Below are 72,089 nucleotides of genomic sequence, written 5' to 3'. Positions count from 1 at the left end.
ACTCTTGATATGCTTTTTCTCATGTAATCCTTACAACAAGCCAAGAGGGGTAGGGACTTCAGAGTATTATCCCCCTTTCATGTTATAACTAAGAGAACTGAACACATTGCCCTAAGTTCATTCTGATGGTAAGCGTAGGGCCAGGACTTGGACCAGTTCTGTCTCCCTCTAGGGGGCTGGTTCTCAACCAACCAGGGCCAAGTCTGCCCCACCTCCCCAGGGAACTCTTGGCAACGTCTGGAGATATTCTGAGGGGCACATGCCACTTTCATCTAGTGAGTTAAGGCCAAGGATACTGTTCAACATCCCAAGAGGCTCGAGACAGTCCCTGACAATGAAGAATCATCCAGCCCTACATGTCAACAACACTGAGGCTGAGAAACCCTGGTCTAGAGGCTGTGCTGTGAAACATTACTTTCCACCTGGGTTTTCTATGTTCCTATTAATCCTTTCCTCTCAGCTCAAATCCCTCTAGGATTTATTTCAACCACACTGGACCACATGTGGTTGCATGCAGCCACCTCTGAGCCTTCCTGCCATCAGATGAGAAACATCACAGCATCACTGTAACTGGCGTGGTCTTCTCTCTCGTATATTTTGAACTGGGAGACACCTCCAGTCTCAGGAACAGCAGTCTCAGATCCACATTGTTTCTTAGGATCCTGACAGTAACCATGTGAAGTCAGAAATGACCCATTTAACAGCCGAGGCTCTAAGCTGCCCAAAGTCAAGCTGCTAGGAAGTCCCGGAACTGAAACTGCACAAGTGCCTCAACTCCCCAGCCAGCATCCTTCCCTGTGGTGGATGCTCTCAGGTTGTAGTAAGTTTTGTATTAATTGCAAGGCTGGCCTTTGAAGCTCCAGCCCCACCCCCCAGTGTTCTGATCAAGAAGTCTGAACCGGGGTCCAGGAGCAGGCATTTCTGACAAGCTCCCGGTGAGGTTTTGATGCAACTGTCACGGGGACTAAAATTACAGGAACGCCACACTCTCTTAACGATGGATGTAAAGTGCATTTAATTCCAAAAATAAGAGCTAAGATATCAATTTTGTTTATTTCATAGTAAAAATGAAAGTGGGAGGCAGATGAGCACACTTGTGCATATTTACCTGGAGAGGAGACAGGCAGCCTCTAGGGTCTTAAGAGGAATGATATAAATATTTCCTTGAACACCATAAGGATGTGAGTTTTCCACCCCGGTTTCGCCGTTGAGAGCTTTCTGATCTTGGGTGTTCTCCTTGGCCTCTTAAGCCTCTATTCTGTCATCATTTACTATTTGCTAATGAAGCACATGGATGAGCTGGTTGGCCAGCATCACCGGTTCAATGGACATGAACTTGGGCAACTGAGTGAGAGAGTGAGGGGCAGGGAGGCCTGGGGTGCTGCAGTCCATGGGGTCGCAAAGAGTCGGACATGGCGTAGTGACTGAACAACAACAACAGTGAAGCAGACTGATGCTGAGGCTCCAATCCTTTGGCCACCTGATTCAGAGCTGACTCACTGGAAAAGACTTAGTGACTCAACAACAACAACAAAAGGAAACAGAACTAAAATTAAGTATCTGCTTTCTAGAATGGTATCAGCATTAGACATTTATGTATGGAAAGCACTTAACACAGTAGGAAGATCCACTAAGCTCTACTCGTTAACTGCTTTTGGTTCTCATTGTTTCCAGAAAGTGCATGAATTGAGTCTGTTCACCTTAAGGCTATGCAATGCCAAGCACACGGCGCTTCCCCTTTGGCAGAGCAAAGAGGACCTGTATTCCAGCAGCAGCTCCTCCACGAGACCGTGCCCCCACCACGCATCCCACTACTAGGCATTCCCCCTGCCCACTGAACCAGAATAAGCAGCATCGCCAAAGCATCTGAAATATTTTTAAATTTATAAACATGCCTAGAGCAAGAAGTCTTCCCGGCTCTGATGAGAGAGCGCCAGCCGCCCCCTTCCCTTTCTTTCTTTTTATCTGATTGGACTGAGAGCAGCACTTTCATGAATGAACTTAGAGACGTCAAAACGTGGTCAGATGATCGCGATTAAGTGTTTTCCTCTGGAATGACGTGATTATGTCTGTCTGAAACCTCCACCCGAGTCAAAGGCGTTCAGCTCCACCGGACGGTGGGAGCTCCTCTGAGTCCCGTCACAAATGGTGCGAGGGTCAAGAGGGGCACAGGGGTGCAGGGATGGGCGAGGTCTGGTTCCTGACCTGGGGCAGCGCAGGGCAGGGCGGCCGGACAGGCAGCCACCTTCATTTCCATCAACACCTATTCACTGAGCTCTCGCCCGGACTAGGCACTCACAGAACGGGCAGGACGTAATAGCAACGGTGCAGACGTGGGCCCGGTCCTCGAGATGCTCAGAGCCTGCGTCAGTGTCAGAATCATTAGGAGGGGACATTCAACAAGATACCTAGCCAGTACAACTCGCCACTGCCAAGATCATGAACAAGGAAGGGCTGAGAAACAGTCAGAGACCAAAGGAGATCAGAGAGACAGGAGGACTTCATGCAATATGGTGTGCTGGACTGGATCCAAAACCAGGACATTTGTGGAGAAACCAGTGAAATTCAAGTCTGGAATTTAGCGAACAGCAAGGTCAATGTCAGTCTCTTAGTTGTGACAAATGTACTACAGTGGGTGTTTTAATTTGCAGGAACTAATGGAAAAGTGAAATGTTAATGGTGGGGATGGTGTAATGTATAAGGGAAACCTCTAACTATCTTCACAACTATGCTGAAAATCTAAAACTATACCAAAATAAAATGTATGTTTTTTAAATCACCGGGGATCTTCTGATACAAAGTCACACTTCTCGGTTCTCATCCTGAAAACTGTGATTCAGTAGGTCTGTCTTTTATTTCTTAGGTTGGAAGCAACAAAGCCTGACCCCAGTAGCTGTCCTGAGACTGGGATGTTCAGATGTCCTTCTTAGAGGAGATAATGTAGGTTGTCCTGACATGAGATATCATAAGTTCCTGCAATTTATTTTCCTTTTAAAATTTAATTTAGACAGAAAAGCACTGGGTGTTTCAGTTTGGAGGCACGAACAGGCAAAATCTTCGAAGTTTTTTTCTATCGTTTTCTTGCCTAATGTTCAGAATACCAGTGAGAGAATGCTACGTGTCACTTTCTAGCCCTCGATAGGACAGAGCCAAGCCTCTTCCGTGATTACCCAGAATGCAAACAGGGGAGGAGAAACGTCCCCTGAGAAATGAGGATGCTGTTTCTGGAAAGACCAGGAATAAATGCTGGGCAGCACAAAGAACAGGTGAGCTCTCCTTCAGGGAGGCTGAGGAATCATGCATTTTAACAGGAACCGTCTCCTACCCCGAGTGATTCTCTGGCAAGGGACTTAAGGCTCTCACTCGAGAGCTGCTGGCTTAGTGGGGTAGACAGACCCGAGACATGATACAAAGCAGATGCTATTTGTCTTCTAGGGAAAGCAGAAAATGTAATAGGAACCCAAAGAGAGAGATGGATTTTGACCACAGAGATGAGGATAGCCACTATGGAAAAAGTGGTGATGAACTGGGTCCTGAAACATGGCTAAGATTTCAGACGGTGGATAGGAACAGTGTGAATAGTTCCTTATTCATATTTTTCTTCCAAAATTAAAAATAAAAATCAGAGCAGAGGAGAAGAGGAGCCGTTGTGGTCCAGGGTGGCTGGATGCTAGGAATGGGTTGGGGGAATGTGGCCAGAAATGGGAGTAAAGAACAGCCAGTCCCAGCAGGAGGAGGGCCCCGCAAATATCCTGCAAGGTGCTGGCCTGTTCCTAAGACCTCCGCAGAGCGATTAACATGGGCCTTGCTACACCTAGGCCTTCTGGTTCCCACTTGTGCCTCCCCTCCTGTGACTCTAAGTTACCAACTCCCCTCCTGAGACTCTAAGAGGATCAGACTGGAGGCAGGGAGATAGGAAGGAGGAAGGCAGGATAGGACTCAGGACAGGTCATGGGGCCTGAGCTACAGTTAGTTACCCTGGGAACTAAGGAAGGTGGGAGACTTGGCAGAATAAAGATGGCATGAGTTGGAAGTTGGGTGGACATGAGAAATGAGGGAGGGGACGTTTCTGACTTCCCTTCGGGGGATTAGAGGTAAATAAGTGTGCTTTGCTATGGAGATGCCACAGGTGTGGAGTCTTGGAGCTTGGCCTCCATGCTTTGGGAAATGTCAGCAGGGTGGGATGCCAGAAGAGCCATCCAGAAGAACCTAGAGAGCCAAGATCCTTGCTGGGACAATGAAGTTGAGTTTCAAGGAAATGTAGAATTCAAGGGCTGGTCAGTGAGGTCTCCTGTCAGGACCCTCACACTCCGTTGTCAGAATCAAGCTGAGGAAAGAGGGTGAAAAATGAGATGTGAGTGGTAAGTGAGTCCACAGCTCTGTGTTACATGACTATATTCCCGACAGGAGTTTCAACCCATTTTACAGATAGGAAAACTGAGGTCCGCATAAGAGGCCCTGGTGTGGGGTCAAGAAATATCTATCAAGTGCCTCTATTAAGAACCAAAGGTACAAAACTCCTGCTCTTGAAGGGCATAGAGTCAAATAGGGAACCAGACACGAAATAAATGAATATATAACATAATGCCAGGCTGTTTCTAGAAAAACAATGTAGTAAGTGCTGGGCAGAAGAGTAAGGAAATGGGCAAGCACACTCAACAGATGTGCTGTCACACTGAGTTTCATCCTTCTGATTCAGGATATCAAACTTGGTAACATTTAAGAGAAAGATAATCAGATTACTTAGATCATACATTGTGAGTTAACCAAGTAGAGTTAGGATCATGAAGGGAATATCTGCTGATGAGTGAGAACCATCAAGAGCAGCCTGGGATGGTCAACTCGAATCAGAGACCCAGGGTTGAATCTCAGCACTCTGCTATGTGACTCTGGGCAAGCTACTTAAGCTTTCTGAACATTAGGGGCTTTATCTATAGAGTAGATCTATGGATGCTTTGAATGTTTATGCTGAGGATTAGCAAAAACACACATAAAGTGTTGGTAAAGATCTTCTTGTAGGTGGTCACATAAGTTGTCAAAAAAAAAAAAGTAGAAACTTCCATTTCCTCTCCTTGGAAATGAGTCTGAAAACCCAGCCAGCACTGTCTACTCTTTCTCTTGACAATTTAAATTGAATTAAGTGGATGGGGATGATTTCATGTAAATACTGTAACTCAGAAGAAGCTGAGTATTACTTCCTGCTATTTCATCCCATAACAAGCCTTGGTTTCTGCAGTTGCTAAGACCTGACTGTCTCATTAGTCCTTCAGTCCAATGAGCTAGTCCACAGGCTTCCAGTAAATTCCCTTTTTGCTCATTACCCAGAGAAGCCGCTTCTAAAAAAACCTTAACTGATTCAGTTAATATTACTAACATAATGAGGAATGTTTGTACCCCCAATATGGAACAAAATTACCACAAATCATTATTACACTAAGTATTAGTGTTATCTTTATCCAAAGTAGAAACTTGAGTCTGATGCCTTAGACCACTTGGCCATTCCCTAGTGGCTCAGACGGTAAAGTGTCTGCCCACAATGCGGGAGACCGGGTTCGATCCCTGGGTCGGAAAGATCCCCTGGAGAAGGAAATGGCAACCCACTCCAGAAAATTCCTAGAAATGCCTAGAAAATTCCATGGATGGAGGAGACTGGTGGGCTACAGTCCACGGGGTCACAAAGTGTCAGATATGACTGAGCAACTCCTCTTTTTTTTTCTTTTATCCAAAGTATCAGTAAAAATCTTAACTGGGCCCTGGATTTGGGGACAATGGAAAGAGATTGGGTCTCTACATAGATGAATAGATATTAGATTTTACCTCTCCCACCCAGTCCCATCTCCCATCCTTGATAGCTGAGGAAACACCGAATGCTTTGCCTAAAATGCAAAAGACACTTTATCAAGATCTTGACCTTGAGAGGAAAGACTAAAGCTTAAATGGCTTTCCTGCATGCCATAATGGACACTGAAAAAAATCCTGGATTTGAATGCTCATCCCAGATCTCAGAGGAAGAGAAGTGGGAACCCCAGAGATGCAAGGGCGCTAAGACTGGAAGGGCCTTTGTAGATCCGTCAAATATCCCGTGTTTCTTGGATGTGCATGTCTATCCCACGCCAAAGTCTGATTATATTGCCTTCTACTGCTGTGCAAATGAGACTCAGAGATTGTTATGTTAGACGAGAATACACACAGACATCCAGAGATGTTTGTGGTCTCTTGCTTATCCTTAAGAATTTTTGCTCTTCAGTTCAGTTGGCTCTAGCTGTCTCCAGCTGTTCAGAGTTGACACCAACCCATATTACAGATGGGAAAACTGAGGCCTTCTACTGCTGTGCAAATGAGACTCAGAGATTGTTATGTTAGACGAGAATACACACAGACATCCAGAGATGTTTGTGGTCTCTTGCTTATCCTTAAGAATTTTCGCTCTTCAGTTCAGTTGGCTCTAGCTGTCTCCAGCTGTTCAGAGTTGACACCAACCCATATTACACATGGGAAAACTGAGACCCAGATGGAGACCCTGGTCTAGGGTCACAGTAAGCAAGAATCAGGGCCAATCTTAGAGCCAGATCTCCTATTCTCCTAGCCCAGTTAGGGAGATAAGCATTCAGGGGAGAAGAAAATATTGTGGTGGCTTTTTTTTTAAACCAATAGTCAGGACATGGAAGCAACCTAGATGTCCATCAGCAGACGAATGGATAAGGAATATTGGATAATGGAATATTACTCAGCCATTAAAAAAAAATACATTTGAATCGGTTCTATTGAGATGGATGAAACTGGAGCCCATTATACAGAGTGAAGTAAGCCAGAAAGAAAAACACCAATACAGTATACTAATGCATATATATGGAATTTGAAAGATGGTAACGATAACCCTATATGCGAGACAGAATAAGAGACACAGGTGCATAGAACAGTCTTATGGACTCTGAGGGAGAAGGTGAGGGTGGGACGTTCTGGGAGAATAGCATTGAAACATGTATATTATCATATGTGAATCAGAACACCATTCCAGGTTCGATGCATGAGACAAACGCTCAGGGCTGGGGCAATGGGATGACCCAGAGGGATGGGATGGGGAGGGAGGTGGGAGGGGGGTCCAGGAAGGGGAACACATGTAAACCCATGGCTGATTCATGTCAATGTATGGCAAAAACCACTAAAAAAAACCAAAAAACAAATGTGAATATTTTTCCCAGATACACTCTCAGGTTTTCGTTCTGTAATTCGGAGAAGGAATCACAGAAGGAATGTGAGCTGTGCTTTTCTGCACTGTGTGGTTTTCCCCATTTCCCATATCTTCGCCCATGGCTGAAGAAGGGCACACAGTGCTGGGCTAACAATGCAAACTAAAATTACTGGGGGTTTTTTTGTTGTTTTGTTTTTTTAAATCAAGGGCTGCTGGGTTGCTGGGCAAAGTTGAAATTTCTTGAATAGGCTTTGGTAGAAGAAATCTGAATCATCAAATATAATTCTAAATAAGATCTGTATCTCCTGGACGCCTGGGATGAGAGCTCCATGAATATCCTACAAGCATACCTTTTACCAGCTTCCTTCCACCTGCATCACCAGCCAATTAAAATCTTTGCCATTCTTTTTCTTTTCATTATTAATATTGAAGATAACCCTTGAGGCATATGGGTGTGTTTTCTTTATGCTTTATTATGTCCCTCTTAAATGATTTTTAAAGAATCCACCTGCAATGCAGGAGACCCCAGTTCAATTCCTGGGTTGGGAAGATACCCCGGAGAAGAGATAGATTACCCACTCCAGTAATCTTGGGCTGCTTCCCTGGTGGCTCAGACAGTAAAGAATCTGCCTGCAATGTGGGTGACCTGGGTTTGATCCCTGGGTCAGGAAGATCCCCTGGAGAAGGGCATGGCAACCCTTTCTAGTATTTTTGCCTGGAGAATTCCATGGACAGAGGAGCCTGGTGGGCTGCAGCCCGTGGGGTCACAAACAGTTGGACATGACTGAGTGACTAACACACTCATAAATAATTTTGATTATATCTATATATAAATGTTTGCTCCTACATTTTCCTTTTACTCTTTCCTATGAAATTAGTTACATTGTTGTGAACTCTTCCCAGATGTCATTTAAGAGAGCTGCATAATTTTTATCCATTAACAGTTTCATAATCATATCTCAGATGTGGGTAATCGAGATCATTTTTGCTTTTGGGGCTAATAATTTAATTAATAAATATGAGCATTTTTTTCTTAGTCCTTCAAATAGATTATAAAAATGGAATAGCTGACGTGCCATTTTCCCTGTAAGGTATGAATGTGGCCATTTTAGCTTCTTCTTACCAGCCTTGAATTCCATGGACTGTACGGTCCATGGGGTCGCAAAGAGTCGGACACGACTGAGCGAGTCTCACTTTCACCGTTCACTTTCCAGCCTCGGTGAATTTCATTGGGGAAAAAAATGATGATTAGTCAATCGAGAGACAAAGCCTAAAAGTTCACCTGTCTTCTGTTTACTCCCTGAGCTGAACTTTTACCCACTTTTCTCCAACCAGTTACATTCCTTCTTTGGTGAATACGTCTCTCTGTGTGTGTTTAATTATCAAAGATTGTAACTGTAAAATATTGAGAAGAATAGAACAAAATACAACCACTGGAGGACAACTGCTCTACAATATTGTGTCGGCCTCTGGCACACGTCAGCACAGATCAGCTACAGGTGTACACGTGTCCCCTTCCTCCTGAAACCCCCTCCCCCCTCCCACCCCCTCCCGCCCCTCTAGGCGGTCACAGAGCCCTGGTTTGAGCTCCCCGTGTCACACAGCAAATTCTCGCTGGCTATCTATTTCACATGTGGTAATGTGTACGTTTCCAGCTCTTCTCTCCATTCGTCCCACTCCCTCCTTCCCCTCTGTGTCCACACACCTGTGTTCCACGTCTGTGTCTCCACTGCTGCCCTGCAAGTAGGTTCATCAGCACCATCTTTCTATGGTGAACACTTTTGTATTCTGCTGTCCTTCCATCTTCCAAGGCCCCCCCCGATGTCCTGCACCTCTCATTAAGGGTTTTGAATGTCCCTTAAGCACAAAGGATTTCTCCTCCTATTCTACAGTTCTGAGAGCCGACAGTACAGTCGGATCACAGGAATTACATACGGCTGTAATGAAAGCACTTGGGTAGAAGTATGATCTTCCCAAAGAGAGAATGAGCACAGCTTTGCTCGTCCACAAGGACACAGTGCATGCGGTCAGTGAAGGGAGGAAGGAGAGGGGGCTGCAGGTACGGCAGGCTCACCTGCTTCCATCATCACCTCGCCTTCAGGAGGCCGGGGACCACAGCGGAGGAGAGACACCAAGCCATCTGGGTCTGTGATCCGAGTAAGTTCCCGCACTCCACTTTCACCAAACTCACAGGCCATCCTCGAGATGTCGACACTGCCTCTTTGCGAACTACAGCTGCGACCTGGCCAACCTCTGAATACCATGAAGGTTTTGCAGAGCCAGGGCTAAGTCTTTGAAAGAAACCTACAAAGTACGCTTGAGATGCGTCAACTGCTAAGTAAGCCAGATTTCCAACGTAAAAGTCAATCCCGTGGTAAACCACAGCGCAGAAAATACCATACTTGAAACAAAACTGAAAGCTCATGAATGAATTCTTCTAGCTTACCATCGTTTTCAGTGACCCTTGTCATTGTCAGTTACATAAGAATTTTTCTTTTCCATCTTCTTTATAGTATCTCACCCATAAGCAGAAGGTAGTCGCACTTCCAGATTATGTTAACTACACTGAGCTCTTCCTAGATCTAGATGTGGGAAGAGAAATCATTCCAGCCTGTTGTTTTTAATTAACCTCTTGTCCTCTAGGCTTATCCCATCCCAGAAAATGAAAGCCATATATTTTAGCATATGTGTGCCAAATTCTATGTGTCATACAGTGGAAAATCCCTGGCAATAAAGAGAGAAGTTCTAAAATGACCCACAGTTCCCTGGGTCCCCGGAAAGCTCTAGTTAACATTTTGCAAACCTGCAAACTTTCTTCCTTTAAACCTCACTTGAATCTCAGACCTCAGAGTGCATCTCATGGCTGGCTGAAACAGCCCCACAGATCCAGTGTTGTCGATTATCACAGGACCAGCGGTGGAGGTCAGGAGGAGACTCTGTTGCTTCAGGAACAGTGATGTAAGGAATCTGAAACTTACATCCATTAGGGAACTTGAACCATCATTCCAAAGACCAATGGATCCAGAAGTCTGAGTGAGTGAGTGAGTGAGTGAGTGATCGCATGTGTGTGTTGGGAGAGAGGCAAATTGAAGACAGCAGTTCTGAGTTAGTTGGTCTAATGCCAAACCCAGCAGGAGAGACCATTAAGAGTCCACCATCTACTTTAATGCTATGACATAATTTGCTATGACTTGCCCACCCCTAAGCGAGGTGTTCTGTTTTGTTTTTTTAAGATGTAGATATGGGGACTTCCCTGGTGGTCCAGTGGCTAAGACTCCAGGCTTGCAACACAGTGGGCCTGGGTTTGAGCCCAGGTCGGGAAACTAGACCCCACGTGCATGCTGCAACTAAAGATCCTGCCTGGTGTAGCCAAATAAATAAGCAATTTTAAAAAAAGATGTAGGTATGTGTTTCGTCCTTACATAAGGAAAGTAGGTTGGAACATATATTTGGCAGGGGTGGGGGGGTGGTCAGTGTCCTAAAATCCCACACTCTAAACACTATGAGGTTCTTCTTTGGAACCATTTCTATGAAATGGAAATAATGACAGCCATATCTAAAAGTTAAGCAGCTTTCCCAAGCAGTGAGTGGGAAAGCTAGGATGTGAACTCAGCTTTTCCCAGTGCATCGGGATCTATGAGACCATACTCTCCATCCAATATTGATAATGACCCCTCTCGTGTGTAGACTGCATTAAGGGCTTATGTTTTCCTACACATTGTCTCCGACAGTCTTGTCAGGAAAATTGTGACCTTTTCACCCTATCTTAGAAAGGAGGAGAGGGAGATTTGGAGATGTGATGCTTTATTTGGGAAGATAACTATGGGCAACACAGAAATACACTGAGCGAAACAGCGATCCACCAGTGTGGAAATCGAATCCAGTCTTCTGCTTCACACCTGTGGACACCATCTCAGCATCTGAGGGGGCAGCCAAGGCTCTGTCCTCCATGGCCCCTCTCCGTCCCCGCAGCCTCCAGTCTGTACAGCCCCGCCTCAGGGAACTCTCCTCAGCCCCTCTGTGTCACCATAGTATCTGTAAGCACTGGGCTCCCCCATCCACGTTCTTTTCTCTCTCTGGAACTTCCCGATTCCTACCACACCTCCTCCCATCTCCCTCTGGGGAATCTCCACACCCTTCCTCTCTCTCAGTTTACACCTCTTCCTCGAGGAGGACTTCCTTGAAACCCCCACAAGTGTGGACAAGATGCCTCTCCTTTCTCCAACCCTACTCTTCCCCGACACAGCACTTTGTGGGCAATACTGTGATGGACTCTTTGTTTTGCCATATCCCAACCATAAGCCTAGAATCTTCAGGAGGATGAGGGCTGACTCACAATGAATGGGTCCCAGTAATATGACTTTTAGAGTTTCTATCCCTTTCTCTGATAAGGGGATGTAAAGAAGCCCTGAGAAAGTTAAGGGGGACTGTTTGGATGAGGTAAGGCTTGACTCTGATCTTAAATGGTGGGCTGAATTTGCAGAAGGAAAGGGAGAGGAAAAGACACCCCCGATTTGAGAAACAACATCTGGTCTATGGAGCGTGACGTTTCCATGGAACAGGGAGGAGTTTGGTCAAGCTCAGGACTTTGTGTTAGAGCCCATGCTCTTTCCAAGAGAGTCCCACATAATACACATCCTGCTACCATGCTGAATTTATCTGTCAGTTCTAGTAGCTCTTGTGTGGAGTCTTCAGGGTTTTCTGTATATAGTATTAATATCATATGATCTGCATATGATGACAGTTTTACCTCTTCCCTTCCAATTTTGGATACCTTTTTTAAAAACATATTTTTTATGGACCATTTTTAGTCTTTATTGAATATGTTATAATATTGCTTCTGTTTTGGGTGTTTGGCCACGAGGCAGGTGGGATGTTAGCTTCCTGACCAAAGATTGAACCAGCACCCCCTGCATTGGGGAGGCATAGGAAGAGCAAGGCTAATCAATAATTCAATTTGTTTTTCTCTGAATGACAGCCCTGAGAAGAGACGTGCTACTAATTCTTTAATAACTGGTTCTTGATGGAGGAACTCTGGCTCATAGAGAAATGGTGTAAACATTCCCACGGTGTCCACTTGCCATGGTGTAAATACATGGTGTGGCTGAGTTGAAGCCATCAGCATAACATCTGTGAGCTCAGAGTCAGGAGAAGTCAAGTACGGCCGGCTCCTGCGAGGGAGTGGGAGCCAGCAGCAGCACATTGCTGGCCCTGAGACCCCGAGGGAGGGTCCAAGGCAAGAGCAAAGGGAAAATGCCCCAGGGCCCCCTGGAGCCCTTCTCTACTCAGATGCTCAGCAAGCACTACAGCTCCACAGGAAGTGACTAACGAGGCTAGTTTGGAGGATGGATCGTAAACATAGTGACTCCCACTCCTCAAGCAATGTCCAAGCAATCTCATTTCATCCACAAAGATACTCAGGGAAGTAGCTATTACTTTTTTCACAGATGAGAAAACACAGGCATAGAGAGGTTGACTTATTTGTTCAAAATCACAGAGCAAGTAAGTAATAAAAGGAGAAGAGATCGAAACATATGTGTGTCTAACAGCAAAACCCTAGTTCTGCTTCTCCTCGATGTCTCTTCCTACCAAATAGGAGTTGGGGGGGGTGCTGGAAGGGGCTGACCTTAATGAGGGAAACGGGGAGGAAATTAAAGACTGATGCCCATGAGTATAAACCTAACCCATACACACCATGCACACTGAAAACCCATAATTCACACCAAACAGCAATGCTAGAGACCCTACCCCCACACCAGATTTCCAATACAATTTTCCTATAACCTTCGCCCTAGATTCCTGAAAGAGAAGAAAATGATAAAGCAATAAGAAAATGAGTTATATCTATTTCACAAAAAACTCTGTACGCTGGACATGTATCTAAAACAGAAATACAGCTCTTGGCCCAAATCTCCGACAGCTCAATCCTACATGACTGTTCCCCCAGTCGCTTAACACTACCCAAACCAAATGTTCCTGATCACAGCAGCCCAAAGGGAGAATAAGGTTTCACATTTAATACGGATCGCACCACCATTCTCAACAGGCACACACACAGTGATGAGACGACGTTTAGAGGGATGATGTATTTGTAGAGCCATCAAAACACAATGTCTTCTTCATACTGTTGCTTTTTTTCCTAGTAAAGATGGACAGCAATAAGATCAAACCAGTCAATCCTAAAGGAAATCAACCGTGAGTACTCATTGGAAGGACTGATGCTGAAGCTGAAGCTCCAGTACTTTGGCCACGTGATGCAAACACCTGACTCATTGGATCTTTCCTGATGCTGGGAAAGATGGAGGCAGAAGGAGAAAAGGGTGACTGAAGATGAAATGGTTGGGTGGCATCACTGATTCAGTGGACATGAACTTGGGCAAATTCCAGGAGATGGTGAGGGACAGGGAAGCCTGGCGTGCTGCAGTCCATGGGGTCACGAAGAGTCTGACACAACTTGGTGACTGAACAACACCAACAACAAAAGATGGAGAAATCAGTTAAGCTTACCAGTGGATGCCAAGGGTTTCAGAGACATCCCAACTAGGATCTGAGATCTCCATTTCATAGGGAAAACCTTGCTTTTGGAAAATATCCAGGGTTCCAGAAGGAGAGGTGGGACTTCCCTGGCATTGCGGGGGACAGGAATCTACCTGCCAATGCAGAGGACATGGGTGTGATCTCTGGTCCAGGAAGATTCCATGTGTCATGAAGCAACTAAGCCGGTGTGCCACAACTACTGAGCCCACGTGCTGCAACTACTGAAGGCTTCGCTCTTAGAGCCCATGCTCCACAACATGAGGAGCCACTGCAATGAGAAGCCCACACACAGCAGTGAAGAGCTGCCCACGCTCATGCCAACGAGAGAAAGCCCGCGCACAGCAATGATGACCCACTGTCAAAAATAAATACTTAAAAGGTTTTTTAAAAACAACAGAAGAAGGGGCAAATAGTCCAAGATCACGGGGATTCATCATCACATTGCAGAGTCCACTGTGGGTGGGGTGGTGGCCAGACCAGGAGGTGGCTGCCGAGAGCCTCAGTTCCTGGCTGGTTTTCATGCCTCTGTGTAGCTCCTTCCTATCATGGACAGGGCTGCCCTGTGTAATCAACGCATGCTTAGTCGCTTCAGCCATGTCCAACTCTTTTGTGACCCCACAGACTGTTGCCCTCCAGGCTCTTCTGTCTACAGGATTTCCTAGGCAAGAATACTGGAGTGGGTTGCCATTTCCTTCTCCAGGGGATCTTCCCAACCCAGGAATTGAACCTGTTGTCTCCTGTGTCTCCGACATTGCAGGTAGTTTCTTTACCACTGAGCCACTGGGGAAGCCCCCACTTTGGTATAACCAATAGGATACTGTAGAAATGACGGTATATGCCTTCAGAGGTGAGGTTATAAAAAACATGGCAGTTTCTCCTCTGCCCTCTCTTAGACCACTCCTTCTGGAGGAAGCAACTACCATCCCACGAGACACAGCAGCCCACACAGGGTGAGAAATTGAAAGCCCTGGTCAAAGGCGAGCCCCAACTTGCTAGGGATGATTAAACAATCTTGGAAACAGACTGGCCCCAGTCACTCCATCAGATGACAGCAGCCCCAGCTGATGTCCTCACCAGAGGTTCTATAAGTTGCTCCCAAACTCCTGACTCACAAGAACTATGGGAGCTGACAAAGGTCTTTTTTTTAATCTGCTAAGTTTGGAGGCAACTTGTTACCCAGAATATATAACTAGTACAGATGGTGATGGTACTTAATCCCAGATCTTGAGGCTGGGATTCAAGTGCACATCATTTATTGAGGGAGAAACCTGTACGGAGCAGATAAGACAGAAAAGGAAGAAGAATGGACTGAATAAGGAGGTAGCCTTGGGCATATTTCAGCCCTGCCCTGGTCCAGGGAGGCTCCGGGGCAAAAAGGCACCACTGGTTTGCCTTCCTTGAAACGAGGGGATTGGGCTGTGGTACCCATGCCTCATCAGCCGATGGTGGGTTGTTCCCCTTAGAGATGACTTTCTCAGTAAGGCAGCTGTTACCAGTGGGAGGAAATTCTCCATCCACTGCAAGGGGGCAGATGAGAGCCAGCTCTCCCCAAGCAGGGAGAAGGGTCCCCATGTTTGGTAAGAGGGCTCTGGGTGGGGCTCCACAGCCCTGTAGCCCATAGAAACCCTCAGGTGACTTCACCGTCCTATGGGTCTCCCCCATTTTACTTCCCAGCAGGCTGGCCCTGCAGGACTTCGTTTTCCAGGCAGTTGCCCCTTTTCAATGCATACTCTTTAAAAAAAATCTTTTTATTTTGTATTGGAGCAGAACCGATTAACAATGTTGTGACAGTTTCAGGTGAACAGCAAAGGGACTCAGCCAGTCATATGCATGCATCCATTCTCCCCCAAACTCCCTTCCCATCCAGGCTGCCACATAACATTAAACAGAGTTCTACAGTAGGTCCTTGTTGGTCATCCATTCTAAATACAGCAGTGTGGACATGTCCACCGCAAACTCCCTAACTGTCCCTTCACCTGTCCCTTCCCCCCGCCAACCCCGTCAACCGTAAGTTTTGTTGTCTGTGAGTCTGTTTCTGTTTCGTAGATAAGATCATTTGTAGCATTTCTTTTTAGATTCCTCATATAAGGGATGTCATTCGATATTTCTCCTCTGACTTACTTCACTCAGTATGACACTCTCTAGGATCATCTGTGTTTCCAGTGCTTATTCGTTTTTTTCTTTTACTTTTAAAAAAACTATTTATTTTAATTGGAGGATAATTACTTTACAATATTGTGATGGTTTTTGCCACACATCAATATGAATCGGCCTTAAGTATACATATGTCCCCTCCATCCTGAACCCCCCTTTCACCTCCCTCTTCACCCCATCCTTCCAGGTTGTCACAGAGCACCAGTTTTGGATACCCAGCATCATCCATCAAACTTGCACTGGTCATCTGTATTACATATGGTAATGTATATATTTCAATGTGATTCTCTCAAATCATCCCACCTCTCCTTCTCCCGCTGAGTCCAAAAGTCTGTTCTTTACATCTGTGTCTCCTTTGCTGCCCTGCACGTAGGATCATTGGTACCATCTTTCTAGATTCCATATATATGTATTAATATATGGCATTTGGCTTTCTTTTTCTGACTTATATACCCTGAGGAAATCAGAATTAAAAAAGACACATCCACCCTAGTGTTCACTGTAGCACTGTTTACAACAGCCAGGATTTGGAAGCACCTAGACGTCCATCTGCAGATGAATGGATAAGGAAGCTGTGGTACATAAACACAATGGAATATCAATCAGCTATAAAAGGGAGTGCATTTGAGTCAGCTCTAATGAGGTGGATGATCCCAGAGCCTATTATATAGTGCTTATTCTTATAGACACTTGCTCCTTGGAAGAAAAGCTATGACCAACCTAGACAGCATATTAAAAAGCAAAGACATTACTTTGCCAACAAAGGTCCGTCTAGTCAAGGCTATGGTTTTTCCAGTGGTCATGTATGGATGTGAGAGTTGGACTATAAAGAAAGCTGAGCGCCAAAGAACTGATGCTTTTGAACTGTGGTGTTGCAGAAGACTCTTGAGAGACTCTTGGACTGTACTGAAATCCAACCAGTCCATCCTAAAGGAGATCAGTCCTGTGTGTTCATTGGAAGGACTGATGTTGAAGCTGAAAATCCAATACTTTGGCCACCTGATGCGAAGAACTGACTCATTGGAAAAGACCCTAATGCTGGGAAAGATTGAGGGCAGGGGGAGAAGGGGTCGACAGAGGATGAGATGGCTGGATGGCATCACTGACTCAACGGAGATGAGTTTGGGTAAACTCCAGGAGTTTGTGATGGACAGGGAGGCCTGGCATGCTGCAGTCCATGGGGTCGCAGAGTCGGACATGACTGAGCGACTGAAATGAACTGAATTCTTATTTAGCAGGTTCTTTTACCCACTTGGAACCAGGGATGGGTTAAGATTCCTGTGGGTTTCAGAGGCATTATGTCCCAGGAAGAAAATAAAGGAGCAGAAAGAACAGGCGATGTGAATCTGTGCAGAGATTTCCTGCAGATTAACAATGAGAAGTCCGATATCCTTGATACTCTGCATGTTGAGAAACTGCCACCCTCAGAATGGCTCTAAGGCTTTATGTCCCCCACACCCCAGAGTGAGACCACCATGTCTAAAACTGTGACAACATTCCCCAAATCCCTTCTCTGCTCTGGTGCTTTTCCTTAGCACTTAGAAACATCAAGTGCATGAACTAGTTGAATGATTCATCTTGTGTATTGCTCATCTCCCCCACAAAGCTCTGTGGAGGTGGGAGTTTTGTCTTTCTTGTTTCCTGTTCTATTTCTAGCCCTTGAAATAGGTTGGCACATGGTATATGCTTCCTCAGTATAACACATGAACAAAGGGTTGCTTCAAACTTGTGTTCAAATACTGATCCTGCTACTTACCAGCAGCTGGAGTCTCAAACCATGAGCTCTCTGAGTAGGATCTGGCATGCCTTCAGACCTCTGGGGCCTCAGGGAACTCCAACGTTAACAGGATACCTTTCTGTTTCCCCTACTTGTCCCTCTTCAGTAGCAACATCTCATGTCTTCCTTAGAAAGAAAGTATATCTCTACTCAAAAGATGACTTCAAGAGCAGATTTGTAGTTGCAGAGTGGGAGGGAGAGGGAAGGACTGGGAGTCTGGGGTTAGGAGGTGCAAACAATTACATTTAGGACAGATAAACAAGGTCCTACTGCACAGCACAGGGAACTATATCCAATTTCCTGGGATCAACCATAGTGGAAAAGAATATTGAAAAAGAATGTAAATATGTGTATAACTGAGTCACACTGCTGTACAGCAGAAATTAGCACAACACTGTAAATCAACTATACTTCAATTTAAAAAAAGAAAGAGATGATTTGCAATCAGGGAGCCTGCAAAAACAGCCGTACTGAGTCTTTCTGGGGGAGCCCAGTGGAATGTGCAATGCCCCAGCTGCCTCAGCTGTCCCCAGCGCTAATGAATTATTTCCATCTTTACCATCAGCTGGGGTCACAAGTGAGAGTATTGTTCTTGGACGAGAACACGCGTCCTCGAGAAACTCGCACTTGGGGTGACCTCACCCACAGGTCAGACTGTCTGCGTCTCCGGGGCAGACAGAAGGCGCGTTTGAATTACAGCCTCAGGAAGCTCCCTCCTCTGCGAGCTTAGAATCAGACTTCCCCAGGTCCCCAGAGGAAGAGTGGGCAAAGTGAGGTGTCAGTGAAAGAACTCAGGTCCAGAGAATGTTACAGGAGTTAACACCCACCAAGGTTTAAATTAAAAAGTGTCTGTGTGTGTGTCTGAGTGTGTGTGTGTCTGTGTGTGTGTGTATGTGTGTGTAGGGAGGGAAGGTAGCAGGAACCATGAGAAAAGAGATAGCAAACTTCCTTAAATAAGACTTGAGTCACTAACTCACAAGGTCTTTTTTTTCAAACTTTAAACTTTTAATTTTGTATGGGGGTATAGCAGATTAACAATATCGTGATAGTTTCAGGTGAACAGCGAAAGGACTCATCCATACCTATACATGTATCCATTCTCCCCTAAACTCCCCTCCCATCCAGGCTGCCACATGACATCGAGCAGAGTTCCTTGTGCTATACAGTAGGTTTTTACTGGCTATCCATTTTAAATATAGCAGTGTGTACATATCCATCCTAAGTTCCCTAGCTATCCCTTCCCTTAGTGGCAACCATAAATTCTTTTTCTAAGTCTATGAGTTAAGTTCATTTGTATCATTTCTTTTTAGATTCCACATATAAGGGATGTCATATGATATTTCTCCTCTGTCTGACTTACTTCACTCAGTATGACAATCTCTAGGTCCATCCATGTTGCTGCAAATGGCATCACTTTGTTCTTTTTAGTGACTGAGTAATATTTCATTGTATATATGTACCACTCTGCTTGCCTATAAAGCAAGAGAATGGACTACATCATTCCCTGCTGAGTGTTTGTAACACACTGTAACTCCCAACCCCCAAAAAACACTGCCAACAAATCTGATTTTCTAGATTTTTTTTAAAAAAATGCGATGAATTTTCTATGTATGATAATCCTACAGTTTTGTAAACAGCTATCCTGTCCAATTCTTTTGAATTTGTCATAGTTCCTTATCTACGGTCTGGATTTCCCTACAAAATCACTGTGTATGTGTGCACATGTAAATAATTATGACTTTATATCCACTTATTTTAAAAAGTGCAATGAAAATGGTTTCTATTTGTTGAGGACTCATTTTATGTTAGAATCTGAGCTCTTTATTCCTTTCTCATCTTGACAACAATGCTATGAGATTTATGAATAAAAGCCATCCAAGCTCAGACAGTTCAAGCGCCATCAAGGTTCAGGTTGAAGTCTCTTGGACTCCAGTGACTGCAGTGTTTGCCTCTATTCCACTGAGGAATGAAGAGGAAAGCTTAGCTGTTCCTGCCTACTTGTATATTTGCCTCTTTTCCTTATATCCATTCCTGTCCCCTGCTTGCCTCTACACTTGCGGAAACTACATTTCCCATGTTCCACTGCCTTCTGACTCTTGGATGGGTTCGACCCATCAGAGGCACTGGCAGAAACTGTTAGGCATAAAATAAGCTACAAGGATCTATTGTACAACATGAGGAATACAGCCAATATTTTACAATAACTATGAATTAAATACAACCTTTAAAAATTGTGAATCAGTACATGCACCCCAGTGTTCTTTGCAGCACTATTTACAATAGCCAAGACGTGGAAACAACATAAATGTCCATCAACTGATAAACAGACAAAGCAGATGTGGTACATATATTGAACGTAATATTACTCAGCCATAAAAAAGAATGAAATAATGCCATTTGCAACAACATGGATGAACCTAGAGATTATTACACTAAGTAAGAGAGACAGAGAAAGACAAATATATGATATGGCTTATATGTGGAATCTAAAAAATAAAGAAAGAAAGATACAAATGAACTTGCACACAAAACAGAAACAGACCCACAGACTTAGAAAACAGACTCATGGTTACCAAATGGGAAAAGGTGGAGAGGGATAAATTAGAAGTTTTGGATTAACATAACACTACTATATAGAAAATAGATAACCAACAAAGACATACTGTATAGCCCAGGGAACTACACTCAGTATTTTGTAATAACCTAAAGGAAAAAAAATATGAAAAAGAATTTATGTATGTGTGTGTATATATGGGCTTCCCTGGTGGCTGAGTGTGTATATATATAGAGAGATATAACTGACAACTTAGCTGTGCACGTGAAACATTGTAAATCAACTATACCTCAATTTAAAAGTTAGAAATAAAAAAAGTGAATCACTATATTATACACCTGTTTAGTTTATGTAATACTGAACCGTATAGCAACTACCCACAGAAAAACTACAGCACAAGCTGTAAAGAGAGAAGGCTGGGTATGTTTACCCCCGCCCCCAACTTCTGCTTCCAGCAGAATCTCCACTGCAGCTCCAGCTCCTGGTGGATACCCCCTGGCTTCTGAACTCTGATGACAACACCTATTCCTGTTACCTCTCCAGCCATCAGGTGGTAGAGCAGTTGCTAACCCCTGGGTCATCGCCCCTCCTGTTTCGTCTCTCAGCTCTCCCATCACGTGTAACCAGTTCCCTGTATTATGTCACCTCTGTTTGAAAAATCCAAGGCTGGTTTCCACTTTCCTGCCTGAGCTCTGGCTGACGTGCACCTTCTATCAGAAGACAAACAAGCATTATTCAGAGCATGTATCAACATTACAACCACGGTTGGAATCAAAGCGCAGAATAAAGGGGACATCGATGGCCATCAGCATGGTTTAAACCATCCGAAGGTTGTGTTACCCCGAGAACCAGTGGGGGAATCATCACAGGGCTTTGCTGTCAGAACTAACGCTCATCCATTGCTTTTACTGGCTGTGTGACTTCAGTAAGCTATTTTAGCCTCTCTGAATCTCATTTCCATCAATACACAAAACCTGTTACAGTTAACAGGTAACACAAAACGGTGTTACAGTATCACCGGATGAGCCAGAACTTCTGTGTGGAGAGTATTATATAGCAGAGCCCAACTCCTGACATGCAGGAGGCAACCGATAAATGTTACTCATTTTTCTTTCATTCTCAGGAATCTGAAAGATTTCAAAAGGACTGAAAATCAACATTTTTCTAGAAGGGTGAGAGACATGCAATGCTTTAAATGCAGGAGGAGATGGGAAGAATGACGTTTAAAATGATCAGGTATGAGCTAAGGAACATGACCTGAAAGAATGCAAAAACATGCGAGATTTAGGGTGGGGTTGGGGCCCAGAGAAGACAAATATGACAAAAATGTTTTTGTGTGAAGGCTTTTTTTTTTCCTTTGGTATCACTCAGCGAGGAAATGTTTATTTAGCTTCTCTTCAACCCAGGGCTAGGGGAGTGATGTGAGAAAAACTGGCCTTACACTGGGTATTAAGACCTAGCCTGGCAATCAGGAAACCTGGGTGCTGGCCCTGCTCACCTCCCAGCTCTGGACCTTGGCATCCCCTTCTGCTGATAGATTATTAAGTCAGCGGCCTGCACCTCAGGATCACCACCGCAGTTCTTCAAACACCTGTTTTCCCAGGGTCTGTGATTACAGTCTGATCCAAGGCCTTCCCGGAAGGACACCTTGCACAGTTACTCCTAAAAGCTCCAGACTCGAACGTGCACTCCTGCAGAATCCTTTGACGTTCCCCTCTGGTTCTTTCTCAAATCCTGAACATACGCGGACTGAAGAGGAATCAAGGAAAGGGGATGGTTTTGTTCTGGGTTCTGCGTTTGCCTGTTTCAAAATCTTCCCTGCGTCTGCACAAAGCCCTCTCCTTCCTAGGTGCCCCCTCAATGCGAGTCGGGGAGAGGTACCTGGGATGTCTACATCATCCATTTCACCCCAGAGGGACAGAGTCTCTGGGCGCCCATCACTGACCCAAAGTGCAGATCTCAGCTGATCACCGGAGGCCTTTTATTTTTTTCCTCTCCCATCAGTTGCCACGTTGCCGCGGAGATTCCCAGTTTTCCCCCCAGCCCACGCCTGACCTCTTACCTCTGCCCGCCGCTCAGATGGCCCAGGGAAATCCTGGGAGGGTCTGCCAGGAGTGGCAGCCAAGGTAACCCATCTGCCTCCTTATCTACGAGCCGGGCAACTTCCCCCAATTCTTCCCAAGAGGAAGACTGCTCAGGCAGCGGGCTCGGCAGGGCTGCCAGCCCTAGGCCAGTTGGGGAAGGGGCCAGGGAGGCAGGCCAGCCCGTCCACCGCTTCCCTGACTCCCTGCATCCCTCCCAGCCCTTCCCCCCGCCAGGCCCCCCTCCCCCTTCATCGCTCGAGTGCCCTTGGTTGGTTCCCCGTTTCTGCATCATGGACTTCAAAGTCAGATGGGCAAAGTCAAGTCGAGAGGGTTTCCATTCAACATCCATTCAAACACTCCAGGGGCGCACTTTAAACAGGGGCGCCCTGATACCCTCAAGTACTGCCCCACACTTCTAGGATGGCCCTCCTCATCTGAATTCATCACTGACTGCTTTGTTTTCCATCTGAGGCTCTTACCTGTGTGGTTTCCTGTGCGAAAGGCATCACCTAGTTACATTTCAAATAAGACAAAAAACAAAAAAAGAGACTGTATGCCTGACCTTTTTTTTTCAAATCCCCAACAACACAGAACTCTGCATCTGATACCTTGGTTGGGTTGGGGGTGGGGGTGGGGATTGGCATGAATTGTTAAATTAGTCAGAGAGATCTGACCGACAGCGAACACTGTTTTTCTGCTCTGACTTGAGCAGAACATTCAGTGGCTCACTGGTTCTCTCCTCCCCTCATCCTGTCCCTCAGTTAATCACTGCGTTATTTCTGGAAGACCTGCTGTGTGCCAGACACCACAGCACCTGCTAGGGCTGTAGCAGTGGAAAAAACACACAGTATTCTCAAATCCGTGCTCCCAGGCCTGTCAGAAGAGCACACGTCTATAAAGAAAGCTACTCTCTCTCTTTGCTATTTCAAAATCCAGACTTGACTAATTCAAACTGCCCCCGCAAGAAAAGCAAATCGTTAGGATATATAATGTCTAAAAAGTCCTGTAACTCAACTGTCTGCTCCAAAGATAGGAAACTTAACAGGTCTGTGTTAAATCACACTCTCCAGTTTAGTCCACTCTCCCCTGTGGTCCATAGAGCCTATGTCTTTTTAGACTTTTTCTTCCTTTTATGTTTGATTTCTACTCCCAGTCTCTCCCTCATAAACCTCATTCTATTTAATATATATCCTTTTATATGCTTGTGACCTTGTAAATTAAGTTTTTCATGTATGTGGATGTGTGTTTACATTGAAGGTTTGGTGTTCAAAATCACAACCTGTTCACTTTTCTCAGTTGGAATTTGTATGAGATCTGTACAGGTTGCTATAACTTAGATGTCTAACGAGTTCATGTAGAATGCTGCAGAGTATTTGCATAAGTTTCCTATGGCTACTGCAAAAAAAAAGGAAAATAAAAATGCCACAAACTTAAACCAGACAAATGTATAACCTGATAGTCCTCGAGGTGAGAAGTCTGGAATGGGTCTCACCAGGCTAGGGGCAGAGCTGCAGTCCTTCCAGGAATGGATCTGTTCTCTAGGCTTTCTGGCTTGAGGGGAGAGGCCGTCTCCCTGCCCTTTTCAGCTTCTAGAGGTCACTGGATTCCTTAGTCCGTGGCCCCTTCCTCCAGCTTCAAAGCCAGGAATGGCAGGTCAAGTCATTCTCATCTCTGTCCCACTGACACTGGTTCTCTTGTCTCCTGCTCCCACTTTAAAGGACTGCTGTGATGACACTGGGCCCAGGATAATCTACTGAATACTTGAAGATCGGCTGGTTGGCAAGCTTACTTCCATCCACAGCCTACAAATTCTCCTAAGCTGTGTAAGGTAACATATTCTCAGTGTCCAGGGGTTAGGACACGGACTATCGGGGGGAGTGGTGGGGAGGATGGAGGGAGCTTTATTCTGCCTTTCATGGTACCCCATGGTGTATAGTCACCATATTTTCATTAACCCAGGCTTCTATCTCCAGGGAAATGAAAGACTCCAGTGTCTTACTAAAATAATGCCTCTGTGTTCATCCTTGCAGCTCTATGAGAATATTTCTCTAGGAGATAGACACATACACAGCTCCCCCAGGGATGGTATTACTGAATGCTATGTAATATTCATAGTTATGATACTATATGATTTCAGAAAAAAACAACAAATACTCACTTTCTGACTCTCAAGCAAGCCAGCAGTATTTCTATAGAATGTATCTGAAGCAGACTGGAGAGGTCTTCCCAATTTCTGCTCTCTCTCCACTTTCTGGGCACATGGTAAGTGGCCCGTCTCTGACCCCTTAGACATGGTCATGGGACACTTGGGCCAATGACGTGGGAGTGGAAGAGGGAATGGTTCCACAGACCCAAGTTTTAGGAAGACAGCTTCATCTGCCATGGAGATCAGACTCCCATGGCGACCCAGAGCCTTTGCTGAGCTGGGTGCCCGAGTGACTCCAACAGACGGGGACTAGCCTGGCCCTTAGCAACCAGCTGGATGTCGTCAGAAAAAAAATAAAATGTTTGTTTTGTCAAGCCACTGGATCATGTGGTCTTTGTTACTGCACCATAAAGTAGCCTATACTGACCAATACATCTTTAAAACCAGAAAGAATCAAAGTTTCAAGTTTATTCAGATGTAGAGAAGGTTTATAAAGCACTTTTTATCATTTTCTTCTATTTTTTCCTCCAGATTTATAAGCCCACTTTCTCCTGTCTCCCATGCACACTGATAAGTTACATTGAAATCATCTCTCTACTTGATTTTCTTGCCCATCAGTCCCTCTACATGACAATGTGGTCCTTGAGTGCTAGGACTGTGTTTTCTTGTCATGCCCACGTGCAAAGGCAGTCAGGAACTGGCACATTTGTAGCGGTCATATAATGTCGATCCAATTTTACAAACACCAGCTGAGACTCAGAGAGCACAGGAGACTGGCCAACATCACATCTCCAGGAATAAGAAGGATGAGAATCCAGGTCTCACTACAATATAATCCCTCCTTAGCCAGCTCAGGGGGAGACACCCCATGATAACCCAGGACCGACCCCTTTCTGCCTTGCCCACCACACACAGATACAGGCATCGAAGCTTACGCACAAAGACAATTGCATGGATTCCTTAGTGACTGCATGGATTCCCCTCCTCATTTGCCAAGAAGGTGGAAATGATGGCTTTGACGTCTATTTCTGATGAAGTTAGCATCTGGGCTAATTGCTTCTCAGCATCTCTGTTACACATTTGCTAATACTTCCTCTTTGCTCAATTGCAGAAAGAACTTCGACTACCCTGCTTCATCAGATGAGAGATCACAGACTGTGATGTAAGCCCAGCCTCTCAGGAGACATAAACAACTCAAACCAGCAAGTGTTCCTGGAAGTAAATACAGACTGCAAGGTACAGGGACATACAGGGAGGTTCCAGCGGTGAACAGGGCCCACATTTGGTTTAAAATATAAATTAAAGCTTGAATGAGGGAGAAACCAAAATGATCCATTTCCTCTAATATTATCTTAAGTGTGGTTGACGGTGATCCCAAAAGGACTCCAGGGCTTGGCGGTCGGCAGATGGTGCGGCTCCCCTTATCAGTCCATCAGCTGGGCTAACATGACCCTGTGGAAATGTTTTTGTCCGTTGCATCTGTGCAAATAAACACTGGCAACGTCTACTATCGAGCTGCTTGCCTGTAAAGTGATCTAAGTGATGTCAACTTAATTCACAAACGATGGCTCACCTCCAGTTGGACCTAAAACACTAATCTGCTAATTCCTCTGATTTTCCCTTTTCTTCTTGCTCTTGACCCTGACAGATTATCACCCTGAAAGTGAGTCCATCATTCCAAATCAGAGGGTCCCATTTTGTTTCCAGGACTTGAACTTCTTTTTCTTTGCAAAGGAATGATAGTGTGGCCCCAGAGGGCTAGAGGTGATTGTTTAATTGCTCTCCCCATGGTGATGAGAACTCAGAGGTCTGCAATATGGAGGCTAAAGGAGTTGACCAGCCTTTAATGGCCCCAGGGGATGCTAAATGTTTGTGCATGATGTAAGAAAGCTGGAGCCTTGACAAGGACCTCTAGATGGGACAATAGAACAGAGAGGTCCAGAGCCCAAGATCTGGACCTGGGTTTGAATTCTTCTCTACCATGCAGTAGCCTCAGGCCCTGGAGTGATTGACTCAAATCTTCCCAGCCTTTTCACAGCTCACCTGGAAAAGAGGATCATAGTAGACACGGACAAGGTCATTGCGAGAAATCAAATAATCTATGCAAGTATTAACACAGTCTCTGAGTGAACTATAACGCGGATAAGAAGAATAGTCATCATAGGGATTCCCGGGTGGCTCAGTGGTGAAGAATCTGCCTGCTACTTCAGGTGACATGGGTTCGATCCCTGGTCCGGGAAGATCCCACATGCCACGGAGCAGCTGAGCCCGTGGGCTACAACCACTGAGCCCGAGCTCTAGGGCCCGGGAACCACAAATACCGAGCCCACAGGCCCCCGAGTCCCTGCTCCACAGCAAGAGAAGCACTGCAATGAGAAGCCTGTGCCTGGCAGCTAGAGAGGAGCCCCCACTCTCCACGACTAGAGAAAAGCCCGTGTACCAGTGAAGATTCAGTACAGGCAAACAATAAACCAATAAGTAAAATTATATATCAAAAACAAATAGTCACTGTAGATATGCCATTGGGTGATGGCTCCACATTCCGGCTGGAAGGACACCAGGCCTGACCTTAAGACTTCAAGAACTAAGAACGTGGCCCAGGACACACAGATCTCTGGGATCTGGGGGTGCAGGAAATTCTAGAGGACAGGAAAGGGTCTTCCAGGTAGACCAGAGGTACCATCTTGGAACGTGATGGCAGTGGTGAGGTTCTGAAGATCACGGGCAATGGAGATGCTCGAGGAGGTGACAGCTACAAGGAATGTTCCCTCCACTGAAACGAGAGAGAGAGAAATCAACTTTGCCGGAAGAGCCTGTTAGCTGTGGCTGCTGAAAAGGCAGTAGCTCTCCAAGTAATCTCCAGAGGAGTGGTCACTCTGGGGCTTCTGCTAGCAGGGTAAGATGGTACCACCCAAGGTAGAAGAAGGGGTGGGGGTTACTTTCTTTTTCAAAACTCTTCAATGGCTTCCCATGACTGCAGGAGGAAAATAAAACTACTTTCCACGGCCAGTAGGGCAGCCCCTTCCTAACTCTACAGCATCAGCAGCCCCACAGTCCCCTTAAGCATCTCCCTCCAGCCCCACTAGCCTTCTCTATGTTCAGACACCTCCCACTCCTTCCAAGCTCACAGCCTTTGCAACATCAGTCTCCCTAGATGCTCGAGCATCTTTCACTTCTTCCGAGAAGCCTCTCTCTTGGCTGCGTCTCTCAGCTGTCCTGCAGGTCTAGGGGAGAATGACTTCCACCATGACTGGTCCCTGAGGGCATCCAGTCCCTGGTTAATTTTTCTTAACCTCTGTCAGTACGTCCTCCTTTAATAGTTCTTCAAAATCCCCAATTGCCTGAGAATCTTGACTGTCATCTCCTGCCCAAATCAGGAAAACACAATGTCAGAGACGCCAAGGTTACAGAGCACACGGACCCTCCCATCACTCTACGAAGTTTACGCCTGCCTCCTCCACCGTGGACAGAGAAGCCGGGAGGGCTACAGTTCACGGGGTCGCAGAGAGTCGGACATGATTGAGCGACTAAGCACACACACTTCCACCATGGCTGCAGGATCAGCTTATACACTGCGGACGATCGGCACGGTTTAAGAAGCTGAGAGGAAACTGCCGCGTGGCTGGTCAAGGGAAACAGGCACACAAATGGAGCTGAGGGTGCTCGAGCCCACGGTGTTTCCCAGACTGTCCGCACCTGGACCGCACTGTCGTCACGTGGTCGGAGGCCACTCCAGCTTAAAGCAATTTCAGCTGAACGTAAGCCTTTGGCTGGTGGAAATGTGGAAATGAGAATGGGGAGCTGTAATTGCCCTCCCTGAAGTGATTATCCGGAGAATTTCAGTGCCTTTGTGGTATCTCAGGACGTGTGAGAATTTCTCACCGGGGGGACCTGAAGAATACAGAGCTGATCAGAAAATTGGAAGAACTGCTTTGGCGTGGTGTGTAAAAAGGTGAAGGTCTGCACTTTCTGAATGCTTTTGGAATCCCAGCGTGATCCACGGCAAACGCCTTAGAAGACTCACTTTGAAAATTCATCAAAAATCATTTACAGCCCTCCCCCTCCCCTATACCACTCAATCCTAAAGGAAATCAACCCAGAATGTTCATTGGAAGGACTGATGCTAAAGCTGAAGCTCTTTAGAAGCGTTAGAGGAACAATCAATCCCTGGTTAAGGGAGCCGACTCATTGGAAAAGACCCTGATGCTGGGAAAGATTGAGGGCAGGAGAAGAAGGGGATGACAGAGGATGAGATGGTTGGATGGTATCACCGACTCAATGGATTTGAGTTTGAGCAAACTCTGGGAGATAGTGAAGGACAGGGAAGCTTGGCATGCTGCAGTCCATGGGGTCACGAAGAGTCGGACACGACTGAGTGACTGAACAACCCTCCCCCACAATGTTACCGGTGGTTTACTGAAGGTGTGTCATTTTCAACATGGCGATTCCGGTCTGGCCTCCTTAACCATGACCCTAAACTGCAAACACTCTAAGGAATTCCTAAGAGGTGGAGACTTGAAGCTTCAAATCCTAGAGGCCACTAGTGACTTGGAAATCAAACATCCGTCTATAGCATCTCAGACCCAACTGCCCGACTCATGCATTACCCCACAGTGGGGTCCCACCTTAGCTCCAAAGGGGCCAAAGATTCTCATGTGCTTGACACCTATGAGCTCGAGTGGGTGTTTGTCATTCTTGGTTGCTCCTCAGCCATCCCCCTTCCTTTTGGGCATCTCACAATGTGGCATGCACGGTCTCATGGCAAATCAGACCACTCTAGTCACGGTAACTCCTCTTGGAGACACCCGAAAAGTGAGTGAAACGTGCTAACCTTAGCAAATTGAATAGCATCATCCAAGGGTTTGAATCTTTAGCAGATTGGCTGCTGGTCAGAAAAGAAAGAGGTTGGAATCTGTTCATTTTGGAAGTGAGCCAATACCTTGTTCCTCTATTAGCTAGAATATAGCTGCAAAACACTACAAATCACAGGCCTTCATGACAATTTGAAACCATCGACATAAAAAGGTAGATGTGAGAGCCTGCTTAGTAGAGCAGATAATGCTAACACCCCACCTAGGCCCCACTGATGTCTGTGGGCTCTGTGTGTATACCTTGGCTTCTGTGTATTCACAACAGCCAGATGTGGGGCTCTTTGAGGGGCTGACCTTGGCTGATGGAGCTGGCTTTACTCAGCAGGCCTGAAAGGCTACAGTTCCTCGGACTTCATGTCCATCCCCATTGTCCTGGGGGCAGCTCTTAACCAATAACTGACAGGTGCAGTCATAGGGATTCCCCACCTCCCTTGCCCCAGATAACAAGGCATAGCTTGCCTCTCGAAGTTCCCCACATGAGATCAGCCCGAAGCTCTCCATGGTGGGACTCAGTCTGAACTTGTCATCTTCCTTGACACCTTCTTCTGCCCTGTCCTGCTCCCCTGTCCCCCATGACCGCCCCACCCTCACCCCCAAGCCTTGCCTTGTACCTGAGACATCTGAAGGTCTGTGCTGGGGTCATCTCAGCTCCATCAACTCTGATAAACCAGCAGCAGCATTCTGAGATATGAGGATGAGAAAGGGTAGACATATTTTGGAGATGAACCCCTGATCATATATATGCTTTGCAAATATTTTCTGCCATTCTGCAGGTTGCCTTTTCACTCTGTTGACTGTTTCCTTTTTCTGCAGAAGCTGTTTAGTTTGCTGTCATCCCACATGTCTATTTTTAGTTTGGTTTTTTTTTTTTTTTTTGCCTGTGCTTTTGGTGTCGGAGCCATGAAATCATCCCAAGATGAACGTCATGAATCTTTCCTCCTGGGTTTTCTTGCAGGAGTTTCATCTACAGTCAACAATAATGTATGCACACTTAAAACATGTTAAGAGGATCTCTCTCATACTGTGTTCTTGTTACAATAAAATTAAAAGGGGAGACAGATTTGCATGAGAAACAATTAAAAGAGTTACTATTGACGTAAAAAGGCCCGAAGTGGCAAGTGGCTGTGTAGTATATTAAACACATTCAAGACCCTTCCCTCCGTTAAGCTGACAGTCCAGTGAGAATGAGGCCCAGATCCATATTTATATCCTATAGTCCATCTATCTATGTACTACATTATACATAGCATATACACATATTTATATATTCACAAGTATATACTAAATCATATATTCTATAGTATTTGTGTGTGTGTGTGTGTGTTTAGATGTTCAGTCGTGTCCAATTCTTTGTGACCCCATGGTCTGCAACCTGCAGGCTCCTTCATCCATCGGATTTTTCCAGGCAACAATAGTGGAGTGGGTTGCCATTTTCTCCTCCAAGGGATTTTCCTGACCCGGGGATCAAATCTGCATCTCCTACGTCTCCTGCTTTGGCAGGCAGATTCTTTACCACTGAGCCACCTGGGAAGCCCTATAGTACATATGGCATACTATATATGTATATATTATACACTATTACTATAATAATTTAGTATATAGACAAAATTAACTAGGAAGAATTAAATGCCTACATGCTAAACTTGCAGCCAACCTATGGCTGAAACACACATGAATATCTTACGATTCCTTCTCTCAAAGAAAAGTTTGTGGGAAAAACAGTCTGGTTCCCTTGGCATCATCCTTAAAGGGCTGAATGAGGCATGACTCAAAAAAATCAGTCTTTCTTCAAAACCAGCTTCTAGGGATGTAACATCCAAGAAAATATCTAAAGGCGTTCGTGGCTACATCTATTTCAGGACCACTTCTTGGGAGTAATGTGTTCCATAAGTTTCCTGCAGTGGGACAGGGTGAGGAGCGGAAAGACTGGAGCAGCAGATAAATATGGGCTTGGATGTGGCCTCTCCCTCTGACTAGCCCTGGGGCACTGCAGTTTCAAATATTAGAATGCATGTGAAATGGGACAGCCACCACTCCCCTCCCTAGTCCATAGTATAGGATTCTTTTTTTAAAATTAACTTATTTATAAAATTTTTACTTATGTACTTATTTTATTGGAGTATAGTTGCTTTACACAGCTGCGTCAGTTTCTGACGTACAGCCAAGTGAATCAGGCGTACGTCTACATGTATCCCCTCTCTTTTGGATTTGCTTCCCATTTAGGTCACCACAGAGCACCGAGTAGAGTTGCTTGTGCTATACACTGGGCTCTCATTAGTTACCTAGTTTATACGTAGTAGTGGATATGCGTCAATCCCAATCTCCCAATTCATCTCACCCACCCCTTTTCCCCCCTTGATATGTTGGTTCTCCACATCTAAGTCCCTATTTCTACTTTTCAAACAAGATCATGGATTCCACTTTGTAAAGGGCCTAGCTTGGTACCTGACATACAATAGGACTCAGTAAAGTTTATCTTCTGTCTGTTCTACACCTTACTCTTCTCTTTCAAGGAATCAGACCTAATGAATACAGAGATGGACTGAATCAAGAAGCTGAAAAATGGTCTAAACCAAAGGACTTTTGAAAATAGGGCTTGGTAAGCTCCTTGAAGGCAGAGGCTAATTCTTTTAAGTATTCAGTACAGTGCCAAGCCTGCTAGAATTGCCCTATAAACATTAAAATTGAGAGTTGCTTAAGAACTGGATTTTGGTCTCAGTTTCCTTGGAGAGGTCGCCACCTGGTGGACAGACATCAAAACAGCACACCTCTAGAACCAGTGTCTTTCTTCAGCGCTCCTGCTCAGTGGCTTGGTAGCGTCTGACTCTTTGCGACCCCAAGGACTATAGCCCACCAGGCTCCTCTGTCCATGGAATTTTCCAAGTAAGAATGCTGGAGTGGGTTGCCATTTCCTCCTCCAGGGATCTTCCCAACCCAGGGATCGAACCCAGGTCTCCTGCATCTACTGCATTGGTAGGCAGATCCTTTACCACTGAGTCACCTGGGAATGCTGACAGTTCTACCCGCTACCATAACCAGTCCGTCCTAAAGGAGATCAGTCCTGGGTGTTCATTGGAAGGACTGATGTTGAAGCTGAAACTCCAATACTTTGTCCACCTGATGCGAAGAGCTGACTCATTGGGAAAGAACCTGATGCTGGGAAAGATTGAGGGCAGGAGGAGAAGGGGATGACAGAGGATGAGATGGTTGGGTGGTATCACCGACTCAATGGACATGGGTTTGGGTAGACTCTGGGAGTTGGTGGTGGACGGGGAGGCCTTGCGTGTTGCGGTTCTTGGGGTCGCAAAGAGTCAGACACGACTAAGCGACTGAGCAACTGAACTGAACCATTTATGGCGCCTGGGAGTCTGCTCAAGTAACAGTGAGTTTGAAAAGAAGCAGAAAGAGGACTTTAGAAGGAAAACAGAAACTTCTTCAAGTTCTAGAAAGATCGATGCATTTTCTCGCTTCTAATCCCATGGACAGAGGAACCTCACAGGCTATACAGTCCATTGGGTCACAAAAGAGTCGGACATGACTTAGCAACTAAACAACAGCAAATCGTTTGCTTAGAGAATCCATCTTGCCCCATTTACTGGCCCTAAGAATTATGAGTCAAAATTAGCACCCAAAATCCTCAAACTTCAAAGCACATTAACCATCTCCAAAAGTAACCGTAAACTAGGCCATGTGACAAGACCAAGACAAAAGCCATATTGAGTTGTTCTCAATAAACCCTATAGAAGTACCTGGTCTCTGCTGCTCTGAGCATTTGGAGATCTAAGAAATAAAGTCATCTTTTATGAAAATACACTTGCTACACACAATTTATTCTCCAAATGATGGATATATCAATAAATCAGAGCAGAAAGGAAATTCTCAATGAGAATGAAACTCCTAGGCTCTGAGTCAATGAATCTGTGATAAATTGGAAAGAGCATGACTTTAGAAGCCAGATGAGTCTGGGTTAAAACTCCAGATAAGTAGTCAACCGTTCTAAGGCTTAGTTTCCTCATCTGTGAACACCACTCGGCCATGTCTAGCTTGGTTCCCAAGTCAGCACCACCACGCCGGGTGGAAGAGTCTCCAGCAGCCCCAGTGGCCAGAGGTAAACCACACCACGCATCTGTGCAAATGTTCGGGCTTCCTTTATGGTGACATGTCATGTGGCGCTGCATCGTTCAGATAATAACCCAGTTTCACCAATCAGGTATTTTTCCAGTGAGTCCATGGAAGTTTGAGGTCAAAGAAGCACTTACTAAATAATGCCCATGAGTTTCCTGAACAGAGCTTTCAAGCCAAGCCTATAATGTAAGGAAAGCGCTGCCCACTTCCATCAATTCATCTCTGCCTTTGCTTCCTGAAAGGTCCCAATTAGCGATTGTGATCAGCTCCACTTGGGGAGACTGCAGACTCTCTCAGCTAACTGGCCCAAGGAAGAGAAGAGGGACTTGAGTGGAGTTCACGTGACGTGGGCTGACCTTTGTCTTCACCTTTCCCAGCAGTTATTTCCTGCACTGAAAGCGGAAGCTGAAAGGATACTTAGCATGGGGGCAAAAGCCCTTGCGTTGGCATTAGGGAAAAGTAAACGGGGTTTGGGATGCCAGGGATAAAGACAGTTATTACAATGGAACTGTATCCCCACCCCCAGAACAGAACACTTGCCCACATCCCTTACTGACCAATCTTAGCGTCCTTCCATGTTTCTAGAGATGGCAAAAGATTCCAGCAGACTCATTTCCTGCCTGCCATGTTGGAAAGATGGCACTGGTTTCTCAGTTGAGATCCTTGTGCTGAAATCTGAATTCTTCTCTGTGTTATCCTTGAACAGAATCCTGGATATGACACGGACTTAGGGCTTGGACTGGGAATTACACACAGTCCACGAGGGGAAATAATCAGTGGAGAAAATCCTCCATGCACAGTCAGAAAACCCTGACGTGAGCCCTAGAACCAGCAGTTTACTGGTCTGTGTCACCGTTAATAAAGCTTCAGTTTCTTAATCCACAAAATAGGAAAAAGATTCTTCCCCAGCAGAATCCTGTCATGAAAAGTGAGATTATTCCCTTCCTTTTGTTGTTGTTGGTGTGAAGTCACTGTGTCCAGCTTATTTGTAACCCCATGAACTATAGCCCGCCAGACTCCTCTGGACTTGGGGTTTCCCAGGCAAGAACACTGGAGTGGGTTGCCATTTCCTTTTCCAGGGGATCTTCCTGACCCATGTCTCCTGTGCTGGCGGGTAGATTCTTTACCACTGAACCATCAGGGAAGTCCCTCCCTTCCTTTGTAAGATCATAAAAGTGTACACTGAAGTCACCTACAAAAAGTGTTTACTGTAGTGCCTGACACACAGCAGAAGCTCAAAAAAAAAAAAAAGATGTTTTGTCCTTATGAGTATCAGGGAGGCAAATATTGTTGAACCCATTTTATGGAGACAACTCAGTGTGGCTCTTTGAAGATCACAACCCAGTAAGGCTTGCGGTTGGATGGGGCCTGAAACAATAGCAAAAGCTTATGCCCTCCCCCTCTACAGTAGGGATCCTAACTCTTTGCTGGGCATCAGAATTTCTTGGGAGCCTGGTTAAAAATGAACATTCCAGGGCCTCATACCAGATTCTAATTATGGGCAGGCCTCAGATCTAATGTAGAAAGTCCCTTAATTCCTCTCATTCACATTTAGATATTATTATTATTACAGAGAGCAGTAGTATTCATATCACTATTAGTTTTTACTTTTACAACTAAGGTGAAAGTTCAGCATAGTTCCCAGTTCAGAGATTCCGAGAAAAAACATCATCCCATGCATTCATGAACACACACACAAATGTAAAAAGTAACATTGGATTCTACTCATTCCAAATGGTCATACAGAATAAATTGACTAAAATCCCCTGGACCAAGTAAATGTATATTTTAATAAATTTGTTCATTTAAGAATTGTTTCGTGAGCATAAAAATTGTTAAATCTCTCAAAGAGTCTCCAGGTTTTTAGGGAGATTATTTGGATAATGTGAAAGACTGGGAAAGTGAAATTCATTTGTTCATCCAGCAAACATGTTTCTTATCAATGTTAGTCACTGGGATAAGTGTGAGAGATTCAGAAATCAGTAAGATTGGAAGCTTCATAAAGCCCCAGATAGTGTCTGTCTTGTTGGGAAAACAGATACACTTAAGTAGATCAAATAATTCTAGGATACGGTAAGGGCTATTGATGAAAAAAAAGTATCAGGGTGCTGTGACAGAACTGTTGGGAGCCAGGAGAGTGAGACAGAATGCTCTTTCTGAAGAGCAGACATTTGAGCTGAAAAAAGGAGGCAGGGAGGGCTTGGTTGTGTGCAGAGCCAGCCGGACCAGCAAGTGCAAAGGCCCTGAGGCAGGAAGGAGCTTGGTAGGTTCATGAGCCGGAAAGCAGCCCTGGGAGCTGGCGGTGGGGGCCAGGGCAGGTTGACGTGAGGGGGACTGGAGAAGAGTCGGGGTCACGCAAGGCCCCGGGGGCCCTGGCCAGGAGTTTGAACTTGACTCCACATGGAGTTGGGCAGCCACTGGAAAATTTTGAATGGGAGAAGCTGTTAAATACCTCCCAAGACAATCCCTCTGGCCACTGGAGAATGGATTTGGAGGAGATCAGAGCAGAAGCAGCAGGAGAACAGTGAAGTGTCTCACAGCAAGGGAGGCCGCCCGCGGGGAGCGACGCAGGCTCTGTCTCATTGCTGCCCCTGGATTCGTGGTTACACAAGCCGCAAGTGTCCTCATGGGGACCTGAAACAAAGTCCCTGTTGGCTGTGACCTCGAGCCTGAGGATCCTGTTTCTCTCTGTCTCCCCCAGGCCAACTGCCTCCAGGAGAGCCTCTGTCCCCTCCACTTGCTCCCATGAAGCACAAGTCCTTGAGAAAAACAGGGGCCACTCCCACTGCAGGCGCCTCTGTCTCCTGCACCAGGCTGGGGATGCCTCAGTTAACCCACTGGTTCCCAAGGGAGATGGCGAGGCCCCCAGGGGACCTCTGGCAATGTCCGTGGACGTTCTTGGTCATCCCCAGTGGGGAGCAGATGCTACTCCCATCTGCCGGGCCAGGCCCAGGATGCTGTAATACATCCTGCAATATGCAGACAGTCCCCTCGACAGAGAGTCGCCCAGACCGGAATGTCAACAGTGCTGGCATTGAAAAAACCCTGGCTGATATGTGGAGTCTAAATGAATTGTACAAATGAACTGCTTTACAAAACAGAAATAGAGTCACAGGTGTAGAAAACAAACTTATGGTCCCCAAGGGGGGAAAGTGTGGGGAGAGATAAACCGGGAGATTGGGATTGATACACACACACTACTGTATAACCTACTGTGTTAGGGAACTCTGCTCAATACTCTATAAAGACCTATATGGGAAAAGTGTTAAAGTCACTCAGTCCTGTCCGACTCTTTGCAACCTCATGGACTGTAGCCCAGCAGGCTCCTCTGTCCGTGGGATTCTCCAGGCCAGAATACTGGAGTGGGTAGCCATTCCCCTCAGGGATTGAACCCCGGTCTCCCACATGGCAGGCAGATTCTTTACTGCTGAGCCACAAGGGAAGCACTATATGGGAAAAGAATCTTTAAAAGAGTAGATATACAAACATAAGTATGTATAACTGAGTCACCTCTCTGTACGATAGAAACTAACACAACATTGTAAATCAACCAACCCTGGCTTAGAGGTTCAGCCAAACTTTATTTCTTCTCCTCTAAAGACAAGGTCTGCCACTGCAGTTCCCCAAAGGATAAGGAAGAATTCAAATCTTTGTAAACAAGGCACAGAAAAGAAAAACAGCATGCATTGATTGACCTACTGTATGCAGGCCACTGCACTTTACATGTGTTAACTCATTTCCTGGGGGTAGGGGGTGTTTTTATTTATTGATTGTTTATTTGCAGCACACCTATGTAAGATGGTGGGATTCCCTGGTGGCTCAGACGGTTAAGAGTCTGCCTGCAACGTGGGAGACCCGGGTTGGATCCCTGGATCAGGAAGATCCCTTGGAGGAGGAAATGGCAACCCACTCCAATATTCTGGCCTGGAAAATGCCATGGATGGAGGAGCCTGGCGGGCTACAGTCCATGGGGTCACAAAGAGTTGGACCCAACTGAGCGACTTCACAGCTGTGTACGAGGGTACTTTCATTACTACTACAGAAGGCTAAACTGAGATCCCTGTGGGGTAAAGGAAACCTTCAAAGTCACAGAGCTGGGATTCAAACCCACAGCTCACTGGCTCCCAGCATGGTGCCCTTTTCTGAATTCCAGAGAAGCTCCCAGGACAGCAAGGGAAATGGGGCAGTGAAGTTTCCATTTGGAGAAGTCTGGTGTCTTGCCTGGGAAATGTAAATAATTTAGAGTGCAGGGGCTGAGGTAATCATCCTGTCTGGTTTCACGGGCCACCCAGACAGAGCACTGAGCCCACCTCCCACCATTCCGTCCCTCAACGCACCCTGCTCCCATTCCCGCCTCCCTGCAGATTCCGTCCCCCAATGCACCCTGCCCCCATACCCTTCTCCCTGCAGATTCCGTCCCTCAACGCACCCTGCTCCCATTCCCGCCTCCCTGCAGATGCTTGCTGTTCCTGGGGGCTGAACCTTCTTCTCAACCAGAAGGAACACAGCGAGAGGTGAAAATACCATTTGGCAGCCAAGTTCCTCAAGCAGAGAAGCACTATTACAGGCTGAGTAGATGGTATGGGGGCAAAACTCGATCAGCACCTGTTGATTTGACACCAACTGTATACAAGGCTCCATGCTCAGAATAGTGAGGACTGGGAAGGTAAGAAACATCACATGAACCCCTTTCATTCATTATAAAATGGTTTATCAGGCAAATATTCTATGCCAAGCCAAAAGCGAGGCTTAAAGATATCAAGATGGAAAAATAAGACCCCCCTGACCTATACACATAGGTACCTTGAGGTCAGAGGACCTGTTATGAATTATATAAATAAATGAGTGCTAATTTATTAATAAAAGTGCCATTAAGATATGGATTGAAAGCAACAGTGAACTAGGGACAGAAGAGACAGACAAGGTCCCAGGTGGATAAATGAATGAATCAAAATAAAAAAGGAACAAGTGTCATTCAAAGTGCAGCTGAAGTTCTGGGAAAAGAAGGTACAGAAGCGAAATCTGACCTGCAGGAGAGAAATCAGGAAAAATTCCGTGACCAAATGGCTTTTCATGTTAGCAAGATTCAGACATGTGGGTAGGAGACAGCTTGCATCCTGGAAAGGGGGAATGAGTCAAAACTCTGGAAAAAGGCCTTCTCAGCCTAGAAGTCATGTTATCCAGAAGCCAGAGCCATCTGGGGAAAAAAAAAAGGATGCAGAGAGAATGGCCCAGGTGTCCATCACAGGGGAGACAGAATTTGGAGCCCTTCTCCTATCGTCCCACTGAGGCTCACAGAATACAAAGTAGGTGCTTTTATTAACCCATTTAACAGATGGGAACGATGGAACACCCAGCTACAATCCCAGCAGAAAAGCAGTGAAGCCCAGCTGGGATCCAGCCCTTTGGTTCAAAGCAGGTGACTGCAACCTACAGAGTGTGGGCTCAATCTGGCTTGTCACCTGTGTTTATAAATAAAGCTTTATGGGAACACAGACATGCCCGTCCACTTGCACAGCCTATGGCTATGATGGCGGAGCTGAGTAGTCAGACAGAGACCATCCGGTCCGAAAAGCCTCACGTAGTTTACTACATGGCTCTTTCCAGAAAAAGCCCGCCCAAAGCTCCCTTCCTTGGCTCCAGTGGCCCAGCGCGTCCTGGGCTGGCATCAGCAGATGGACCCCTCCACGTGGGGGCCCCTGCCAGCCACTCCCCACTCTGCTGGGGAGGCTGAGCCCCAGGGTCTTCTCAGGACGTAGAAAGCCCAGTAAGCAAGCACATCCCTGGAGCACTGGAATTCCTGTGGCATCTCCACTATTTATATTACAAACACCACAAGAACTCATTTTTCATGCTATTTCAGCTGAAAACAGCCAAGGCAGGCCTCCAGAGATCAGGGCGGTGGGGGCAAGCGGGCTTGTGCTGCCGGCCTCCGCTGACCAGCCGGCCCCAGGTGGCGGGCCCAGGTGCGCCGGGCCCGGGACGGGGGGCTTGAGGAGTGAGGACAGGAGGAGGGCGAAGGCGCCTCGTGGGAATCGGGGCCGCCTCTCAGTGAAAAGAGCCCGAGGACACGAGCTGGCGTCCACCCATCCACCTTGTTCGATACCCCAACAAGGCTCACTAATTGAAATAGACTCAAACCCAGTGGAATCCAGATGTTGGTATAGACGCATTCACACAAAGCACAGGGACACACGCTCCAGTGGAAAGGCAGCAAACCATGAGCAGAGGCATTTGAGGGGCCGGGGGCTCACCTCCTGGTCTTTATCTCAACCACTTGCTTCTGGTTTGTTTTCCTTTCATGGCACTTAGGCAAAGAGAAGGAGAAGAAAAAAAAAAAAAAGGCAAAACCCTAACTCAGAATTATCTTGCATTTCTCCCCATACAATTGGAAATTCCACAAGCGTTGGTTGCTCACTGGTGTATACCTGGGCCCAGCACAGAGCCTGGAACATAGTGTGTGTTCAATTAACCGCTGTTGACTGAATGCATGGTTCTTTTGTCATGTCTAGCAGACGATTCACAAGAAACATACATTACTCTTAGAATTTTTTTATAACAACCCTATTTTAAAATAGTATCAGTCAAATCAAAGAATGGAAATTGACATCTTATTTAGCAAATATTTATTGACTACCTACTGTGAGTTCACATCACCAATTTTCCCTCACCCCTAGAAAGCTGTGCACTATACGCCATTCAGAATAAATCTTCAATGAATATTTGTGACCACACAAATTGCACCATGGCAGTTACCACCTACTTTGAGGATGATATATAAAAAGAGTAGAAATAATGACTCATCTTTAAGAGATTAAATATTCCAATGAGCACACCACCACAACCTCCAAGAGTCTGGAAGGCATTTTCCTGGGAGATAATAAAACTGAATCACAACCATAGCGTAGAGAAGAATCCAACGCTGTTTTGGAGAAGTTCTCAATGAGCATTTCGAGGCCAGCAACTTCTGTGAATAAACAAGTCAGCATTTACAGCAGTCTGCAACACAACGTTTGGCCCCTGATAGGCTTCATTCCAGCTGCCTCCATCGAGCTTCAGACTTTGAAGATCAAAGTCAAGGCACAAAATGAACTTGAAATGTTGCAAAGCCAACAGCTTATGGATGAACTTTTTTGGCGAACCCAATACAAAGCGTCTGAGAGTTTACCTGCATGAATATGTGCTTTGTCTAAGGCAGGAGACACTGAGGCATATTTGGACTCATTTTCTCCCCCTTCACAAACATAGTCTTTATTTTAAAGGCCACTCATTAATGTCAAGTAAGAAAAGATGCCCACAGAATAGCCAAGATTGCAAAATAATGGTTGGCCTGACTGTGCTACTTATGTCTGGCTCTCCAGTCAGACAAGGCTGGTGTTTGGATATAACAACAAACTCCATGGCTCTGTGGGTCAAGCTGTCACACTGAGCTTTTATTATTAAACATCCTTGGGTCAGACTCATTGTTACCTAGACCACATCTGCCAGCTGTTAAGTGGTGCCAGTGCAGTAGGGGGAAGTGAAGGGCAACTGAGAAGATGAAAAAAAAAGCTTGAAAAAGTGAAATAAACATCCTTAAGCATATCTCGCCATGTTTCAGAACTATGAAAAAGAAAGAAAAAGTATGGATCTATAATACATGGAGCAGCAGAGAAATCCTTTCATCCTAAGGAAAAAAAAAAAAGCTGCAAACCAATAATGTAACTGATGCTGCAGTCTTTAAGAAAGACTGTTGAAATAACACGTTCTGGAGAGGGTGTGGAGAAAACAGAACTGTTGATGGGAATGTAAATTGGTGCAGCCACTATGGAAAACAGTATGGAGGTTCCTCAAAAACCCACAAATAGAGTTGCCAGATGATCCAGCAATCCCAGTCCTGGGCACATACCCAAAGAAAACTATAGTCTGAAAAAAATGCACTCACCCCTACATTCATAGCAGTGCCATTTTTAACAGCCAAGACATGGAAACAACTTAAATGTCCACTGACTGATGAATAGATAAAGAAGCTGTGATACACACACACACACCCCACCCCACCCCAGAATACTGCTCAGCCATAAAAAAGAAAGAAGTAATGCCACCTGCAGCAACAGGGATGGACCTAGAGATCATCCTGCTAAGTAACCAAGTAAGTGTTAGTCGCTCAGTCGTGTCTGGCTCTGTGTGACCCCAGGGACTGTAGCCCGACAGGCTCCTCTGTCCATGGGATTCTCCAGGCAAGAATACTGGAGTGGGCTGCCTGTCCTCCTCCAGGGGATCTTCCCAACCCAGGGATCGAACCTGAGTCTCCTGCACTGCAGGCAGATTCTTTACATTCTGAACCACCAAGACAAATACCATACAATATCACTTACATGTGAAATCTAAAATGTGACACAAATGAACTTATCTACAAAGCAGAAACAGAGTCACAGACATAGAGAACAGGCTGGTGGTTGCCAAGGATGAGGAGTGGAGCAGGATGGATTGAGTGTTTGGGATTAGCAGATGGAAACTATTACATATATTTTACAACAAGGTCCTACTGTATAACACCAGGAACTACATTCAATATCCTATGATAAACCACAATGACAAATATACATATGTATAACTGAATCACTTTGCTGTACAGCAAAAACTAACACAACATGTAAATCAACTATCCTTAGACAAAATAAAGATTGTTAAAGGATGGGTTATCAAACATTATCTCTTCATTCCACAAATAAGAATTAATCACCTGCCTAAGGTGCTAGGAAAAAGAAGACCAGTCTCTGCCCTTGACAAGTACGATTAACTCCTTAGAAACAGGTTGAAATTTGCTAGTGGCCTTCCATGACCCAGGTCTGGGGCTAGGCTTCATATTAATAAATGTCATTCATCTATTCAGTAAGTGCTGGTTAAGCATGTACGATACATACTTTCTTCTAGGCTCTGGGGGTACATTCAACAGACAAAAATCCCAACTTCATGCATCTCAGTGTAAATCTATAAACTACTACCCTCGGATATTATTCCAGTTTCATGGAGATGAAGTGAGATTAGACATAACCCACTCAAGGTCACATACGAACCCCACCAGAGCCAGGACTCCAGCCCTGACCACCTTCAGACTGACTTCCCACAAATGCCCGTGAGGACCACCTGGCGAAGAGCACGCGGGTCAGGTTAGCTAATAACAGCAACTTGTGTTTGCTTTTACCTCTGCTTTTGCACAGACACACTTTGACTATTAGATCCACAGTTGTATTTTTCACTTCTGCCAAAATAACAACAAAAACAGTAGTAAAATAACAACCATGGTAACAGCAGCAAGTCATAATAGTGCTTTCTCATTTTTATCCAAACACATAGCCCTTTCAGCCCTTATGTTTGGCCTGTAGACAGAGCCAGAGTTAACAAGAAATATTTCACTGTGTGTTCAGCATTGTTGTAAGGAGTTGTCAGCACAACCACAATGATCATCAGCAGACGGACCCTTGCCAGCCTTCATGCTGAGGAGGTGAGGTGATAGCCAAGGTGGGGCCAGGGGAAAATGGTGGGGGAGGAGGCCCATGTATAAGGGACAGCTTCTTCTCAGCCTGAGCGGATGGTCACCTTGCAAAAAGGAAGCCAAGTGGGGCCAGAACTTCTGATTTCTTTGAAGGAAGCCAGAAATCTGCATGCTATATCAAATCTCCCCAAATTTCAATATTGGCAATACATTCAAAAAAATATGTGTATCAACATTTTGCTAGCTAAAAGGTACATATTTCAGTGTTAAATCTGGCACAGGCCTCTGCGTTATTCCAAATGTTCTGTCCAGCAAATATCATGCACGTTAAATAGTATTTTAATTGGTAAAGAATCTGCCTGCAATGCAGATTAGGCATAACTGAACCTGGTTTGATTCCTGGGTTGGGAAGATCTGCTGGAGAAGGGATAGCTACCCACTCCAGTATTCTTGGGCTTCCCTTGTGGCTCAGCTGGTAAAGAATCCGCCTGCAATGCAGGAGACCTGGGTTCGATTCCTGGGTTGGGGAGATCCCCTGGAGAAGGGAAAGGCTACCTACTCCAGTATTCTCACCTAGAGAATTCCATGGACTATATAGTCCATGGGGTCGCAAAGAGTCAGACACAACTGAGTGACTTTCACTTTCATAATTATTTAGACTACCTCTCAATGATCTTATCTTTTCCACATTTAGAGACATGCCACGAAACCACCTATGCAGAGAAGGGTAAAAGGCATTTATATCAAATTGCATTATAGTCTAAGTACCAAACAAGATGCTGGCAACAAGCTCCATCAAAATTTGGAGGAGAAAGAGGTCACTCAATTCTTAACTAAGTGTCACGGGGGACAGGAGAGATTTAATCTTGGATTTAAAAGGAGACGTCTAATTTGGACTTAGCGAAAAATGGCAGAAATTAGATTAGAAAGACACAGAGCATGAGCGAAAGCAAGTGAAAAGTAGGTTTAAGGGAACGTAAATATGAGAACGGAGAGGGCAATGGCACCCACTCCAGTACTCTTGCCTGGAAAATCCCATGGACGGAGGAGCCTGGTGGGCTACAGTCCATGGGGTAGCTGAGAGTCGGACACGACTGAGTGACTTCACTTTCACTTTTCCCTTTCATGCATTGGAGAAGGAAATGGCAACCCACTCCAGTATTCTTGCCTGGAGAATCCCAGGGATGGCGGAGCCTGGTGGGCTGCCGTCTATGGGGTCGCACAGAGTCGGACACGACTGAAGCGACTTAGCAGCAGCAGCAGCGAATATGAGAATGTTGATAGATGAGAAAAGAGGACAAGGAAGTTGTGGATAGTTGAGAACAGGAGGTTACGCTGAGACAAATGACCCGTACAGAATGCTGTTCATGTCTGGTCTCCTCCAGAAGATGAGGGTGGGGAGAGCCTGAACTCCGAGGAGGGGTTGTGTCATAAGTCTTTTGAGATCCCCAACACTTAACACAGCGCTGAACATGCAGAAAGCTTCCAACAAAAATTTAAGGAGAAATGAGCTCATATATATGTGAAGGCATTTTGACCAACACCAAGTGTGCACAACATCAAGGGATTATTAATATTGATGAGGAGACAGTTTTCAAAGGAAACTTATATAGGACTCTTGAGAGAAGAATAATAAATCGAGGGTCTCTGGCAATCGTTAAGGGTGTTGTCAAAGTTCAGCAGGCATTTTCCTTCTTAAACACAATGAAGGGAAATTCATTCCATGGATTTCTGATCCAACTGGGGATATTAAGCTAAAGTGGACGGGAAATAGAGGTTAATATGTGGCCCTTTGGGGAGGTCGGCATCAAGAGACACACCCTACCTTCCCCTGCAGCCTCCCCTAATAAGAAAAGCAATAGCTCTTAATCTAAGAAACCACTGCATTTTATTTTCATCAAAAGATGGCTTACTTTCCACTGAAGGACAGAAAAAGCTTTGGAATCAGACAGATCCAGGTTCAAAGCTCATCCTGGCCAGTTATCAGCTCTGCTGCCTTGGACAAGTTGCTGAGCTCCTCTGAGCCTCTCCATAAAAGGGAGGAGGCAGCAGAAACAGTGCCCGTCTCATAGGACGGACGAGGAGGAAAGGAATAACGAACAGCGACACCTGATGACGCTCCTGTAAATATCAAATTGGACACAAAGTGATCTCATTTCAAGGAGACATTAAAAGCCAAGGAGCCCATCCTGTCGAGATGAAAATCCCAGAGAGACTTCATCCTAGGTGTAAATTGCTTCTTGACAGTCATCTCTTTGCCGACTCCTAAGAACAGCGCGCTGCCTCCACACACAGATGTTTCTCTCAGCAGGGTAATCCACACACACAGATTGCCCACAGCTGTCCCAACCACATGAAAGCCCCACACGCTCCCCGGTGACCTACTGGTACAAGGTAGTCATTCATCAAATGCTGAAAGCTCAGCACCAGACACAATGAAAGGTTAGCCCCGGGTTTTTATTGCATTGGTATTAGCTTTCCCTGTCTGCAGCCATTTGCTCAGTACAAAGCTTTACACTGTTTACAAATGGGGGAGGGTCCTGGCCTTTTCTTCTTATTGACTTTAAGCTCCTTGCATCATTAATCTTTAATTTTCATTGGGAACTTCAGCTGGCCATGAAAAGGAAACACTGCCTCTGCCGTGTGCCTCAAGTTCTGCTGGGCTGCGCACCTCTTGAGGAGGTCTGGGTGTGATGGGGTGTGCTGGGGAAAGAAGTGTCGCTTTCCATCCTGAGGAGAAATTGAAACTGTTATTTTTGTGACACTGTGCATGCACTTGAGACTTAGCCACACCTGCCTAAGGAATTTAGCACAGTGTTTAGTATATTGTGAGCATTCAATAAACAGCGGGGACTATTATTGTTACTAATTTTATTTGATTATTATTTAAATCCATAACTTGTGTGTTCAAGACAAGAGAATGTATGTCAATAATAGGAAGTAAATTTTATCAATAGTAACTATTACAGAAATAGCAGAGCAGTACCCAAGCAGCCACTGTCACTATAAAGTCCAAGCTTCAGAACCCGGGCATGGTGCAAGTTTGTTATTTTCCTACTTTCTGTGAAAAAAAGAATTGTTTTCTTCCATATTTCTTTTAACTAATTTTTCTAGATCAGCATCATCAAATACAGCTTTCTGTGATGATGGAGAAGTTATATAACCCAGCAAAAAGCTGACTGATAAATTCTTGTGATTGAAAACTCAAGCTGACTGATAAATCCCTGTGATTAAAAACTAAATGTGATTGAATAATATTAAGATCTAATAAGACCCTAGTCTGTTGTGTGTATATATTATACTTTACATAGTTATCCCCTTTTTCTTCTTGCATTTCCTTTCCATTTAGTATTAACAATTCAAATGATATTTCTGAGACATGTTCCAAGAATCTGCACTGAAACTGGGAAAGCTAGCTGTTCTCTTGACAATAACCCTAATCTGGGGGCTTTCCTGGTGGTCCACTGCCTTCCAATGCAGCGCAGGTTCAACTGCTGGTGGGAACCTAAGATCCCATATGCCTTAGGGCCAAAAAACCAAAACATAAAACAGAAGCAATTTGTAACAAATTCAGTAAGGACTTAAAAAAATAATCCTAATCGCTTAGCTTCTGGTATGTCACCTAAGACTCACCAATCTGTGAGAAAGAGTCAACATTGTCCTAACCTGTTCATAAGTATGCCACTTAGATAAAATTATTGTATCCATATTATATCCTTCTCGGAGAAGGCAATGGCACCCCACTCCAGTACTCTTGCCTGGAAAATCCCATGGACAGAGGAGCCTAGTATGCTACAGTCCATGGGGTCACTAAGAGTCGGACACAACTGAGCAACTTCACTTTCACTTTACCCTTTCATGCACTGGAGAAGGAAATGGCAACCCACTCCAGTATTCTTGCCTGGAGAATCCCAGGGATGACGGAGCCTGGTGGGCTGCCGTCTATGGGGTCGCACAGAGTCGGACAGGACTGAAGCGACTTAGCAGCATTATATCCTTCTATATCTCTGAGTTCTAGCCTGTTGGCTTTTAATCACCACCTATACTGCCCAGAAGTCTGAGCAAGAACAGAAGTTCAAGAAGGAAGAAAGGCAGCCTGGGAATGATGCTACAGAGAGTGCACAAGTGGCTGAGCAAATCCGGGGGTGGGGGTAGCCCAGTGCCACAGACAATCTGCAGGCTCCTCAGTCCTTACAGGGGTGCCACCTGCTGCTCCAGCCCAAGAATACCTCTCTCCCCACTCTCCAAGGTCACAGAAGAAGTCATTCTCTTTTTATATCTCTTTGTGCCGAGTATTGTCACATCCACTATCTTACTTGATCAGCACAAGGACCCTGGACGCAGATGGAAGGCGTAAGCTGGGCAGACAACGTCACAGTATTCACCTTTTACACAATGATCCAGAGATGTTAACTTGTCTAGGATTACATGACTACCCCCACCAGCGCTAGGATTAGAACTCAGATCTTATGGGCTCCATTTTCTCCTGCTCCCCAAGAACAAAACAGAACAGCTGTCTGGATTGGTGAACAAAGAATTAAACCAAAAGCTACATATCCCACCTAATTGCATAAGTAAGGATTTCTGATTCCATGCAACATGGAGGAAGCACACTCCACCCCGCCTCTCCCACTGAACATAGCTGTAAAACACCGGCCAACCGCATGAAGCAGGTACTTGAGGACTCTGAAAGGTAAACCCCCGCATACAGACTGGGCAATGAAATCAGAGTTTAAAGCAACGCTGAGCCAGGGCTGGGCTTTCCGCTTCTCCTCCCTCCAGGACACTGTGGCTTGAACTCAACACTCTAGACTTGGCAGTGGAACACAGGGAGTTTTTCGAGAAGCCCCTTCATTTTGACCTGACACTGTGAAAAGGGAACTTCTCACTCCAAAAGAGAGTATGGAAATTTCCTTTGTTGTTTTCTCTTTCTTTTGTCTATTTTCTCACACCTCCAATTAATTTTGTAAATGGGATAGAAGTGACTAGGAGCAAGTACTCATGGGAACCAAAACTCTAATGGGGAAGAATGTTTCTGTCAACTTGGCAGAACTGCAATACCAAGAGGATGGGGAGAACCTTTATTTTTCTGCCTCTGTCCTGCCACATTGGCTCCTGACATAGTCAATTGAAGTAACTAATCTGTGGTTTTCTAGTCAGAGGACCAAAAAGAACAGCCCCAAGAAACCAGAAAGCACTGAAGAGCTCAGAAGAATGGAGGCACTCAAGAGAACAGACCCATAAATGTGTTTACGAACACTTGGGTTCACCACCCCCAATGGTGCATGCATAGATCTGACCCTACTCAGTCATACCAAGTACCTCAATTGACGTCAAACTACCTCCTAGGACTCAGACTGGCCGCTAGGTTAAGCACACACAGGATAGATCTGAATAGCATTAAAGAAGCTTTAAAAACCAAAGAACATTTAGAATCATAGCCCTTAGAATGTGGGATAGAACTTGGGGCCTGACCATAAATAGGTCAACTGAAGGCTGAACACAAACATTAACATTTCTAAGGATTTTAGAAGGGCCCAAAGTCTCTTACCATAATGCTCAAAGGGTTTGGAATACAATTCAAAATTATTCAGCACGTAAAAAAATATGAATTCATATGGGAAAAGATGATTGACAGACACCAACACTGACTTAATAAAATTGTTAAAATTACCTGACAAAGACCTCTTTAAAACTAGGATTAAAATGCTTGAGCAGGCAACTACAAACACGTTGAAACAAAGGAACTATAAGAAGTCTCAACAAAGAAATAGACGATATAAAGGAGAATCAAATAATTTTAGAAATGAAAATACAACTGAAAGAAAAGTTTACTGGAAGAACTTAATAGCAGAATAAAGATAGCAGAAGAAAGTCACCAAACTTGTAGATAGACGAATAGAAATTATCCAACCTGAACACAGAGAATCAAGATGCTGTGATCACTCACTCACCTAGAGCCAGACATCCTGGAATGTGAAGTTAAGTGGGCCTTAGAAAGCATCACTACGAACAAAGCTAGTGGAGGTGATGGAATTCCAGTTGAGCTATTTCAAATCCTGAAAGATGATGCTGTGAAAGTGCTGCACTCGATATGCCAGCAAATTTGGAAAACTCAGCAGTGGCCACAGGACTGGAAAAGGTCAGTTTTCGTTCCAATCCCAAAGAAAGGCAATGCCAAAGAATGCTCAAACTACCACACAATTGCATTCATCTCACATGCTAGCAAAGTAATGCTCAAAATTCTCCAAGCCAGGCTTCAGCAATACGTGAACCGTGAACTTCCAGATGTTCAAGCTGGTTTTAGAAAAAGCAGAGGAACCAGAGATCAAATTGCCAATATCCGCTGGATCATCGAAAAAGCAAGAGAGTTCCAGAAAAACATCTATTTCTGCTTTATTGACTATGCCAAAGCCTTTGACTGTGTGGATCACAATAAACTGTGGAAAATTCTTCAAGAGATGGGAATACCAGACCATCTGACCTGTCTCTTGAGAAACCTGTATGCAGGTCAGGAAGCAACAGTTAGAACTGGACATGGAACAACAGACTGGTTCCAAATAGGAAAAGGAGTACGTCAAGGCTGTATATTGTCACCTTGCTTATTTAACTTATATGCAGAGTACATCATGAGAAACGCTGGGCTGGAAGAAACACAAGCTGGAATCAAGACTGCCGGGAGAAATATCAATAACCTCAGATATGTGGATGACACCACCCTTATGGCAGAAAGTGAAGAAGAACTAAAGAGCCTCTTGATGAAGGTGAAGGAGGAGAGTGAAAAAGTTGGCTTAAAGCTCAACGTTCAGAAAACTAAGATCATGGCATCTGGTCCCATCACTCCATGGGAAATAGATGGGGAAACAGTGGAAACAGTGTCAGACTTTACTTTTTTGGGCTCCAGAATCACTGCTGATGGTGACTGCAGCCATGAAATTAAAAGACGCTTACTCCTTGGAAGGAAGGTTATGGCCAACCTAGATAGCATGTGTAAAAGCAGAGACATTACTTTGCCAACAAAAGTCCGTCTAGTCAAGGCTATGGTTTTTCCAGTGGTCATGTATGGATGTGAGAGTTGGACGGTGAAGAAAGCTGAGCACCGCAGAATTGATGCTTTTGAACTGTGGTGTTGGAGAAGACTCTTGAGAGTCCCTTGGACTGCAAGGAGATCCAATCAATCCATCCTAAAAGAGATCAAACCTGGGTGTTCATTGGAAGGTTTGATGTTGAAGCTGAAGCTCCAATACTTTGGCCACCTCATGCGAAGGGTTGACTCATTGGAAAAGACCCTAATGCTGGGTAGGATTGGGGGCGGGAGGAGAAGGGGACGACAGAGGATGAGATGGTTGGATGGCATCACCGACTCGATGAACATGGGTTTGGGTAGACTCCGGGAGTTGGTGATGGACAGAGAGGCCTGGCGTGCTGCAATTCATGGGGTCACAGAGAGTCGGACACGAGTGAGTGACTGAACTGAACTGAACACAGAGAAAAAGATTGGGGAAAAAAAAAGAAACATAGTCTCAGGGATCTATGTAATAATGATTAGAAATTTAACATTCATATGACCAAAATCCCAGAAATTAGACAGTATAGTACTGACAACTATTTAAAGAATAATGATTGAAGATGTCCCAAATTTGATGAAAGACACAAATTTATAGATCAGAGAAGCTGAGTGAACTCCAAAAGGATAAACCAAAATAAATACACAGCATAATGAAACAGTTAAGAACTAAAGACAATAAACTCATTATCTGTAGTGGAATGGCAGTTGAAATTACTGTATATTTCTCATTAGGAACTATGGAGTCAAAGGAAATGGCACAGTATATTTTTAAAGTTTTGAAATAAAGAACTGCCAATGCAAATTCTATATCCAGCAAAAATATCCTTCAGAAATAAAGGTGAAATCAGGACTTTCTCAGATGAATAAAAACTAGAAAACATCAGCTAGAACAGGCCTGCTTCTAACCAAATTGCTAAAAGAAGTTCTATAGAAAAAAAAGAGCAATTATGCCAGATAAAAAATGTGTAGTATCAGTACTGAAGAAAGAAGAGAGGAAAGAATAAATATAATAGACTACTCTTCTTTTGAGGCCCTTAAAGCACATTTGAGGGTGGAAAGAAAAATTAAAACATTATCTAATGGAATTTTGGGGGCTTCCCAGGTGTCACTAGTGGTAAAGAACCCGCCTGCCAATGCAGGAGATGTAAGAAACCTGGGTTCAATCCCTGGGTTGGGAAGATCCCCTGGAGGAGGAAATGGCAACCCACTCCAGTATTCTTGCCTGGATAATCCCATGGACAGAGGAGCCTGGCAGGCTACAGTCCATAGGGTTGCAAAGAGTCAGACATGACTGAAGTTTTAATATGTGTAGATTAAATTTATTATATAAGACAATTATAAGGGGGGCATAAAAAGATGCACATGATGGAAAGTAAAAAGGGGCATATGGCATAACAAAAGAAAAACTTAGGGTGCATATTGCAGTCATGTGTTTATATTCCAGTGGAAATGGTTAAATGTTCATTTTCAGTAAAGAGTGGAAAGCTAATTTACACACACACACACACACATATACATATGCCATTGTTGTTTACTAAGTGGTGTACAATTCTTTGCAACCCCATGGACTGTAGCCTGCCAGGCTCCTCTGTCCATGGGATTCTCCAGGCAAGAATACTGGAGGAGGTTGCCATTTCCTCCTCCAGGGAATCTTCCCAACCCAGGGATCAAACGTGTTGCTCCTGCTTGGCAGGTAGATTCTTTACCACTGAGCCACCAGGGAAATCCTTTATATATAAATATAATAAACCCTAAAACAACTACTTAAACACTTTACACAGAGAAAATAGATAAAAGAATTCAAAGAATAAGAAAAGGTAGATACTTTTTTTTAAGGTTTAAATAACCCCAAAAGAAGCTGCTGCTGCTGCTGCTGCTAAGTCGCTTCAGTCATGTCTGACTCTGTGCGACCTCATAGACGGCAGCCCACCAGGCTCCCCCATCCCTGGGATTCTCCAGGCAAGAACACGGGAGTGGGTTGCCATTTCCTTCTCCAGTGCATGAAAGGGAAAAGGGAAAGTGAAGTCACTCAGTCGTGTCCGACTCTTAGCGACCCCATGGACTGCAGCCTACCAGGCTCCTCCGTCCATGGGATTTTCCAGGCAAGAGCACTAGAAAAGAAGAGCACTACAAAAGAGGCAGGAAGGGGGAAAACAGAGGATGGAAACAAGAAAGAAGTGGTCCTTACTTTCACGGTAACAATTAAAGGAGCAGATTAATATTTCCATCTTATGATGAAACTCCTGAAGGAAATATAAGGCAGAGCACCCTGACACGGACTAACATGATGGTCAAGAATGGCCTCTGTGAGAAGGTGAGCTTTCAGTTAGGAGACAAAGCAGGCGCAGAGGATCTCAAGAAGATGAAACAGCCTGAGCAGAGACTCTCAAAGAAGAAACAGATCGGGTGCTGGAGGAACTGAAAGATCATGGTGGTTGGAGGAGTGAACAAGGAGAATGTGAGATAAGAGAGGGAAGGGAGAGAAGGACTCTGTGAGATCTTTCAGGCTGTAGTTACCAGTTTGGATTTCATTCCAAACACAGTGAGAAGCTACTGAAGTACTGCATCTGAAGAGCAAAGGGTTCTATGTTTAATGTTTTGAGGAGTCTCCATACTGTGTCCTATAGCAGCTGCACCATTGTGCAATCCCAACAGTGTAAAGGGTTCCAGTTTCTCCACATCCTCACCAACACTTGTCTGTTGTTGTAGTTAACAGTATGAGTCCATGTATTTGAGGTATCTAACACAGTCAAATTCACAGGATCAAAGATCCCAAGTGTAAAGCCTTTGTCATGTAAGAATATTATGTTCTAGAGATCAGTGATCTGTGGGTTTAAAGCTTCAGTAATGCAAGAATAACAATTTATTGAGGTCTTCTGTACAACATTGTGTCTATAGTTAAGCATACTATATTGTACAGTTAAAAAAATCTGTCAAGAGTATAAATCTTGCATACTTTTATGACAACTAAAGTTGCAAAAAATTAAACGAGGATCAGAATTCATCTGAAAAAGGAAAAGGAGAGGAAAGGGTTACTTTGGAGAACTCTATCTAACCCCACCCAAATTGGGAGATTCCTGGGCATATGTGCTCCCTGAGGGTCTGGCTGAGAATAACACAGCAAAATAAACAAGGAGGTCCCAGGCAAGAGCCAGCTTTCTCATTCTTTTGACAGCTGAATGGTTAGCTTCCCTGGGCAGAAATGTGTACAAATCTGAATTACATCGAACAGTCACATGCCTTATCTAAAAGACGACAGCCAAAGCTTGATCTTTGGCCCTTAGGGGAGAAGGGAAAGATGTTTATGTTTCAGAAATAATCAGAGTCAGACATCTCGACATTAAAATTCCCTGTCAGCCTATCAATATTTATGAATGTGTAAAATTTCCGACAGTCCCATTCCACAATTTCCATGCATCGCAGGTTGAGAGATGTCTAATCTTGGAGACAGATAAGATCTCTTTGCCAGCACATTTCTCACTTGGCAGAGCAAAGTTTATACAAAACTATACCCATCTTCCAGTTAAGTTACCTGTCTTTAGCTTTTCTTGTTGAAATCAACCAGAGTGAGATTTCTGTACTTTCAACAGACCTTGCAGGATTGAAAAAAGGAAACAACAGGTTCCTTCACATATAACCAACTCCAAAAAACCCATGAATTAATGAACCAAGACTATTATGTACTAAAACCAGTCTAGTTTGAAATAAAGGTAAGATGTGAATTCAGAACAAAAGGTTCCTAGTCATAGTTTTGATATTAATTAATATCAACTTGGTTGAGTCTTTTTTCTTTTCTTTTTACCTTCAGTGGCTTCATATTTATTATCTGAAAAATAAGAAGTTGTTATACACTTGATGTGTATGTGTGTGTGCGTTTGAGTGTAGAGACTAGGATCTCTAGGAGCAGAGCCTGAGGCAAGGATTCAAAGCCATGTGATTAATTGAGGGAGACCAACCTGTAAGGGATGTAAAGCAAGAGAGAAGGGCAAAGTGTTGGACAAGGATGCGGTTAGGGTTGCATGTATGTGTGTATGCTCAGTTGCTTCATTGGTGTCTGACTCTTTGCAACCCCATGGACTGTAGCCCCCAGGCTCCTCTGTCCATGGGATTCTCCAGGCAAGAACAGTGGAGTGGGTGGCCATGCCCTCCTCCATGAGATCTTTCCAACCCACGGATCCAACCCACATATCTTAGATCTCCTGCATTGCAGGCAGATTCTTTACCACTAGGCGCCAGGGTTAGGGTTAGGTTAGCCTGACTCACAAGAGATTATTGGACCAGGCACATAACACAGGTATTTGTAATGCAGAATAGTCTCCATCATGAGGCAAGAGGGCACTTCTTTTTTTAACCTCATTATCAGACACTGAGATGTCCCCAGGACAGAGATAATAATTTTTCCTGGTTGATGCGGCTCCTCTCAGGGGAGGATAATTCTTTGGCAGTGGAGGCCAGCCACGAACCCTCAGGATCCAGCATTTACAGCAGCTGTAGGGTGGACACACTGGCCCCATAAAGGAGATCTGGAGAAGACACCAACATTTAGGTTGTATACGTACAAATATGAGTGTAGTGCATACACGTGCAAGAAGATAATGAAGGCACATGTGCATATACACACAAACATGGCGGGGGACATTAGTAATGAGGAGAAAAGTAAGGGGGAGGCTGGCCTCTATTGTCTTGCAAGCTTATTTTGAGAACAAAAGATAATACTTAACACTAGAAACTCATGCCGCAGTGCCTTCTCAAACCTATCACAAACTCCCTGACTCCTTTTGGCTCTTTGCTTTGCCTTTGACCATCCTTCCAACAACCAAGCTTCCTGTGACTCCAACGTGGCTGTCAAGTGCCTTTCCTTTGGAAGGTCCCTGGGCTACCCCCTCCTCTGACCACCCCTCTTGCTGCACTCAAGCATAATTAAGACACTGTGAATAAGGACCAAGAACAGTGCCCTCTGTGTGGTACCTGTCTCAGGAATCCATGATTACAGGGTTAAATTGCCTGGAAAACTCCATGGACAGAGGGGCCTGGTGGGCTACAGTCCATGGGGTCACAAAGAGTTGGAAAGGACTTAGCAACTACACAACAACAACAAAACCTTGATTTCTTTGGAATCCTAACCCTATAATTACAGTCATTAAAAGCCACCTGCAATACAGGAGATGAGGGTTCGATTCCTGGGTTGGGAAGATCCCCTGGAGAAAGAAATGGCAACCCACTCCAGTATTCTTGCCTGGAAAATCCCATAGACAGAGGAGCCTGATAGGCTACAGTCCATGGGGTCACAAAGAGTAGGACACAACGTAGTGACTAAACAACAACATTCCATCTCCCCGTTTAATACCTATGTGACTTTTGACAAAGTCAAAATCTCTCTATACTTGCTTTCCTCCTCTGTAAAGGTGAGTGATGCCACCAGCCTCAAAACTTTTACTCTATCCGTGACAGCTTTTGAAAGATGTGGCGATACATGATTTGATGGTTATTTTCTCTGCCTGACAGAGCATATTTCTAGCATCTCCCAGTTAAACAGACCCATAATACCCTTGAAACCTCAGGACTCCATCACAGAAGGAATGGTTCTACTTGGATTTAAAGGGAACAGAAAGAATGTGGAGTTTTGCACCAAAGGAATCTAATGCTGAAGAGAGGAAAAGCATGGAAATGGGGCTGAGGGGGAGTCCCAGGCCAGGAGCCAAAAACCCTGGTAGCAGCTGAGCTCAGCAAAGAATGCTCAGTTATTTTTAGCCTCTGTTTGGGTATACTGATTTCCGGGAAAATATCCTCTCATTATGGTGTCTAGGACTGTATCCTGCCCTCCCACCCTTACCCCACCAGAAACAAGGCATTCTGCACAGTCAGGCAGCTTTTTTCCAGGTGCTTTGCAAACCAGACAGGGATTCTCAGCTCTCTAGATACCCGATCCCAGAGCTGACTTTCATCTCAACAGCTCTCCAAGTGTTTCGCTCGTAGCAAAGGGAAGTCTTTGAGTCCTCCACACAGTGGGCTGCTCCATGGTCTTCTGGTGCCAGCTGGCAGCCAGCACAAAGCACTGGCATGATCTGTGTTGCTGTTTTCAGAACAATGCTGCAAAATATGCCCAATTCCATCTCGGCAGCTCGCTTAGTGGGAAAATGAAGTGGATGGCCTATTCTGGTCACGTGTGACTGCATGATAAGTCACTCTAACACTTACTGGCTTCAAACAACCATGTTGTTCTTTGTTGTGGTTCTACAGCTCGGCTCGCTGGACAGTTCTGCAAATCTTTGCTGTGGTGTTTCATGCCATTTTAGATGGCAGCCTCAGTTGGTGTTATCTAGATGCTTAGCTGGAAGGTTGGCTAAAGTATCAGAGCATCATGTAAGTAACAGCATCCACGAGGAGGAAGACCTCACAGGATAAGGGTAGGAGAGGAAGAGGCAAACATGAATACCTGCATCTCATTACTTTAAATCATGAAGCAAAACAACAGGAGACCAGGAGGGTATCAGATACCTGCATAAGAGCCTATACCTCCATCCTTTCCACCACTTCTCTTTCCATGACCTCATCAGCCATGGTTACAGGGTGAAAAATGAGCCATAAACGACAGGAATGTTGAATCAACACCCAGGCATGACCTTAAACACACAATTAACATCTAAATGCACACACACATGCACACACATACCATCCCACAATGGGACCTGAAGGAACTATTTATGGAGACACTTTCATGAGACTCATAACTTTCTATCTGAAAATCTGAGTGCTCTCTGGGGTTCACCAGATTTCTGATAAGAACCTCCGCTGTTGCTGCAGTATGTCTCATGTCACAGGCTTCCAGGCCTGGAAAAACATCTTGGAATTCTGAGTCCAATTACCTTTCCCAAAGGGAGTACTAACAGGGATAAAGTAATGAAAAATGATTATATATTTCTGAACCTTGGTTGCTAAGGCGTTCCAAGGTGATAAGATAACTGTAGATTTTTCTTGCTGAAAATTACCCGCTGGATACAATGCCTCTCCCTCCTGTCCTTCTAGAATAGCAAGTTCATTACCCTTCACCTGATTTAAGTTTCTCTGTGCAGCTCTAACTGCCTGGTATTATATCTATTAGTTTATTGTGTGACTCTGCAAAATGTAAACTCCATGAAAGCAAGGGCTTATCTATCTTGTTCACGGTCTACTCCCTCCAATAGCACCTGGAACGTAGTGGGTAATCATTAAATATCTGTTGAATGAATCAATTATTATCACTTTAGTTAAGTATAAGACACTGTAGAATCTTCTGTTGAGGTTCTTCTGCAAGATAAGAAGTTATCCTCCACAGCTTTGTAATGTACATTAGTAACTAGAATGCTCAGTCTTCCTTGGTGACTTGGTGGTAAAGAATCCACCTGCCAGTTCTATCCCTGGGTCAGGAAGATCCCTGGAGGAGGGCATGGCAACCCACTCCAGTATTCTTGCCAGGAGAATCCCATGGACAGATGAGCCTGGAGGGCTACAGTCCATGGGGTCACAAAGAGTCAGACATGACTGAAGCAACTTAGCACGCATGCATGCAAGCTACATTGAGAAATATGTTATGTACTTATTTTCTTAGTGACTCTGAACTCTACTTGCGAATTGAAATAGTACATCAGACTTTTGGACATTTTCTGACCACATGAACTGAGCACAGTGTAAATTTCAGAGTTGTACCTTTGACTTCAGGGTTAGTAAAATTTGTGTAACTTGTTAGTAACACAAATTCTCAGGCCACCTTGACTCAGAAACTCTGCGCATGGGACCCAGAAATCTGTTTTCATAGCCCTTCTAGGAATTTCCAATGCTTGCTGGAGTTTGAGAACTACTACCTTGGAACCTTAGTAATAGTTCTCTGCTGTTGGATTTCATTGCAATTAAAAAGTATTTATTATGGAGTAAGAGAAAAAATATGAAGTGATAGTGGAATCCTTTATAAAAATATGGAGTGAAAAAATGAGAATAAGAGAAAAATATGAAGTGATGGTAGAAATTCCTTATAAAATTGTATTTATTCTAATTTTCTGTTACTGGGAACCTTGCATATTTAAAATTTTTGCTTGGGTTTGTTTTGCTTTTGCTGCTAGGAAACTCAGTCGAACTGAATGATCAGCCATGATAAATATATTAATCCACAGAGTTATCATATGGATTCATTCCTCAGTTTCCTTTCTTTTCCTTGCCCCAATTTCTTATTTTTATTTTATTGGATTTTGTTTCTTTGGGAAGAATTTTGTTGCTGTTCAATCACTTAAGTATGGACTGTAGCACTCAAGGCTTCCCTTTCCTCCACTATCTCCTGAAGTTTGCTCAAGTTCATGTCCATTGAATTGGTGATGCCCTCTAACCATCTCATCCTCTGCTGCCGTCTTCTCCTTTTGCCTTCACTCTTTCCCAGCACCAGGGAAGACCCTGATGTTGTGAAGAATAGAAAGTTATAAGTGCAGTCAATAAATAATAGAATCCTTCACAACAGTGGCAATGTGTTCTTATATGCTGCCACAAGTTCTGAGTATGAAATACAGACCATGCAGACAGAGCAGATGTTACCAGATGTTAAATTGTTTCAAAAATAAGATGACAGAATAGGAAAAGCCAAATACTACCTAGAAAAAAATATTTTCATGTGTAACTCCCAGGGATATTCTTACAGAACAGAATTATTATTGTCCTTTTGTTTAAACATAAGAGAAAGCATTTAGGCTTAGATTTATTATATTAGTGTATTAGCCACTATTGTTCTTGCAGCTTCTTGCCTTTGGGCAATGTTTTCTTGTTGAGAATTATTTTCTAGTTCCATCATGTTGAAACAAACAATGTGTATTTCCATTGTCTGTTTATATCTTGAGACAATAGACAGATATAATTCCCATTTGAAAAAGTTCCTCTAACAAACAAGTAACAAAACATCAGAACTACTGACCAGGTTCACAATTTCCATGCATTAGCTATATTTTGGGGTTTTATCTGTGACATACTCTAACGTCCTTGAAAAAGATACAGTTCAATAAATGCCCAATTAAAAAACAAGATGAACACCCACAAGAATAATCAATTGTTGTTTCTTGAGCAACACTTGCCTCCTTTTTCTGAACTTTGGAAGATAGAGAAAAAGTATAAATATATTCTCTGCAGATGGAAAACCTACTTGCGTAGACTACGCTGTCCACGGGTAGCATCACTCTAACCGTTCCAGACGACAGTGTTCTCACAACAGTGTTCGGATCTGCCCGATTCATACTTGGAGACGCTGCCCGGTCACTTTTGAGGGACAGGCCCCTGACAACCGGCCAAGTCTGATTCTAAATCAAGCAGCTCCACCGAACCTTGAACCCACTCACCTGCTCCAACTATCAACCCCTGTTAGAACACCTTCCCCGACCACACAGAACCCTGGGGTGGCAATACTGGAACATTCCAGACCCCTGACAATTCTCTCAGGGCACACCCTGTGTATTGCTGTCCTACGGCTGCCATAATAAATCACCTAAACCAAACAGCATTTTAAAAAAAAAATTATCTTACCGTTCTGGAGGTCAGAAATGGAGAGGCTCATGGGCCTAAGGTCAGGTGGTCGGCAGGGCTGGACTTCTTCTTGGACCCTCCAGAGGGGAATCCACCATCCCCAGACCTTTTCCAGTTTCTGGAGACTGCCTGCACCCCGGGGCTCTTGATCCCGCTGTCCTACAAGGCCGACACTAGCTGTAGATCCTTGACACTGACTCCTCCTCACCTCCCACTTCCTCTCTTAAAGACTCTGGTGATTCTACTGGGCCCACCTGACTCACAGGGAATCGCCTCTGCTGAAGACCTCTGATTAGGAAGCACTTTCCCCTGCGACCTGAGTTGCCCTCTGCCACGGGCCAGGATTCCTTCTGAGGGTTAATACAGGGATGTCCTGGGTCTACTGTGACCAGTGAGCCCACGAGTGAGTGAGTGAGTGACCCACAGACTAGGCCGACGGGCTGACCGCTGGGTTTCCCACAAGCAGCCTGTCCCCAGGAGGGTCATTAGAGGACAGTGTGGCACTCAGCTTCCCCGACTTATTCCTCAGCCCCTCTGGACTTCAGTTGCCTTGTGTATCACATGAGGATAATAACAGGAGCACCTATTTCACAGGGTGATTGCAAACGTGACATGAGAAAAATAAGTCAGCGTCTGGAAGAGAGCAAACAATGCAATAGGAAGGCATTGAAAGAAAAAAAAATGGGAGAAGGAAGCGGGAAGGAGGTGCAGGGAGAGAAGAACCTGTGCTCCCTGGTGCCTGCGTGGGTGCTCAGTTGCATCAGTCATGTCCGACTCTTTGCAACCCTCTGGAATTCAGCCCACCAGCCTTCTTCTGTCCATGGAATTCTCCAGGCAAGAATAGTGGAGTGGGTAGCCGTTCCCTTCTCCAGGGGATCTTCCCACCCAGGGATTGAACCTGGGTCTCCTGCACTGTAGGCAGATTCTTCACCACTGAGCCACCAGGGAAGCCCGTGTGCTCCATAGAACTAAGGAACTAAGTCTGGAGACAGAGCATCTTAGAGATGAAAGTATCTTGGCAATCATCAAGTGGGAAAGAAAGGCACAGAGCAGAAACAATGTCATGTTTCAACTATGGCAAAAATAAGATGGGTAATCAGCATCGGATTAGAAGCCATGAGACCCCTCTCTTCAGCACCACCCAACCCTGGATCAAGACTGTGATGACAAGCAAGGATGTTCTGTATCTAGAAGAAGATGGGTACTCAACCACTTCCTTCCAGCCCTGGCTGTGTAGGGAACCTGGCCTTTCCAATGTGTGGGAGTCAGACTCTCCTTTAAGATAATATTTCAGCAAAGTTTCATTAATATGGGGACATTGTTCACCACGGATACAAAGCAGGATGTTGTTGTTGTTTAGTCACTAAGTCTCGTCTGACTCTTTTGCAACCCTATGGACTGCAGCTCACCACACTCTTCTGCCATGGAATTCTCCAGGCAAGAATACTGGAGTGGGTTGCCATTTCCCTCTCCAGGGATCTTCCCAACCCAGGGCTCGAACTCGAGTCTCCTGCATTGCAGGCGGATTTTTTTTTTTACCAATGAGCCACCTGGGAAGCCCATAAAGGAGGATACATAATTGTATACTCGTGATAGCAGCATATGTAGAAATAAACACTTCAGTCACTTCAGTCACTCAGTCGTGTCCGACTCTTTGCGACCCTGTGAACCACAGAACGTCAAGCCTCCCTGTCCATCACCAACTCCCAGAGTGTACCCAAACTCATGTCCATTGAGTCGGTGATGCCATCTAACCATCTCATCCTCTGTCATCCCCTTCTCCTCCCACCTTCAATCTTTCCCAACATCGGGGTCTCTTCAAAAGAGTCAGCTCTTCACATCAGGTGGGCAAAATATTGTAGTTTCAGCTTCAACATCAGTCCTTCCAATGAACACCCAGGACTAATCTCCTTTAGAATGGACTGGTTGGATCTCCTTGCAGCCCAAGGGACTCTCAAGAATCTTCTCCAACACTACAGTTCAAAAGCATCAATTCTTCGGCGCTCAGCTTTCTTTATAGTCCAACTCTCACAATCATACATGACTACTGGAAAAACCATAGCCTTGACTAGATGGACCTTGGTTGACAAAGTAATGTCTCTGCTTTTTAATATGCTGTTTAGGTTGGTCATAACTTTCCTCCCAAGGAGCAAGCGTCTTTTAATTTCATGGCTGCAATCACCATATGCAGTGATTTTGGAGCCCAGAAAAATAAAGTCAGCCACTGTTTCCCCATTTATTCGCCATGAAATGATGGGACCGGATGCCATGATCTTAGTTTCCTGAATGTTGAGCTTTAAGCCAACTTTTTCACTCTCCTCTTTCACTTTCATCAAGAGGCTCTTTAGTTCTTCTTCACTTTCTGCCATAAGTATGGTGTCATCCGCATATCTGAGATTATTGATATCTCTCCCGGCAATCTTGATTCCAGCTTGTGCTTCATCCAGCCCAGCATTTCTCATGATGTACTCTGCATATAAGTTAAATAAACAGGGTGACAATATACAGTCTTGACATATTCCTTTTCCTATTTGGAACCAGTCTGTTGTTCCATGTCCAGTTCTAACTGTTGCTTCCTGACCTGCATACAGGTTTCTCAAGAGACAGGTCAGATGGTCTGGTATTCCCATCTCTTGAAGAATTTTCCACGGTTTATTGTGATCCACACAGTCAAAGGCTTTGGCATAGTCAGTAAAGCAGAAATAGATGTTTTTCTGAAACTCTTTTGCTTTTTCGATGATCTAGTGAATGTTGGCAATTTGATCTCTGGTTCCTCTGCCTTTTCTAAATCCAGCTTGATATTGCTGAAGCCTGGCTTGGAGAATTTTGAGCATAACTTTACTAGCGTGTGAGATGAGTGCAATTGTGCAGTAGTTTGAGCATTCTTTGGCATTGCCTTTCTTTGGGATTGGAATGAAAACTGACCTTTTCCAGTCCTGTGGCCACTGCAGAGTTTTTCAAATTTGCTGGCATATTGAGTGCAGCACTTTCACAGCATCATCTTTCAGGATTTGAAATAGCTCAAATGGAATTCCATCACCTCCACTAGCTTTTTTCATAGTGATGCTTCCTAACGCCCACTTGACTTCACATTCCAGGATGTCTGGCTCTAGGTGAGTGATCACACCAGCGTGATTATCTGAGCCACGAAGATCTTTTTTGTATAGTTCTTCTGTGTATTCTTGCCACCTCTTCTTAATATCTTCTCCTTCTGTTAGGTCCATACAATTTCTGTCCTTTATTGAGCCCATCTTTTCATGAAATGTTCCCTTGGTATCTCTAATATTCTTGAAGAGATCTCTAGCTTTCCCATTCTGTTGTTTTCCTCTATTTCTTTGCATTGATCGCTAAGGAAGATTTTCTCATCTCTCCTTGCTATTCTTTGGAACTTTGCATTCAAATTGGTATATCTTTCCTTTTCTCCTTTGCCTTTCACCTCTCTTCTTTTCACAGCTCTTTGTAAGGCCTCCTCAGAGAGCCATTTTGCTTTTTTGCATTTCTTTTTCTTGGGGATGGTCTTGATCCCTGTCTCCCATACAATGTCACGAACCTCCGTCCATAGTTCATCAGGCACTCTGTCTATCAGATCTAGTCCCTTAAGTCTATTTCTCACTTCCACTGTATAGTCATAAGGGATTTGATTTAGGTCATACCTTAATGGTCTAGTGGTTTTCCCCAGTTTCTTCAGTTTAAGTCTGATTTTGGCAATAAGGAGTTCACGGTCTGAGCCACAGTCCACTCCCGGTCTTGTTTTTGCTGACTGTATAGAGCTTCTCCATCTTTGGCTGCAAAGAATATAATCAATCTGATTTGGGGCTAAATTATTGCCCCCAAAATGTATTAACATTGTTCATCTCAATGTTGTATTTGGTAGGGACTTTTTCTTTTCCTCTTTTTTTTGTTTTCCAGATATTCTAAATGAGCATGATTTTTAACAATAAAGAAAAATAGAGATTCTTATATAAAAAAAAAAAACTAAAGAAAGAGATTACTTTGTTGTTGGGGGGGGGTGGTCATTGATTTTCTTTGGTCATGACCCAGAGTTCTAGAACCTGCTCAAAAGAAAGATTTCCTTTACTTTAAAAAAAATATTTCTGGTAACTCTTCCTTTTCCATATTTCTAAGGGACCTCTGACTTTTGCCACATCATTACACACACACACACACACACACACACACACACACACACACAAATATACACCCTACCACCATCACCACCACCAAAAAACATTCTAATATTAACTACCTCAGTAAGCAAGTCTATGGACCATATGAAACTGAAATGCCCCCTTCAGTGAAAACAATAAATCAAAGCATGTGGCTATGTTCACATCCCACAGTCACCATCATCAGCCTCACTAACCAAAGTTCCCTGGCTTCATGATGTTTTCCCTTTCTGTTATCACTATATTCATTATTCAAGCAAACTCCTTTCTAATAAAATTTCATATCAAATAAAGAAAAGCATTCAGAGATGGTAACCCTAAGGAGGAACACAAGTCTAGTCTCTTATAACCCACATTCCCCTAGATACAATTAGTTTAATCTCTTTCTGAATGTGTTCTTAATATAGGCTTTTACCATGGACCATTTTTCATGTGTCTTGGTTTTTCATCACTCAGTTCTTGAGTAAGACCACAGACATTAAAATGATAACATATCATGTTGAAATCATGGTTAAGTTCAAGGGGGAAATAATATGCTCTGCCTACAGTCAGAATGAAGGAAAGTGAGTGCAGATCACAACTGCATCATTTTCATAATATTTGGACTTGTTTCTTACTGTCACATTTGGGTTAATGGAGTTACATTTCGAAAGGTGGTCTAAAGCATTCAGGGGTCACTGTGTTCACAGCGGTAACAGGGAAGGGGGCGAGAGGCAAGTTTTCTTAGAACTTTAACAATTTGTTAAGATGGCAAATCAGATACCTACTATAGGAAGATCCTGAAGCCCCCAAATACACATGGAAAGAAACAACAGCCTTACTTAAAAGTGCCTATGAATTAAAAACCCATCTGAGAAAAAAAAAGTAAGCCCTACCTGATTTCCAAACAGATGATCTCAACAAATGGCTTATGAGATGTTTAGGGTTTATTATATTAATTATTAATAATACAGGACTTCCAGGAGTCCCATGATTGATTGGCCTGCCCTTCTCCCTGTGTCTCTGAGATGTGGAAATTTCCCAGTGTGGCTCCTTTCAGCCCAGCTTGTTTCCTGGGCTGTACTCCTGTATTCTACACCCATTGGCTTTCTGCCCACTTTATCCCACTGACTACCACCTCTTTCTGTAGCTTCAGTCCTTGAAACATCCTGACAAAGAAATGTCATCGGCTCTCAAGGCTTAGAACTTACCTGATCTCACCAGCCTGCTCACATTTTCTAAAATCTGTTTCTACTTTGATAATAATTGTTATATAATCACACTAACAGCAAACATTTGCTGGACACTTTCTATGTGCCAGGCATATTTTTACTTATTTCGTTGAATTCCTGTAACTAACTAAGTTAGTATGCGGTATTAAACTCTCTGAGTCTCAATGGTCTCATCTGTAAAACAGTGGTGTGTAAAATGATGAAGTTCACACTACGTGAGTACTGGGTCTGAGAATCACACCCAGGAATTCTCAGCTCCAAAGTCCATGCTCTTAAACACCACCCTGTGCTTAGCCTAGTCTCCTTGCTATCAGCATTTCCAAGGTCAGCCTCATCCATTCAAATCATAGAACTTGCCTTCTTCTAGACTTTATCTTATTCCAAAGGATATATATATGTCTCCTTTGATATATAGACATAGATAGATATCTACCTATCTATCTATATATCTCCTTTGATATATAGATAGATAGAGAGTAGATATCTATATCTGTATCTATATATATCTATATATCGATATCTATATATACATATATATATATATCTCCTTTGATATATATAATTTTAGAATTACAGAAGAGTTTCAACAATAGTACAGTTTCCATCCATCCTTCATCCAGCTTCTCTAAAGGTCACGTTTGTTTGGTCTTCAGGTCATCACTGTCAAATTCAAGTCAGCTGAACTGCAGCATGATGGAGACACAGAAACGAAACCCATCTAGTATTTTAATAGTTCCTCGCACGGGTGGCATGGCTTTCCCCCTTGGCGGATGTTCACGCTGGCCCTTTCAGGCTTTATCTGCTATTAGTAATGATTTCCTCTGAGCATAGCACAGGCACTGATCACAGACCTGCATTACTGACAAAACAGATAGATCAAGGATTCTTCATTCTGTTGGGTCCCTGATGAATTTAAAGAACTGTCCCTCTCTCTCTAGAAAATGCAGAGACAAGCAATCCTATGTAATCCAGGCAGTGTGCAGACCCAAGGTACCTCTCTTGGAGTCCAGCCTTGTCTGTTTCATTGTTTGAAAGCTAACAATTGCAGTCTGACCCGCTAACCTCCCTCCCTGTCTTTTCCTCAGTCTTCATAGGACTTCTCCACATCACTAACCCCGAGGAGGCTGCCAAGGAATTAGAGCCACTCCTCCCATGACATGGCTTTCAACCACTGAATTGTTGGTTTGGGGCTGCGGAAATGGCCGTTTGCCAAAGAACACATGTTACCACCACCAGGACAAGCTCGTCAGGCCGTGAGGACAGTGGGTCCATGGCTCCCACCGCGTCAAATCCATTACTTCTGGGATTTCCTGACAACGGGGCAGCCCAGTCAGCTCTCCTGTTATGTACTTGCTGAAGGTCAATCCACTTATCCATGCAGACCCCAGTGACTTCTCACAGATTAGTATTTATGAGTCTGATATCCTGTCCAAGCTAAACATTCTACGTGGAATGTAGCTGGCTTCTTTCCTGATAAACTGAAAAGTCTGAACTTCTCAGGCTAATATTCTACTAGAGGATCAGGTGGTTATTAATCAAATCACAAACACCTAAGAAAGGTCTTAAAAGAGGACAGTTGGTCCTTGAGTTACTCAGAGCAAGAGAGTGAGCCTTCTTCAGGTAATATATGACCAATGTGTTGATTGTCTTTTTAAATATCAATGGGTTAAAAAAAAAAAAAAAGACTATTTTCAACAATGTTGTTGTTCAGTTGCTAAGTCACTAAGTTGGACTCTTTGTGACCCCATGGACTGCAGCACGCCAGGCTCCTCTATCCACCTCTGTCTCCTGGAGTTTGCTCAGATTCATGTCTGTTGAGTCAGTGATGCTATATAACTATCTCATGCTCTGCCACCCCTTTTTCCTTTTGCCTTCAGTCTTTTTCAATGAGTTGGTGCTTCGCATCAGGTGGCCAAAGTACTGGAGCTTCAGCTTCAGCAATATTCCTTCCAATATTCAGGGTTGATTTCCTTTAGAATTGACTGGTTGGATCACCTCACAATCTAAGGGACTCTCAAGAGTCTTCTCCAGCACCACAGTTTCCAACATATCCATATTTAAAAAATTTTAAATTAGCTCATCCTTAGCCTGGCATGATGAAAAAGAACTCAGGCTTTGGAATTAGACAAATATACCTGAGTTTGACATGCCCTTGACTGAGCCGTGTGACTTTGCTTATCCTCTTATCTAAAATGAGGAAATAATGCACATGAAAAAGGACTACGATAAAGATGCAATGTGACAATGTGTATAAGGGACTTTGTAGTGAGGACTGCTTGTTAAATCTCACTTCTCTGTTCCCAAGAATTCTTTTCAGAACTCCCAGATATCCAGGGCAGCAAGAAGCTATTAATAGATGGTCTATAACACAAGATACATCAGATTTTGAAATGTATTCAAAATTTATGGAATTGAAGCAATTAAGAATGCAAATTTCTGTATGTATGTCAAGCAGTCAGAAGTCAACAAAGAATATCTGAAACACAGCTAGCAGAATGACTGTCATCAAAAAGACAACAAACAACAAATGCTGGTGAGGATGTGGAAAAAAGGGTACCCTCATGCACTGCTGGTGGGAATGTAAATTGGTGCAGTCACTATGGAAAACAGCATGAAGGTTTCTTTAAAAAATTAACATAGAATTACCATATGACCCAGCAATTCATTGCTGGGTATATACCCAAAACAAAAACACTAATTTGAAAAAACACATGGACCCCAGTGTTCATACCAGCATATTTACAATAACTAAGATCTGGAAACAACCAAAGTGTCCATCAACAAATGAATGGATAAAGAAGATGTGAGATACATACATATATATATACACACACACACACACACACATTACACAAACACATACATGTATACATATATGGTGGAATATTACTCAGCCATAAAAAAGAATTAAATTTTGCCTTTTGCAACAATATGCATGGACCTGGAGAATATTGTCCTTAGTGAAGTAAGTCAGGCAGAAAAAGATAAATACTGTATGTTCTCACTTATATGTGGAATCTAAAAAATAAAATAAATGAGCATAAGAAAACAGAAACAGACTCACAGATATAGAGGACAAACTGGCAGTTCCCAGTGGCAAGATAGCAGTAGGGGATTAAAAGGTACAAACTACTATGTGCAAAATAAATAAGCTACAAGACTATATTGTACATCACAGGCAAATATAGCCACTATTTTGTAATACCTTTAAGTAGAGCATAACGTAAAAATACCAAATCACTATGTTGTACACCTGAAACTGTAATATAGTATTGTAAATCAACTACACCTCAATATGGGCTTCCCTGATAGCTCAGTTGGTAAAGAATTTGCCTGCAATGCAGGAGACCCTGGTTCGATTCCTGGGTCGGGAAGATCCCCTGGAGAAGGGATAGGCTATCCACACCAGTATTCTGGCCTGGAGAATTCCATGGGGTCACAAAGAGTCAGACATGACTGAGTGACTTTCACGTCACTCACATACCTCAATATAAACAAACAAACAAAACTGATTGGAATCAATTCGGGGCAAGATGGGGTAAGCCCAATCCAGTCTGTCTTTCTACTGAAGGCAAATATCAACCCTGGACAGAATGTGTAGACCAGTTAGCTAAGAAAGATATGGTAGCAGGCAGATCAGGGAAGCAGAATGGAAGCATCACCAAACCAGTGGTAATATTTTCACTTTTTCTCCTCCAGTATCACCCAGCTCAGACACACATAGTTCAAAACCCAGAAGTAGACGCTGGTGTGAACACTGGCTTTCTGACCCATGGTTTGAAAAGGAGGCTGGAAGCATCAGAGAGAGCAAAAGAAGTCCCTTTTTCCTTTTTGTAAAGTTTCTGTCTCAGCTGCTGGGCAATCCTGCCACATTGCAACAGCAGCAGTATATTGGGAACAATGCCCAAAACTGAGGAAAGGAAATCCTTTTCCCTGACCAGAGAACATGATACCAACAGCTTTAGGCAAATAGCCATTACATTTTTTCCTCTCTGTCCTTACCAAACACTAAACACAATAAATATTTAAATAATCATATCCAGACATATCATAACATGACTTGAAAATGAAAGACAAAGAAAACAGTCTTAAAAGCAGCCAGAGGAAAAAGACACACATAAGGGAACAACAAATTCCTATAGGTTTCTCATCAGAAATCATGGACCCCAGAGGAATGAGAACTTTTTAAAATTTCTGCAAGTAAAAGCCTTCCCTGGTGGCTTGGTGGTAAATAATCCATGTGCCAATGTAGGAGATGTTAATGGATATGGGTTTAATACCTGGCTTGGGAAGATCACTTGGAGAAGGAAATGGAAACCCACTCCAGTATTCTTGCCTGGGAAATCCCATGGACAGAGGAGCCTGGCAGGCTCCAGACAATGGGGTTACAAAAAAGAGTCAGACATGACTTAGTGACTAAACAACAACAAACAAAGAACTGTCAACCCAGAAAACTATACCCAGTAAAACTGTGCATCACAAAGGGAGATGGAATAAAGACATTCTGGGATGAAGGAAAATTAAGAGGATTCATTGCCACCAGAACCTTTTCTGAAAGACATGCTCAAAGAAGTTCTTTAGATTTTAGGAAGTTTCTCAGAAGGGAAATGATACTGGGAGGAAACCTGAAAAATGCAGGAAGAGCACAAGAAATGGTAATTATCTCAGTAAACAAAGTAAAGCAGGCTGCTCTTCTTTAGATGGCCAAAATAGGTATGATGGTTTAAGGTAAAAATTATAGCACTGACCGATGGAGTTTTCAGTGTATATAGATGTAATTATACATATGATGCAAATATACACACGATCATTACAATGTATATAAGTTACATATAAACAATATGTAATTATATATAAAATATATATGATAAATACAGTATATAAATAAAGAGAGGAAATGTAAAAGTACCTATATTATAGTTAGGTTTCTATACTCTACTTGAAGTTGAAAATATTAATTGAGTGGAAAGTGAAAAGCTATGTATATTGTATTATATTATATTATCATTATGTATTGTAATCGCTAGCACAACCAAAAAAAAGAAAAAACTAAAACACAAAAAAACATAAAAATCTTTAAAGTGATGTAGTAAAAATCTCAACATAAAAGTTAAAAGTTCAGTTCAGTTCAGTCGCTCAGTCGTGTCCGACTCTTTGCGACCCCATGAATTGCAGCACACCACACCTCTCTGTCCATCACCAACTCCCGGAGTCCACCCAAACCCATGTCCATCGAGTCAGTTATGCCATCCAACCATCTCATCTTCTGTCTTCCCCTTCTCCTTCCACCCCCAATCCTACCCAGCATTAGGGTCTTTTCCAATGAGTCAACCCTTTGCATGAGGTGGCCAAAGTTAAAAGTAGAATACTAAAAAAAAAAAAAATTGAAAAATCCAGAATAAAGCAGAAAAAAGGAAACCTAGAAATGATAAACAAAAGGAACAAACAGTAAACAAAAATTTTAAATGGTCCATCTAAACCCAAACATACCATCACACAGACATGAAAGGTAAGTATTGTCAGAATCAATTTAAAAAATAAGATCCAAGGATATGTTCACTATAAGACACTTCTTTAAATATTTTGCTGTAGGTTGGTAATAACGAAAGAATGGAAAAAGACATACCATGAAAATACTAATAAAAAATGCTGGAATGACTCTACGGATATTGGATAAGGTAGACTTTAGAAGGAGGAAAATTACCAGAAATAAAGAGGAACATGACAGAATGATAAAAAGGTCAGTTGATGAAGAGACATACCAACTAAATGTGTATTCACCTAAAAACAGAGCTTTAAAATACACGAAGGAAAAATTAACAGAATGAAAGAGAAAGACATAGGAATCCCCAATTATAGCTGAAGACCTCAACTTTCTCTTTCAACAATAGATACCATGATTAAACAAACAAATCAGCAAGGATACAGAAGAATTAAGCCACACCCTCAACCGGCAGCTGGTGAACAGGGCAGTGAATCACGGGGGTTACGAGGCTGAAGACAGATGCTCTAGGTTAAAATCCTACCCCTGCCTCTTGTTAGTTGGATGAGCTTGGTCAAATGCTTTATGCTTCTCTGTGTAGCATCTTCACATTCCTGTGTAAAAGCACCTACTCTGCACGGGGTGGGGTGGAGGAGAAGGGTAGGGGATGAGCAGGGAGAATGAAACAATCTAAGTTGCTGTTATTGTTCACTGGCTCAGTCATGTCTGACTCTTTGGGACCCTACTAACTGCAGCACGCCAGGCTTCCCTAGCTCCAAGCATGCAAGGCTTCACTATCTCTCAGAGTTTGCTCAGACTTACGTCCATTGAATCGGTGATGCCATCCAACCATCTCATCCTCTGTTGCTCCCTTCTCCTCCTGCCCTCAATCTTTACCTGCATCAGGGTCTCTGCCAATAAATGGGCTCTTTGCATTAGGTGGCCAAGGTACTGGAGCTTCAGCTTCAGCAAGCAGTACACTTAAAACAGTATCTGATCCATGGTAAACAGACAACAAATGTTGGTTATTACTAAAAACTATGATTAATTCCAAAATTACTGAGATAGAAAAGTGTTTCTCAATGATTTTATTATCGCCTCCTTAAGAGGCTTCTTTTTTATTTTTTCTCCCCTTAATCTTTCCCCTTCTTGAAATTTTAATACCATAGGTAGACTGTATATCTGTGTATGTATTATGACCCTTAATATTCAAGAACCAATTTATACCCTCTTGGGAGAAATATTACCACTGTTGAAAATGCACATGTTAAAGAAATTAATCTCTAACATTCTATAATTCTAAATCGGTACAGATCATATTGTAAGACCTTTAAAATTACATAGTCTTCCCTGGTGGTGCAGTGGTAAAAAAAAAAGAAAAATTCACCTGCCAATGCAGGAGATGGTTCAATCCCTGGGTCGAGAAGATCCCCTGGAGAAGGAAATGGCAACTGACTCCAATATGCTTGCCTGGAAAATCCCAAGGACAGAGGAGCCTGGCGGGCTACAGTCCATGAGGTCCCAAAGAGTCAGACATTACTGAGCACACACACATGCACAAGTTCAAAATTACAAATTCATGTTACATAAAATGTGCACTAAAGTTGCCAGTAGAATTGTTTATTTATTGTTAAATTATGCTTGGCAGCATTTGGGAGTATAATGGGTTAAATCAAAGGATTTGGGAAAGACTCCCTGAATAGTACAGA

At 44.0% G+C, this 72,089-nt stretch overlaps 1 long non-coding RNA gene across 1 annotated transcript; it reads right to left on the bottom strand.

Moving 5' to 3' along the window:
• Window positions 1-24,892: 24,892 nt before the first annotated feature.
• On the bottom strand, window positions 24,893-34,576 carry LOC145514897 (uncharacterized). Its single transcript, XR_014060551.1, has 4 exons — window positions 33,998-34,576; window positions 29,927-29,996; window positions 27,013-27,217; window positions 24,893-26,487 (listed from the first exon to the last, which is right to left on the bottom strand). It is a non-coding gene; the product is annotated as an uncharacterized LOC145514897 (long non-coding RNA).
• Window positions 34,577-72,089: the final 37,513 nt, after the last annotated feature.

Source organism: Giraffa tippelskirchi, chromosome 7 (genome assembly GCF_054371585.1).
Source record: "Giraffa tippelskirchi isolate mGirTip1 chromosome 7, T2T-mGirTip1v1.2.pri, whole genome shotgun sequence".
Classification (NCBI taxonomy): Eukaryota; Metazoa; Chordata; class Mammalia; order Artiodactyla; family Giraffidae; genus Giraffa; species Giraffa tippelskirchi.
Note: the sequence above shows the minus strand (reverse complement) of the source record. Positions and strands in the feature narration are given on the sequence as shown.